Genomic DNA, 72,089 nt, shown 5'->3' on the forward strand with positions numbered 1-72,089 from the left:
CATTCAGTTCATGCAGTATATCACATTGATCAATTTGCCGATGTTAAACCGTTCTCACATCCCTGGAATAAATCCCACTTGGTCACGTTGTAACATTCTTTTGCTGTATAAGTGAATTTGGTTTGTGGTGTTTTTTTTTTTTGAGAATTTTTACATCTATGTTTATCAGGAATATTGGTCTATAATTTTCTTCAACTTGCAGTGTCCTTTAATGTCAGGGTAATGCTGGTCTCTTTGGAAGTACTCCCTACTCTTCTCTTTTTTGAAAGAATTTGAGAAGGATTGGCTTTAGTTCTTGTTTTAAACATTTGGCTGAATTCACCAGTGAAGTCATCTGGTCCTGGACTTTTCTCTGTTAGGGAATTTTTTACTTCTGAGTCAATCTCCTTACTAGTAATTGGTCTATTCGGATTTCTACTTCTTCATGATTTAGTCTTGGCAGGTGGTATGTTTCTAGGAACGCATCAATTTCTTCTATGTTGCCCAGTTTGTTGGTATGTAGTTGTTTACAGTAGTTTCTTTGATCCTTTTTAATTGTGTGGTACCAGTTGTGCTTCCTCTTTCATTTCTAATGTGATTTATTTGAGTTTTTCTATTTTTTTCTTAATAAGTCTATTTTGTTTATCCTTTTCAAAAAACTGTTTCACTAATTTTTAATATTGTATTTTAGTCTCTATTTCATTGATTTCTATGTCAATCTTTGTTATTCATTTCCTTCCATGAAAGGGGCTTCCCTGGTAGCTCAGCTGGTAAAGAATCCACCTGCAATGTAGGAAACCCTGATTCGATCCCTGGGTTGGGAAGATCCACTGGAGAAGGGATAAGCCACCAACTCCAGTATTCTTGGGCTTCCCTTGTGGCTCACCTGGTGAAGAATCTGATTGCAATGTGGGAGACCTGAGTTTGATCCTGGGTTGGGAAGATCCCCTGGAGAAGGGAAAGTCTACCCACTCCAGTATTCTGGCTTGGAGAACTTCATGGACTGTATATTCCATGGGACATGACGGAGAGACTTTCACTTCACTCCCTCTATGAACTTTGGGCTTAGTTTGTTCTTTTTCTAGGCCCTTGAGGTAGACATTTGAGTTGTTTATGTGAGATCTTCTGTTGTTGTTTTTGAGTCGCTAAGTCACGTCTGACTCTCTATGACACCATGGACTGTAGCACACCGGGCTCCTTGGTTCTTCACCATCTCCTGGAGTTCCCTCAAATTCATGTTTATTGAGTCAGTGATGCTATCTAACCATCTCATTCTCTTCCATCCTCTTCTCCTTTTACTTTCAATCTTTCCCAGCATCAGGGAGTATTTTTCTTAATGTAGGCATTTATTGCTATCAACTTCACTCTTAGAATTCATTTTACTGCCTCCTCTATGCTGTGGTATGTTGTGCTTCCATATTCACTTGTCTTGAGACATTTATTTACTTATCTTTTGATTTATTCTTTGATATCGCTTGTTCAGGAGAATGTTATTTAACCTTCACTTATTTGTGAATTTTCCAGTTTTCTACTTGTAGTTGATTTCTGGTTTCATATTGTTGTGGTTAGAAAAGGTACTTGATATGGTTTGTCTTTTCAAATTTACTAAGACTTGTTTTATGGCCTAACATCATCTATCCTGGAGAACGTTCCATGTTTTGTGTTTTGCTGCTGTTGGATAAAATATTCTGTGTTTATCTGTTAGGTCCATCTAGTCTAATATAAAGTTTAAGTTCAGTATTTCCTCATTGACTTTCTGTCTGGATGATCTGTTTTTGAAAGTAGAATATTAAAGTCTCTTACTATTATTGTATTACTATCTGTTTATCCCTTCATATCTGTTACTATTTGCTTTATATATTTAAATGTTCTTGTGTTGGGTACATAAATATTTATAAATGTTAAATCATTTTGGTGAATTGACTCCCTTATCATTATATAACAGTCTTCTCTTTCTCTTCTTACAGTTTTTTATTTAAAGTCTCTTGTACATATGAATATAGCTATATCTGCTTTCTTTTAGCTTCTGTTTGCATGGGATATCATTTTCTATCCCTTAACTTTCAGCCTGTGTATGATCTTAAAGCCGAAGTCTCTTGTATACAATTGGGTCTGTTTTTTAATCCATTCAGTCACTCTGTGTCTTTTGATTAGAGAATTTGGTCCATTGACATTTAAAGTAACTATTGATGGGTATAGACTCACTATTGATATTTTGTTAATTATTTTTTGGTAAGATTTCTGTAAAGAAGTTTCTTTCCCGCTTTCTGTCTTCTTTTGTGATTTGATGATTTCCTATAATAGTGTACTTTGACTCATTTTTCTTTCCCTTTTTCATATCTACTATAGGCTTTTGCTTTGTGGCTCCCCTGAGGCTTGTCTAAAACATCTTGTATTTATAACAGTCTACTTTAATCTGATAGTAATTTAACTTTGACAGTACACAAAACTGTTTCCTTTTATACACTCCCCTTTACATGTCTTATGTCTTTCATGTCAGAATTTACATCTATGTATATCATATATTCATTAACAGATTATTGTAGTATTAGCAGAGTTTTCTTGGAAACTGAAGATGAGGATGAGTTCTATATCCAGGTGATACAGTGTAAAACAACAAGAACACACAAAAGAGAATTAGGTGGTCCATGAACCGAGGAACAGGCACTTGGCTCCAAAGCTGACCATGAGAACCTAGGATACCCACCCCCTCCCCCACCGCTAGGAATTCTGGAAAAGCAGAACGTGGTTTAGGAATATGAGCTGATTTTATCTAGACTGTGGGCATTCCCAGTTAAATTGGGTATACAATAATGGTCAGTTCAGTTCAGTCGCTCAGTCGTGTCTGATTCTTTGCGACCCCATGAATCACAGCACACCAGGCCTCCCTGTCCATCACCAACTCCCGGAGTTCACTCAAACTCATGTACATCGAGTTGGTGATGCCATCCAGCCATCTCATTCTCTGTCGTCCCCTTCTCCTCCTGCCCCAATCCTTCCCAGCATCAGAGTCTTTTCTAGTGAGTCAACTCGTCGCATGAGGTGGCCAAAGTATTGGAGTTTCAGCTTTAGCATCAGTCCTTCCAATGAACACCCAGGTTTGATCTCCCTTAGAATGGACTGGTTGGATCTCCTTGCAGTCCAAGGGACTCTCAAGATTGTAATTAAATATCAGTGTTATGATGCATTAAGTGTTTACCTCTACTCACTAGACTCACAAGTATCAGAGTTGTGTGTGTCCTGTTCTTAGCAGGTAAACAACTATTGATCCTATTTATTGGATGGATGAATGGATGCATGGATATTACAACATTAAGTATTTAAATATATACATTTATATTTTACATTTATATATATATACATTTAAATTTATATACATTTACATATATATGCATTTATATATATTTAAATATATCCGTTCCGTTCCGTTCCGTTCCGTCGCTCAGTCGTGTCCGACTCTTTGCGACCCCGTGGACTGTAGCCTACCAGGCTTCTCCATCCATGGGATTCTCCAGGCAAGAATACTGGAGTGGGTTACCATTTCCTTCTCCAGGGGGTCTTCCCGACCCAGGGATCGAACCCAGGTCTCACGCATTGGAGGCAGACACTTTAACCTCTGAGCCACCAGGGAAGCCCATTTAAATATATACATACCTTAATTTATTTTGTTTTTCAGATATTGTGTTCCTGAAAAATTGAACACCTATGACAACCCTGAGTCAAGCAAGCATATTAATGTCATTTTTCCAAAAGCATTTGCTCCCTTCCCATCTTTGTCTTATGTTTTGGTAGTTCTCCCAATATTTAAGACTTTTTAATAATCACTATTTTTTTATGATGATCTGTGACAAGTGATCTTTGATATTACTACTACAACTCACTGAAGTGTCGGATAATGGTTAGCATATTTTTGGCAATAAAGTATTTTTAAATTCAAGCATGTACATTTTTTTAGACATAACGTTATTATGTACTTTTTAGACTACAGTGTAGCATAAGCATAATTTTCATATGCACTGGGGAACCAAAAATTGTATGATTTGCTTTTCTGAGATAATTGTTTTATAGTAGTAGTTTGGAACCAAGACTGCAATATCTCTTAGGAATGCCTGCATTCACTAGGAGAAACAGTAGAGAAGATGGTAGAGAAGTGGTTAAGAGCTATTGGGGAGGATGTGAAAGTGAAAATGAAATTTGTTCAGTTGTGTCTATTTGCGACCCCGTGGACTATACAGTTCATGGAATTCTCCAGGCCAGAATAGTGGAATGGGTAGCCTTTCCCTTCTTCAGGGGATCTTCCTGACCCAGGGATTCAACCCAGGTCTCCCACATTGCAGGTGGATTCTTGACCAGCTGAGCCACAAGGGAAGCCCATGAATACTGGAGTGGGTAGCCTATCCCTTCTCCAGAGGATCTTCCCCAACCCAGGAATTGAACTGGGGTCTCCTATGTTACAGGCGGATTCTTTACCAACTGAGCTGCGAGGATATGGGGAATAATATTAAAGATTTATTCTAGCCCCAAGGCTTCCTGATATATGGGCAATGGATTCTGGCAGATATTCTATATGGATGTAGGATGAGAGTGGAACTGGAACCCTCCAGTTGCAAGAAGGTGTCATTTTCCTGTGTCCCTTTCAGAGAAAGGCAGAGTCACATTGTCCTATGTTTCAAGTGTGTAAGTGCACACTTTATAATGAAATTCCTGGGCATTTGAAGTCTCCTTCTAAAATTAAGGGTCCTTTTAAAAACTAATTAATACTAGGTACATTTTTTGAGGTCCAGCTTGTGGCAAGCAAAGTGCTAAGCATTTTACATTGACTAGATCACAATAAACTGTGGAAAATTCTGAAAGAGATGGGAATACCAGACCACCTGACCTGCCTCTTGAGAAACCTGTATGCAGGTCAGGAAGCAACAGTTAGAACTGGACATGGGACAACAGACTGGTTCCAAATAGGAAAAGGAGTACGTCAAGGCTGTATATTGTCACCCTGCTTATTTAACTTATATGCAGAGTACATCATGAGGAGCGCTGGGCTGGAAGAAACACAAGCTGGAATCAAGATTGCCGGGAGAAATATCAATAACCTCAGATATGCAGATGACACCACCCTTATGGCAGAAAGTGAAGAAGACCTAAAGAGCCTCTTGATGAAAGTGAAAGAGGAGAGTGAAAAAGTTGGCTTGAAGCTCAACATTCAGAAAACGAAGATCATGGCATCTGGTCCCATCACTTTATGGGAAATAGATGGGGAAACATTGGAAACAGTGTCAGACTCTATTATTTTGGGCTCCAAAATCACTGCAGATGCTGATTGCAGCCATGAAATTAAAAGACGCTTACTCCTTGGAAGGAAAGTTATGACCAACCTAGATAATACATTAAAAAGCAGAGACATTACTTTGCCAACCAAGGTCCGTCTAGTCAAGGCTATGGTTTTTCCCGTGGTCATGTATGGATGTAGAGTTGGACTGTGAAGACAGCTGAGTGCCGAAGAATTTATACCTTTGAACTGTGGTGCTGAAGAAGACTCTTGAGAGTCCCTAGGACTGCAAGGAGATCCAATCAGTCCATTCTAAAGGAGATCATTCCTGGGTGTTCACTGGAAGGACTGATGCTGAAGCTGAAACTGCAATACTTTGGCCACCTCATGCGACGAGTTGACTCACTGGAAAAGACTCTGATGTTGGGAGGGATTGGGGGCAGGAGGAGAAGGGGACAAAAGAGAATGAGATGGCTGGATGGCATCACCGACTCGATGGACATGATTCTGAGTGAACTCCGGGAGTTGGTGATGGACAGGGAAGCCTGGCGTGCTGTGATTCATGGGGTCGCAAAGAGTCGGACACGACTGAGCGACTGAACTGAACTGAACTGAACTGAGCTCACTGAGCTCACTTATTTTGCACAACAGAAGTCCTAAGGTAGATGAAATTACTGCTACTCAGCAAACAAGGAAGTTGGGACTCAATATGGTTTAGTAACTTACCCTAGATCATCAGATGACAAGACTGGATCAGATCTGTCTGACTTTCAACCCATGCTCAGGTAAGCGCAAACCCTTGCAGGATTCTTGATGTTGGAGGAAGACTGTGCACATTGTCGACCCTGGAACAGTGGAGCAGATTCACCTGGAGGGTGTGCTCCGAACTCGAGTCTGCGGCTCCATTCTTCACAGACCTCCTCCAACTGGCAAAAGGCCAGAAAGTTGGGGGTCAATTTCCCAGCTCAGTCATTTCTGGAAACCTGCTAGCTTTAAATTGCTGACAGATAGCTAACCATGTCTCCCAGACTTTCTGCACCACTGTACTTCCATGAAACTTGTTAACCTCTCTTCTTGCTTTGATCAAAGTTCTCTGAGGTGCAGGAAAGGAAAAGGAGGAGAAGAGTCTGGATTCCAGGGCTGAGACTCTTTGGAAAGTAGCCAGCTCTGCCTGCTGAGTGAGGGGATGGCAGCATGCACGCCCCCCTTAAAGCCCTGGGATGGGGGAAGGAGATGGTGAGCTGGAGCTGAGCACTGACCATGGATGTCTCTCCAGTTCCAGCATCCAGCCCTGGCTCTGCCCTGAAGGTCCTGCTCAGAAGGATGGACCTGGGGTCAGCGGGGTCTATGGGACTGCTCAGTGAGGCCCATGCTGCTGAAAGTTTGCACACTGACAAATCTGCTCAGCCCAACAGCACCACAGGTGGGTTTCTGCTGGAAGTCTGCTGGTAGGCATCTGGAAGGTTTGCCCAGGGACCTGGGGCTCCGGAGACTTCCAGAGCCAGCCAAGGGAAAGGAATGATTGGAGGTGGCTCCCTTAGGAGACACAAAACCCTCTCCAGCTGTTGGATTGTACAAATTTAGAAAAAGGGGAGGCAAGGGAACTCATTAGAGAAGGATGTTGGGGGATACAAGAGAAAAAAGTGGCCTGTGGGAGCCTTGGGTCAGTAGATTAGAGTCTAATGCAGAAGAGACAAGTCATTTTCCCTCTATTTCTGATGGGGTGTGGGGTTGTCCTCCTTCTAAGTCTGCTCCCTTCTGACATGGGGTTTAGTTCAAAGTCTGCTTGCCAGGACCCTGGGACACCAACAGACACTGCTTCAGCTCCACAGTCCTTCAGCAGCCCAAAGCATCCATGCCGGGATGTGCAGTGGGCTCAGGAAATCTAGAGTTGTCCTCAGTCAGGGTCCTCCAGAACACAGCCTGAGCTGGGGTGAGAGTCCAATCTCTGTGCTCCTAAAACACATCCAGGAAAAAAAAAGAGGTTACTACTGGGTTGGTTTGTCATCATCCTATGTTCCATATAATCCAGCCGTACCACTGCTGGATAGGTACCAAAGGAAATGAAATCACGCTTTTCACTACCATGTTCCTTGTAGAACTGTTTACAATAGCCTAGATAGGGACACAACCGCACAACCTAGGTGTACATTGATGGATGAGGATTAAAAGATTGCCCTCTAAGCATGGAATTCAACTTTCAAAAAGAACATGAGTTCTTTTTGCATCTACATGAGTCAACTTGGAGGATATTATGCTAAGTGAAGTAAGCCAGACACAGAAAGACAAATACTACATGATCTTACTTATATGTGGAAACTAAAAGAGTGAAATTCATAGAAACAGAGTAGTGTGGTAGTTACCAGGGGCAGGCAGCAGGGAGGAAATGAACAGATGTCGGAGTCCAGAGTTTCAGTCTAGTGGGACAAAAGTGGTCTGGACATCTACCGTATAGCAATGTGACCATAGTTAACAGTCCTCCACTGTATACTTGAAATTTGCCAAGAGAACAAAACTTAAGTGTTCTCATCACACACACAAACAGAACGCTAACTGTGAGATGATGGATACGTTCCTCAGTTTGACTGAGGTGATCATTTCACAATATTTATGTACATTAAACGTCACATTGTACATCTTAAATACATACAGGTGTTATTTTTCAAATTAAAAAAAAAAATTAAAAACAATAGAGACAAATTAAAAACAAGACTCAATGTCTGCCCGCCCACCCCCCTGCCAATGTCCCTAGGCCAATCATCTCTGGCTCCAGCATGAGATCCTGGTCTGATTGGCTGCAGCCAGGTTTCCTGTGTGCGCTTAAGCACAAGTCCCGGAAATGTTATGCACAAATACTCCCATGGGTCACCCCTCAGAAGCAGACACGTCCTGGACACACCCCCTTCCACTGCCCACCTCCGCCCCCCAGCTAACCTGTACACTAGGATCAGAATCCTCTCTGGGAGATGCTGTTTTTACCCCCAGGTGGGACAGCACAGGCATCACTGTCTCCAGGCCGTCACATGCTGCAGGGTCCTGCTGTCTCCAGGACAGAAACTGCAAAGACAATTTTTATTTCATTTCTTCCTGCCACCCGCTTACTTCCATCCACATCCCTGGGGCACGTGCCCCAGGGGCTGAGACCAACTTGGTCTCACCCACACACACACTTATTATACAACTATATTTGAAGGAAAAAACATCTTCTTGATCCAACTCCAGGCATCTTCAAAGAACATGCAGCCCGGTGAGGAACTAAGCTGCCTCTTAATTGCTCCAAAGGAATGTTTTCAAGCTCCAGGCCCATCAGCGCTTTCTGTAACTCTGCAATCCTTGCTTTCAGCCCACGCTTGTGGATACAACCCAGAAAGTTCTCACTCCTTTGGGGAGCTCTCTGCCACACTGTTACTTGCATTTGTTCATTTCTTGCACCAAATGAATGACACCTTCCTGAAGCAGAGACATGACTCAGCCTCAGGAAAGCAGCCAGGGGTTTTCAGAGCCACAAGGACTGTTTCACTTGTGTTCTTCTCCAGCTCTGACCTGGGTCAGAGATAAAGGCTCTAAAGCTCTTTTTTTTTTTTCACTTTTGAAGTGAAGGGAGGTGGAGAAGTGAGGGAGGGGGGCACAGTCTCGCCTGCCCCCCAGGCGCCTACATAGCTGTCAGGTGCCAAGAGACCAGAGAGTGAACGTCAGCTCACCCACACTGCCACCTGCCCCCAAAATCCTGACTGCGTTCTGGCCACAGGGTTCCCGGGGAAATTCAGGCTGGCAGGGAGGAAGGGGTCCAAAACCCTGGGAACACTTGACCTCAGAGTCAGAGACCAGCTGTGGTGCAGGCCGCATGGCCTGGGTAAATGTTTCACTTCCTCTGACCCCCATCTCCTGATTTATGAAGTGGGACAACCACGCTCACCATAGAACCGCTGGGAGGTTCTGGTTGACAGCCCTACAACCCTAAGGTGTTTGGGGCGAGGGTACTGCAGCTCTATAGGAGCTCTCATCCCTCAGTTTTATGTCGTATCTGATACCAACCAGGGTTCTTGACCTTCCCCAGTCAATAGAATTGACTAGAGTTAGGCAAGAAAAGCAGGCAAGGCTTTGTTGGAGCCCTTTCTGTAGCAAGTGGGGACAGAGAACAAACAGGTTCCCTTGCTCGCGGAGGGGAATCACGCTTGTTCCTTATCTGAGGTCAGGGTAAGTATGTGTCCTGGGGTAGGATAGGAGAGGTGGCTTAGGTGGTTTCCTCACCTCTCTGGTGGCTTCCCTGGTGGCTCAGAAAATAAAGAATCTGCCTGTAATACAGGAGACTCAGGTTTGATCCCTGGATTGGAAAGATCCCCTGGAGAAGGAAATGGCTACCCACTCTAGTACTTTTTGCCTGGAGAATCCCCTGGACAGGGGAGCCTGGCGGGCTACAGTCCGTGGGGCCGCAAAGAGTCGGACCCGACTGAGCGACCAGCACTTTCACTGGTGGTGCTGAGTGCAGGGGCACGCTCAGCACCCTGTTTCTGCTCCAGGCTCTTAAATGGCAGCTGGGCTTTTTGGTCTCCTTGTATCTTTGGTCCAGAATTTGTCCCAGTTGCCCGTGCACACCATCATTTTTAGTCTCATATGGTTTCTTGGTATTTTATTGCTTGAGGAGAGGTATGTCCAGGTGGGAGCACTGCAGCAGGTCTCAGCCTGTCTCAGTGCCTACCTGGGTTGGGAGGAGGAAGCCCGTGTGGATCATTCTGGAAGCCTGGCTGTTCCTACTCAGGCCCTAGAGAGGGTGTGTGGTCTCTGCCTGAATCCAGAAGCTGTGCTGGAGGCACAGGAAGGCGGGCCCAGCCTTCTCCACCCTTAGCAGCCATTTCTGCTGTTCTGAAAGGCCACTGGTACAAGTCACAGCATTCTGGGGGCATGCGGATTCCTGGGGCTCAGGGCTGACCTGGGAGATGATGAGTGGAAGGCACAGTGTCTCAGAAGAGTGGTGATGCTAACCTCTGAGGCAGATTTTGCTCTCAAGGCGAGGGTTTAAAAAAAGAAGGGACACGCAGCAGTACATGAGGGGCCCCCTGCTTTACCTCAACATGGACTGTGGGTCTCACCTTTCCGCCAGCAAACATATCATGCTCTGTCAGATAGGCTTGTCCCTGAAGATTTTAAGTCCACAGGACAGGGTATGGGCCTTTCCTGTGTCCCCTGAGGCCTGCTGTTCCCTCCACGGCTCCAGGCTGGGCCCTTCCTATCTCCTCTGGGTTAAAACTGCACATAAAGGGCCAGGTGTCTCGCTTGGACAGTTCTAGGACCATCTATGAACTGTACTCTGAAAGCCTGCCCTATGGCCTGCCAAGTAAATTTAGTTTAAAAATAACTCCTTACGGCTCTGGTTGACAGTAATTTGTGGCATTAAGATGGTGTCAGAGACAATTTTGTGAAAGTGAATGTTGTCCCCGGTGATCGTGTTTCCTGAAAGATGAGCAGATAACTCACCACAGGACGTTCCATTAGCCTGCGTTACCCTCCCCCAAGGCAAATAAAATAGACCCCGCTTTTTCTCCAAGATGGGTCTCATTTTCGGAGCTGACAGAACCCTTCTCACCGGGCCTGAAGATCAAAATGTGTGTCCAACTGGGACGAAGAATAACACTGACGCAGACACAAACTCTCCTGACACCAAGCTTGCTGTTCCTACAAAGCACACCCCAGGTCATCAGCCAGGAGGCCCTTTCCAAGTCCCCAAGAGCTGCTGCCAAGAATTTCCCCTCAGCTGGCTCTCACCCTCGGTGAGCTCTGAATCAATTAGGGCTTCTGTAGTACTACCTGACTTGAGGAAAACCTAACTAGTTTAAGGAAGAAGGAAATTTCTTGGCTCGTATGATGAGGAAGCCTAAGGTGAGGACCAGCTTTAGGCACAGTTTGACATAAGGTCTCAAGATGTCTTGAGAACCCAGACCCTTCATCTCTCAGCTGGGAATTATGTCCCTAAGTGTTAGCTTCCTTACTTAGCAGGTTTTCTTCTCATCTCAGCCACATGGTTGCTGCAATTCTAGACTTTGTACCATTGTAACTCCAAATCCACAGAATAAAAAAAAATTATCTTTTTGTACAGAAGTCCTGATTTATCCCAATTGTTCTGCTTAAGCTGTGTTCTGATCCCTGAATCAGACACTGGAGAGCAGAGAAGGGGACTCTCTGATGAGCAGATAAGTGGCCCTGGGTCCAGAGTCACAGCCAGAGAAAAATCACAAGGAGCAGGGAGAGGGTGGGTGTCTCTGCTGAGGTTGCATTCAGGGGCCTGTAGTAAAAACCCCAGCACAAGGGGTATGTTTTTCCCATATAATGAAATGTCCAGCAGCAGCCCAGGAAGAAGCCAAGAGCTCAGGTTCCTTCTAGACCCAAGTGCACCAACACCACTTGTGGTTCCCAATCCTTATGGCTCCAAGAATGGCTGTTCTCCAGTCCAGGCATCACAGACACGTACATCCTGGGTTTAAAGACAAGGAAAAGGCTAGTATGGCTGAGTCTATTCTTTAGTCTGGAAAAATAACCTTCCCTGAAATTTTTTCTTATAATCCACCTGCCAAAACTAGATTCTATGAGCACTCCTAGCTTTAGGACAATGTGGGAAGGTTAGTATTTTTACTCGCAAGCAAAACCAGGATTCTGATAATAGAGAAAAAGAGAAGAATGGTTATTTGGCATGTCGACTAACAATATCTGCCATTGTCATCAGCTACATAGTCAAAAACAAAAGATGGACGTTAGAGCATTTGCCATCCACTATGGCCAGTTTTCCTTTCAAAACTAAAAATCTACTTCTTACTTCCTATCTGTAAATAGAAGAATCAGTTCCTGGTTGGTGACTTGGGGCTAAATATCCCTGGGGTTATTCCCAGAAGTGCCACGAGCCATCTTATCTAGCACCTGCAAAAGATGCCACAGCCATTCTTGACAGATGGTTTCTTTAAGTTCGAAGAAACCCAGAACTGATGACTATTGCTGGTTAAATATTTTTAAAAGATACTTTATAATGGAGGTCATTTAAAAAAATCTTTCCAGAGTTACAGTTTTGGAGACTGGCATTGGAAAATGTATGTGTGCATGTGTATACTTATAGAGATACACTGAGTACAAATCCTTTGCATCTTAACAGAATGCATTCTCATACTTTTGGGCCTGGGAACCCTGAGGAAGTGCATTAGGTCAGCAAATTAGAGCTGGGATTATCCTGAGAGAAGAGCTGGGATGAGCTGTCTGAGATATCATCCCCTTGTCTTCCAGAATAAGGGAAGCCCTCTACACAGCGGAAGGTTGAATGGTCGCCTCTTCTACCATGTGGTCCTGTGGAATATCAGTAGCACAAGTAAAGCAGTGGTATTGTTTCAAGTTGTTTTAAAGGCCTCAAACTATTACAGTTCTTTTTTCTCCCAACTTCATGCAATCAGAAGTTTACAGAATGTGGGAGATGGAGAAGAACTTGGTGCTCTTCTGACCCAACCCCTTCATTTTTCATTGGTTTCTTGAGCAAATTTCTTCATGTTACCTCATCATGTAAGAAACCTCTTTACCTACAGAAATCACCCACAAGTCCCTGTGTATTCAGAGATTTAAACCCCAAACTTGACCATGAATTGGATGGAGAGGATGGCTTGGGAAGAGGAGAGAAAGGGACTAAGACATTTGTTTCCACTGGCTATAGTTAGCAACCTCTTTACCAGATGGATTTTTTAAAGCTTTTTATTAATACTCTGTCATGATTTCACACTTACAGAACAGATGCAGAACTGGTACAAAGAATTCGCATCTACTATTCATCTGGATTCCACACATAGTGATGTTTTACCACACGTGCTTTGGATAGATATTTTTTCTGAACCATTTAAGTTGTAGATACGATGCCCCTTCATCCTGTCAGTGTGTATTTTCTAAACTTGAGGACATTTTCTTATAGTAACATAGGACAATCATGATCAAAATTAGGAAATTAGCATTGTAACAACACTATTAGCTAATTTACAAACTTTATTCAAATTTTCCCATCATTCTAATAGTGCTGTAAATGGTTGAAGAAAATCCTTGATTGCAGGTTACATTTAGTTGTCGTGATATCTCTTTATAGCTGTGAAGCCTTCCCTCATCTTTCTTGACCTTGGCAGTTTTGATCAATATAGTCCAGTTATTTTATAGAGTTTTCTATTAAACTTTAAGACTACTGAAATTCTCTCCTTAGCATGAAAGAGGAATGCTGTGACTTCTTTTTTGTGATTAATGTTAATGAACCCAGTCACCGGAGGATTCCCATCTCACTGCAAAGAATAAGCAGAATACTTACAAGGTGTTAACCTGGATCCCAGCTTGGAGAATATGGGTCTAGAAACACTAATGTTTGAGCAGAGCCCCAAGCTTTTCGAGAGATGTGTTCCAGAGGGAAGAAGTCATATTGGCTTCTCACAAGACCCAGGATATCTCTCATTTGCAACAACCAACTAGGGACCTCTTTTTCACATGGTTGGTTGTCGCAAATGAAGGATTGTTTTGTTTGCTATTCACTCAAACCTAATTAAAACCAAGGTTAGCAGGGCATCTGCCAGCATCCGACGTCTTCCCTCTCGCCTTCCCCATCCCTTCACCAATCGACATGATTCATTGGCTTTTAGTGCATTAGGCAAATTTGCTATAATTGCGGAGAGGGGAAGGAGCAAGGGGCCCATGGCACCACCCAGGCGCTACACCATTGCCTTCCTGTAAGTCACACAGACTCCAAGAAAGGGACTTAAATTGCCTTTATTGATTTGTCAGCCTCTAATAGATCATTTCTCACTGAGCAAAGGACAGGACCCTCAAAGAGAGCTGTCTCTCTTCCTCCGACCCTCATGATGGCTCTTGTCTCAGTGAGAAGGGTATCTGGAGGGTGAGGGTTAATGACATATTGGAGAGAATTAAAATGCAGACATCAATCCTCCCAAAGATGCAGCCAAGAGACAGGACCAGAGAGGCCGGTTTCCACCTCGGACTTCTCTAAACTAGACTTCCTGATCCCAAAGATGTGTGCAGAAGAGTGACCCTCAGGATTCTAATTTCCTTCCCCATGAGTTGAGTGTGCTGGGCTGTCATATCCAGCCCTCTGCAGCATCTCCTTTCCTGATGTACCTTGGCAGCAGAAGGAAGTGAGTGTAGCCCTGTTACAGAATCCCACATGGAGGGGCAGCCAGCCAACAGTTCCCTCGCACCAGTCCTTAGCTCACATTATACATCCAATAAACATCTTTAAAATTTCTTAAAACCTGTCTGTGTGCCCAGTACTTCACTAGATACTTTGCAAGATGGAGCCTTTGAGCTCAAAACACTGTATAGAGACAGAGATGAAAATAACCAACACACAGCACAATGTGATACGATCTATAGTGGGATTTGTATACCATGTGCAGAGAAGTGTGAGGCATTGGGAGGGTAGGGACAGACGGGAGGACTGGCTCAGTTCTCGTCTGTCTCTGGGAGAATGGGTTCACGTGGCAGACAGACAGGATGGCATTTGCAGTCCACAGAGTATAGCACTTACCTAGGCCTGGCCCTGTTCTATTCAACTTGGCTGTCTGTGTACTGATGCCTCTCCATCATCTAGATTATAAACACCACGAGGGCAGGAATCTTGTCAGATTTTGGAGTGTCTTCACAGTACCCAGCCAGGTGCTAATCATACAGGAAGTCCTCAGAGAATCCTGAGTGGATAATTATTTCCGGCAGATGGTACAGCTGTGAGCAACACCTGGCCAGCTGCTGAACGGAGGCATCTCAGGGAACTTGAAAGGAGTCTGGTGGGGGTGGCAAGTGAAGCGTTGAGGGTCAGAGTAAATGTCAACACCATACCTCGGGTATTCCTGTAATATTAAAATACCCTTACAATTAAAACACTCCATGACCTCAAGCATGTTCAGTCATATTTTTTTTTCCGATTTCCTAGCAACATTTGCTAGAAAAACTTCCAGCATAACAAAATTATTTAGACAGTTTCTTGGAATTCACTGTTCATTCTAACAAAATTCTACCTAGGATTAAAATATGGCACAAATCTCTGGTTCTAGATGAGAACACATTTAAGTGTCTACACCATAGGTGCTCTGCTCTGCCATGAAGGTGGGTCTTCAAGGGAAAAGCAGGAGAAAACGAAAATGAGGGGAAGGAGGGTGGAGAGGGAGGGGAGGGAGGAGGCGGGAAGTGGGGAAGACAACTGCTTGCAAGGATTTCCTCTGTGTTGGTTCTCGCTTCCTTCAGAGGGCCTTTTGCTGTCAGGAGGCTTGGCTCAGCCTTACGGCTTTTCTTTTCTGCTATCGTTTTTGTTTTTTATCTCAGTGACTCACAATCTTGGCCACCACTCCAGCAAGACCTAGAGAAGACAGAGGGCCCAAGGGTGGAGGCTCAGAGGACGGGCCCCTTTAGAAGTTATGACTGTGGGGCCAGCACTCCTTTCCTGCTCCCCCCGGATACAGGAGGTGGTGCCCGGGTTTTTACAGATCTAGCGAGGGCCTGGGTGGTCAGCTTGTCACTGTGGCTTGCATTCACAGGTGGAGGGCTAAGCAAGCCTCTCAAAGAGGAAAGCAGTGTTGACCTCAGGGTCCCCAGCAGAATGGCCGAGAGACTGTTGGGTGTGGACACAGGGAGACAGCTGGGGGCAAATTCACAATTTTCGACTGTCGTTTTTTGTGTTTCCCCCCTCCAGCAATGAATAGGGAGAACCCCAGACTGTGGTAAAAATAGCTCACGCTCTTCCTCAAACCTGTCTGGCTTGCGTTTGTGGAAGGCTTGGGGGAAAGAGTCACATTTGAAAATGGAATTTATTTTGAGCCAATGATGCTGACAGGAGCTCAGTTCTGGGGAAAGAAAGCAGCTTCCCAGCATAGAAACTGGCTTCATCTTTTTTTTTTTCTCTCTCTCTCTTTTAACTCCTCCCAAAATCATGTCTGACTCTTTGCCACCCCATGGACTGTAGCCCACCAGGCTCCTCCGTCCATGAGTTCTCCAGGCAAGAATACTGGAATGGGCTGCCATTCCCTTCTCCAGGGGAACTTCCCGACCCCAGGATCAAACCCAGGTCTCCGATGTTGCAGGCAGTCTCCTGCATTGCAGACGGATTCTTTACCAACTGAGACACCAGGGAAGCCCCCAAAGTATTCCTTAATATTTTTGTTACAGTAAAAAACTAGATATGAGGCAGACCAATCGTGTGTGTTTGTCTCTACAGAGAACAGGTTTCCCGAGAAGCTTTGAAGAGGCAGAGGTTACATGGATGCGGTGGCCCGGGACAGGGGGTAAGCCAGCCCCACCCCAGCCCTGACCCCGCTGGTGGCACAGATCAGGCACGAGGTGAACCCATCCACCTGGGATTCCTCGTTCCTAACTGGGACCTGGACCTGCCAGCCTAGCCAACCTCAAAGGGTCATTATGGATATGAAATCAGCCCCGTCCGCTGTCTGAAGTTGCTTTGTAAACTGTGAAGTTTACATGTGAAGCCATACGCATGTAAGGCTTTGGTATTAGGAGCTGAAGAAAGCGTTCCACGGCACCAGAAGCTGTCAGTGAGACTCCCTTGCACAGGAATGCCACAGGGGTGAGCTGGGAGGAACAGCTGCAAGGCTCTTGTCGGGGGAAAACACCGAGTCATCAGCACAAAGCACAGAAATAGAACTCTCAGGGAGTCGTGCACCGCCTGTGCCTACAGCCCTGGCAGCTAGCCCGCTCCCCACACCTCCTGGGCCTCTCAGAGATGGGCAGGGTACAGGGGATGAGCCAATTTTACAGAGAGGTAAACCGAGGCCCAGGATGGGAGAAACCTTCCTTGTGGTCACACGGTCACTCGTCTAGACCAGACCAAGCTCTAGCTCCCTCATGATGCCCTGACACCAACAGCCTGACCCAAAGTCACTGTCTGAGCTCTGAAAGTGGGGTCTGCTCCACAGCAGTGATCCAGCACCCTGGAAAGAGAGATGCACACAGCCCGCAGCCTCCTGGCCCCGCAGACCTGGCCTCCTGTCTCATTAGGAGGTGGGCTGAGGCCTGCTCCCCCCTCAACAAGGCTGAGCATCTTTCTGGTTGTTCGGAACCTGCGAATTGAAATTTAAAACAGCTTCAAACCCCCCTTCACTCTTAGAGGGGCCAGGAAAACCCCACTGCCTGGAGCCTGTGTAAATCAGAGTGCTGAGAGGAGCTTAGGTACCCCGACTCCTTCCCTCATTCCCAGCAAGCCTCTTTGAGGAAGGCCTGGGTTAAGAGCGACGGTAAACCACAGATCAGCACACAGGCCACTCGGTGCTCGCACACCTCCCCAGAGACACACGGGCCCCGTGGAGCCCATGGCAGCCTGAATTCCTCGTCCTGTCCTTGCCTGGGTCGCCACAGGGTTGGCCTTCACTGGAGTCCCTTCTCTGCACGACCATGATGTGAATCATTCATTCAGACACACCTCCTGCCCTGAACGCGTGCTCCTTGCAGACTACCCATCAAGTGGTCACCTGGAGGCTGATGGACTCTGAGGTTTACACAGACACACCCTTTACTTAACTGTTGCTTCTGTGCTCCAAGAAGAGAATTGAGTAGTTGCAACAGAGACCGTGAGGCCTGTAAAACCTAAGAGATTTACTGTCTGGCCCAATATTGAAAAAATGTGTCACTCTCACATTATATGATTATCTTATTGAAGTCTAAGGATTGCACTGTGAACTAGGTATTATTATCCCTGACTAGAGATGTAGGAGGATCTGAAGATCAGAGAGTTTTAGTAACTTGCCCAAAGACACACAGCTGTTAACTGGCAGAGTCAGGTGTGTCTGCTCCAAAGTCCAGGATTTTTCAAATACCCAATTCTGCCAGTCTATGGACACATCCAATCAGTGCTCAGGGTGACAGAGGTGTAGTGAAAGGTCTCATCTTCCAGGACTGGGTGAACCAGATTTAGAATCACGTTGTTGACTAAGGACAAATTTAGGCCTAGGTCACTCACAGCCTTCCCCTCATCACAAGGAGCTGATCTTAAGACCTACCAGGCTGGGGCACTCAGCTCTTAAAATGAACCTGAAACCTAGAAGAGCCAAGCAGACCTTGAGCAGCCCCTGGCCAGGCCAGCCAGGGTTACCATGACAACGGAGTCATTTCCATCACAAATCCTGCAACAGGCTTCCAGGAGGTGATTAATGTTTGACCTCTGGGGGTGGGAACTCTGGGGAGGTGGGTGCCGTGGCCATATCCCTCCTAGTCTGGTGCAAAGCATAGCTAGGGTACAGATGCTAAAACACTCCATCCCTTGTCACCCTGAGTCCTATAAATCGCCCCAAGAAGCAGCATCTTATGAAAGTATCTCCCTTCAGCCTTGAGCTGAGGCAGTGAACCTCAGAAACCCAAAGGCAGACGAAGGAAAGCAAGAGAAGCCAAGAAAAAGAGTTTAAGACTGTAAACTGATCAGTTCTTGCTGGATAAATGGCACCCGCTCGCTCATTAGAGAAAAGATACAAAAAGATTTCAGTGAGACAAGAAGCAGCTTAAGGACAAGACCGGGAACCCTATCTCCTTGGAGCTCTGAGACTCAGGAGGAGAGGGTGAGCATGGGTGGGCCGCCAGCCAAGGCAGGGACCCTTGTTGTGAATTTCCAGGGCAGGCAATGCAGGGAAGCTGGGATTTCCCCCTGTCCTTGCACCCACCACCCATGGGTGGGGCCAGCTGCCTGCCAGGCGGGGCCACCCTGGTGGATTTTAGCCCTGGACCTCGAGGCGTCTGTTATGGGTCACTCTGGGATCATTCACGGACAGTTTTTCTCTCTGCTGACCCTTGGGTGGCTCTGACTGCCCTCAGCATTGTTTTTGTTTGGCCATTCTCCTGCCGCTGAGTCACTCCCCCTGCAGCCCGACTGGGGGCGGTCAGGCTCTCGCTGTGTCCTTAAGAGAATCTCAGCGTCTGGGTCTGGCCTGTATCAGTTTCATCCTTTCTGCAGAGACAGTGTGATTCTGGGGTTGAAATGTCAGGTTTCTGTGGGGGAGGAAAGAGAAGGCTCTGGCTGCTCCGAGTCTGAGCAGGCTGCTTTGAAGCAAACCTCAGGAACCGGCTCCCTGCCTGCCTTCTGCCTCTTCCCCTTGGGAACAATGGAGCAGGGGAGACCCCATCCCCTATGATACCTGCCCCAGGCCACCATATCATCCCTGAACCTTCTCCCAAGGCCAGAATGACACCCTAAACTCCCCAAGCCAAACACCATTGTGGGTAAGCAGGAACCACATTTCACATCACAGAATCATTTATACACAAATGCAACTACTTTTGCTCTAACTAAAATGATTTCTGATTCTGAGTTTCCAGTCTCTGGCAGGAAATCAACATCATTAATTCCAGGCTCTCATTTTTCACTTTACTGGAGCCTGCCTCTAATCTGGGGAGGGGCTGCCTGGTGCCCTGGCATGGGGTGGGGGCAGGTGGCAGTTCTAGCCTCAGTGCCTGGCCTCCACCCACACTGACCGGCCTGCAGCCCTCGGGCCACATGGGTGATTGCTGGATCCTCCTTATCTCAGTCACGCAACCGTTCCATGTTCCTGAGCTTTTCTGAGCCACTTGCCGACAGCTGTGAGCAGCAAGCCACGCATTCTGCTTTGTGGGGACCCTCCCCATATGACTGGACATGCCACAGAAGGGTGTCCTGCTCCCTTACCCGGCAAGGCACCCCACAACTCTGGAAATTGCTACGCTCCTCTTGCTGGGAAGAGACACAAGGACTCTAACCTTGGGATCCCCACACTGATCTGGAGGTTCTGCTGTTACCCTTGACCACCTCTGGACTCAGTCTGGAGTGTGCCCAGGGAGGGGAGCGGGTCCTTCCCGGGCTCTCACCAGGAACCGCCCTCCTTCTCCAGCCTCCAGCCCAGCAGAGTGCTGGGGTGCGGATGCACTGGTTCTGACCACAGACTGCTCCAAATCTCCTCAGTTTGTCCTGGGTTCTCTGCCCTGCTCTGAGGGCTGGGCATTTGAAACACAGAAAACTAATCTTGCCTTCAGAATTATCACTACTCCCTCCACGCCAAGTTTGCTACCTCCCACTAGGGGGAAGAGGGGAGGATACAAGAAATGCCTGGAAAAACATATAAGCCAATATCCCCCAATATTATCCTGCTCCATTTTGTTTGCAGGGGTCTCCTTGGACCTGAAAGCAGAGTTTTAGGCTCCGTCTGCAGAAGTCAAAGGTCACCCAAGATTTCATCAAGTTTGCACACGGCTAATGTTCTCCTGGTCACCCCTGACTCACAACTGTGTCCCCTCTGAATTCGTTCAGTCTGTGGCCATCATGTTGACCACACCTACTGCCTCCTTCTTATCAACTGAGATATAGGAGTCAGCCCGGGACAGGATTAATCCACACAAATGCACTCCACTCACACTATCGTGTGTGTGTGTGTGTGTGTGTGTGTGTGTGTCAGGCTTCACTGACGGGTGTCACTGAGCTCCTGAGCCCTCAAATACACACCAGAACACACTGGGCGCCCTGGTCAAGCCCTCTGCCAGCCGCCAGCCTCCAGTCCCCCAGGCACCGTGGCCATGACAGGGTCTCTTGCTGTAACTCCTCTCAGCCTCTCTGTCACCCGCCTCCTTCCTTCCTCGGATCTGTCCCCAGATCCCCCAGCTCTTCTCACTCTCACGGGCAAACTGCCCCTGTCTGCCCTGGGGGGGAAAGCCCCCCGCTTTCCACCTCCACACCCTATCCTGTAGCAGGCCAGTGGGTACAGGGCTTGCTTTCTTTGGAAGGACGTTACTGCTGTAAAGCACCATCGCTGCTTTTCTTTGCAGAATAAACAAACACAAAACACCTATTTGGTGTGACTGTCAGAGCCTTCCCCAAGGGGAATTGCTAGGAACATCGCCTAAGGCGGCAAGCCCTCTCTTACCTACTACATGCGTGGGCCATGCTCTTTGAGGGTTACCGAAGCGGGGCTTTAATCTCGGCCTGCCTTTCCCTGCCCTGTAGTTTGTGTCTCTTCTTCCTCTCTTGTTGGTGGGTGTCTCCAGGGAATAGAGATCATCTACATTTGTTTAAGAAGCAAAGGGTTAAGAAAGAAAAGAACGTGTGGCAAAACACGATGTGATAATTTTATTGCCATTTATAATCTGGAGGGGACTGTCTTTATCCACCTCCTGAAACTTAGGTGACACAGGGGACATGGGGCTCCAGGAAGCAGCCACTGGCGGCACTGGGATGGGCCCACAGGCCTCCTGGCCTCTTGCTGTCCCCTGGCCACTCTGCACTCACCCAGGCCCCCCACCCCGCCCAGGGCTCCTGTCTCATCCCTTCCCTGCCCTTCCCAGCATCAAGCCTTACCTGCTCAGCACCCTTCTTTCTCCCGGGGCCCTGTTCTCAGCTGGGAAGCTGATAAATGGCACTCAGGCGATAATGGATGGTAATAAGTTCATGTGTTACCCTCTCCGGGTAGCAGCAACATTTGCATTTTGACAGGGTCTTTCTGGAGGAAAAAAAGCATCCTTAACAACAACATGACTGGAAGTTGGGGCATCTCAGCACCTGCGTCTGGTGGGCCTAAGGGCATATATTTGTGACAAGAGCAGTTTTGATTCCTCAAAACACACCCCTGTTCCACTCAGAGAGCGAGAACAAGGGGCTCCTTAGGGACTTCTGGGCAAAAGGCCCTGAGACGGAGGCCTGGGACACAGAGTGACTCCCACCTCAGAGAGAAGGAAGAGACATCTCGTACACCCAGACACAAATTCCCCAAGATAGAAGAGGGGGTGGGGTAGAGGGAACCCCGGTAGAAGAGAACTGACATTTCTAGGCCTTGAGGGTGCCCGCCCCTGCACAGAGAGGCTGGCGAAGGCTCCACAGCAGAAGCTGCTTCCAGGGGCAACGTCTTATCAAACAGACTGTTTCCATGGGGCTGCCTGCCAGCCACCGGGGGGTGGGAGTTGGTGAATTACTAGGGGAGGTGCAGAGGTATGGGAACCCAAGCAAGAGCCGGGCCCATCTCTGAGCTGGGACAGCTTCCTGACACTCACGGGGGCTCCGCCTCGGAGCTGGCCACACTCCAGGGTCACCAACGCCAACTGTTCTCAGAGCCTTCAAGCCGGCCACACTGCCTTCTGCGCTCGGGATGGGCTGGCTGGAAACAAGGCATGGTGTATGGATGCTGCGTCTTAGCCCAGACCCTGCCAACCTCCTCGTGCCTTCTTGCAGGACCAGCTGTCTCAGCCCTGTATGGCATTCCCAGTTCAGTGAGCTCTCTTCCGACCGCCCTCCCGTGGCCCCGCCTTGATACTTGAGATAACCCAGGCTCCTGGAGCTCAGACACCACCCTGCCCAACCCCAGGCCTCCCTACCCAAGCACATTCCTTTATAGGGGATTCAGAGAAGCAGCTGCCCATGGCAGAGTGGCCCCAGGTGCCAAGCACTTGGTTGGCACGCATGGAGCACAGGTCTGATTGCATCGCAAAATAAATCCTACTTTCATAAAATAATTCTGAGCACTGCTGGCTGGCCACACTGTCAGGGGCGACAGGGACCCCGACCACCACAGAGGAGGCAGGATCTGCCAGGCTGCTGCTGCAGGACAGACCATCCTGTGCCCACAGCTCCCTGGGCCCGCAAACCCCCAGGCAGGAAGTTCAGCACCACAAGAGGTCATTCAGGTTCCCAGTATCCCCTATGCCAACCTAGGGAGCTCAGTACAAGTAGACCAACCTGCCTATCCTCTAGATTCTGAGGGCCTTGTGACGGGGAAAACTTGCTGGGAGCTAAACCCCACTGAGAGAGCCCCGGCTCCATATTCTGCAGACACGAAAAGTGCACACAGCCCCGGCAACACGTTCCCAGCCTTGCCTCTGTCTCATCTTGGCCCGAGACTTCTCATGGGCAAGGTCTGTGCTCTTTATGGGACACCCTCCGTGCCAAGCAGGGGAGGGATCAGGATTGAAGGGGACCAGGTGGTTCCAGAGGAGGGAGTGACACCAACAGGTGAAAAGTACAGGTAAGTGATTACAGCCCCATCGAAAAAACTTTCAAACAGGCAGCTCTCTCTAAAAATAATGGGCTATCTTGGGAGCTAATGAGATCACTGTCCCTAGAGGTGTTCAAGCAGAGGCTCAAAAGCCACCTACAAAAAATAGAACACTCAGCAATCAAGCACGAGCAGATGGTTGGTGAGTTGACTCCTAATGGTTGTTTAAAGACATAGTGCAGGTAAAAGGTTTCTGATTGGAGGGAAGACTATTGATTCAGTATCGTTACCCCACTTAGAATCACCACACTGGGTTGGGAGGGACGGAAAGGTAAATTAACATTTATTGAAAATCCATAATGGAGTGGACACATTATCTTTAATCTTCACAAGTATGTGAGGTAGGGTTTACTATTCCTGCTTTACAGTGAGGAAAAGAGATTTCAGAGATGCTAAGAACCTTGTTCAAAGTCGCATTACATAAACAGACAGCCCGGCGGGTGGGAGTTCAGTTCAAGGCAGGCTTAAGTCTTAGGCTGCACTGTGATGTCCCCAGCCCTTCCCCATTTCTGGAGATGATAGCAATACGGCCTCCACTCTGCACCACCCTACTGGAGTCCCTAACTCCTCTCTGCTTCCATGGAGTATGGGCTTGTGCCCCGACTTGTCAGACCAGACAGAGTCTTCCACTAATGCAGATTCCTCCGGCAGGATTTGTGTGCGGCTGGGCCAGGCCCCCTCCGGACAGGGCAGCTGCTGGCACCACCATTAAGGAAGCATCTTAGTCCAGGCATGGCAAGCGGGGCCCGTGAGGGGTTGTCTAGGAGGCTGTATTCTTTTCACTGTTGCTGCCGCGGTGAGCAGCGTGATGCTGGGTGTCAGGGAAGCTGTGGCTTTGGCAGTTTACAGGCAAATTGCAGTATTGTTTACAGCAGCCCGAGCAACCCTGGGGGCTTCTGAGCCCCCGTCATGCAGCAGCTTCCCTAGCAGAAATCACCAGGATGAACAGTGATGTGGGGCTACATTTGGTGCTGGAAATGGAAGGACCAGGAACAGAGGAGCCACAGCGGGGGGTGGGGGGAGAGAAGGGCCAGCAGATCACACTCCAGGCAAGTTACCTTACTGGCTAAGGTCACGGCCGATGGAAGCATGGCTTTGTGCAGGCTCCAGCACTCCAGCCTGTAGGAATTTAAAGGCTGACTTTCATTGACCCCGCTCTCTCTCCACACACTTGAACCTTGTGGAGAAACTGAGGCCAGCCGGAGCTGAAAAACATTTGAGAGTCTTGCAGCAGCTAGATTTTGTGGAAATTTTTGCTCCCTGCTTCACATAAAGGAAAACTGAGGTGGCAAAGAGAGCGGCTTAGCGTTTCCAAAAGGCCCAGAGAAGCAGCCAGACTTGGCAGGCGAGGACAGTAGAGCTCAGGAGAGCTTGTAGGCCCCCAGCCAGGAGACCAGACTTCTCTGGCCCTGCCTCTGTTGGCTTTGACACCTGAGCCTGTGAGCCCTTCCCCTTGTGGAAGCTCCCCAGAGGAGACTGTGGCTCCTCCCTCGCCTCCCAGCTCCTCCTCAGCCCCTGTCTGAAGGCTTCCTGCCCAGGGTCATCTCTCAGGTTCCCCTACTCCCCCACCCCGGGGCCCCAAACTCCTTACCACTCCAGCACACACAGCCCGTCTGTGACTATTCTTCATGGGAGGTGAAGCCAGAAGTCCTAAAGGAGTATTTGCTGCTGATGAAAGGGTGAAAATCCAGCTACTGGAAGTCTGCAGGATCATGCCTGACAGCGGCCCAGAGCAGCGACCTGGCAGGGAAAGGGTTAGCTCGCTGAGGAAAGGTGCTGACAGCAAGTAGCATTTCATCTGCTCAACAGCTGTTCCTTCTGCTCCCTTGAAGTGTCCTGAAATGGGACATGGACCTGATGCCCTGGCCGAGGCCAGGGAGTATTTCCAAGTGAAATTCTACCCTGTGGACAGGAAATGTGTTCATTCATTTGCTAAACTTGTCAGCCTGTAACTGAGCTTCCTAACATGCATTTCCAAGCAGCAGGGACAAGGCAGGGGGGTGAGCAAGCCGGTTAGAAGTAGGGACACGAATTCATAATCAGGATTTACCAGATCCTCTTAGAGGGAGTCAGCATTTACGTGGCAATGAGATTATTTACAGAGCTATGAGCAACAGCAATAGCTGGTGAAAACAGAGACTCGAGAAGCCAGAGAAGGGAGTGGGGGGTGGCGGGGGACGACCCCCAGAGACCTTGTCATTCCTGGAGCCTGTGGACAAATGGCTTTTGGAGCACGGCAGACATCAGAAACGAATTCGTATATCCTTCAGGACTGTTAATATCTTACATTGGCTCTGAATCTTAAAGCTGGGATTGAAGAGATAATATTTCCTAGATTAAAAAGAACAAGGTTTGGTTTTCTGTTTGTAGCTGAGGACTTTTTTTTTCCCTTCCTTTCCCCATGTAAAGGTCAGATGATGCTCCAATAATTTCAAGCCCCTCAAAAGCTGAGAAAGAAAGTGGGCTCTACAAGGAGCCCTGGTCTATCAGAATAGTGGAAGCAGCCATCAGAGGGTCTATCTGGTATTGCAGAGATGTGAGCCCCAAATCTGAGTGGCTCCCCCAAGCCAGAGTGGGGGCCTCCCTGAGCTGGTGACTGGACACCCTCTAACTCCTCCCTCCCCTGGCCCAGACGCCTCACTGGCCATGGGATCACACCTCCTTTCAGGGCAAACCTTTCTTGGGTTCCAAGCGCGGAGCAGCGTGGGAAGAGAGAGCACTGTGCTGTGTGTCGGCTCCGCACTGCTGTCTGAAAGCTTCACACTGAAAGCATCAATAATTCAGACATGCAGATGCTATAGAGTATTTCCCCTTTTGTCACATTTCTGGCCAATTGATTTCCCCTGGCCACAAACTTGCTGCTTTTAGAGCATCATTAATAACAAATTGACTCTGGTAAAATCTGCCCTGGGAAGGGGCACTGGCTGCAAGAGGCTTGTGACCTTGTTTCCCCTGAGCAAAGGGGTTCAGACCTGTCCCAGCAGCAAAGCCAGCACATGTGGGTTGGGAGAACCCTCTTCCCTGGTCCCACGGCCCCCACTAACCCCTGTCACCCCCCCCACCTTTCCCACCCCCCACCCCCACTTTGGGAGCAGAGAGACTGGATGGTGGAGGGACAAGTGGCCCCTCCAGGCCTCCTGTGTAGTGCCAGAACCTCCGATGAGGGTACTGGGCAAGGGCGAGTAGACTTCAGAACAAGATCACAGGGTCGAAACCCCTCTCTAGGATCCCCACCAGCCTCCACAAGGTCCTGTCTCTGCTGGCTTCCATGTCTGAACCCCAGGTTACATGGATGAGCACCAATCAGGGCTCTGAAATGAGCCAAAGAGCTGAAGGCTCACTGGGGTGCCACGGGTGTGGCTGCCTCCCACCCCCCACAGGGGGACGCCCCATCGGGCCCGCTCAGGGTGAGGAAGGGGTGCTGGCCTCCTGGCCCTGCAGGCACCCACCCAAACTCTGCGGGCGTCTCTGCCCTCCCTCTTCTCCAGAGATTCCCCGCTGGGCATCGCCTCTGAGGTTACGGCCCCTGGTGGGCGCTCACAAAAGTCTGTTGCACGCGGACACGAAAGATAAAAGGATCTGACAACTCACAGTGAGTGAAGAGTTGCTTCAGACTCTGGGTTTACAGCTAGAAGTGGGGGCTTCGGGCAACAGGAGAATGATTTAAAGGGGGTGGGGGTGGTTGCCTGGGGGTGGTCCCCGAGGCCTGGCAAGATGGCTAGAGCCCATTCACCTCCGTAAGGTGGGTCCTGTTTACCTCCCCCCCAGCACCACCCCCCCTCACACACACATCACTGCTGAGTAGACCACCCTCTGAAAAGGTGTCCACAGTGATCAGTAGAGAATCCTGCCCTGAGCAGCGGCCCCTCTCAGAGAAGAGGGAGCAGGTCCCTTCCCCTAGCCCTGGGCAGGGGCGTCTCCAAGGTGTGTGTGACAGGAAGCCCCTGCCTCGTCCTTCACCACTCACACCCACAGCATCTCCCTCATCCCACCCCAGCCACTGCGAGCCAGAGCTCTCTCGAGCATCCGTTACATGCAGGTGGTAATCAAAGTAGGGGTGAACCGTCTCACATTTCTGCTTCTTTCACCAGCGTGGTGAGCATGGACTCCAGTGCAGATGAGGGTCCTCCCAGAGGGCTCCGCTCTGCTGATCACAGGGCAGAAGCCTCCCTGCGCCCAACTGGACCCACAGTTTATATCCCTGGAAATCTCTTGGTTGGCCTGATATTGATTTAGCTCTTTGAAAAGGAGTCAGCAAGAAATACACACGCCACAGCCCTGTACTAGAATCTGCTCTTTGCAGTAGCAAATGCTCCTCACCGCTGGGTCCATTCGGAACAGGGCTCCCCAGTAGGCCCCAGGGTGCGAGCCGCCTGCTGTAGCCAGTCTTCACCTTACAAGACCACAGGGCCCAGCTCCTCTGGGCAGCTTGTCACAGTGTTTTATGGGCAGGATAAATATTTCTGTTATATTCGCACGCACAGCTTGGAACCCAAACCCACTTTACAGCCAGGCTTGGGGATATTGGAAGGCTGTGTCAGTGCCAGCTACAGGGAGATGTACTTTCCTGACAGCTTTACAAGAAAACACTTTGGGCTGGAGGATTAAGAGTGTTAGTGGGCTCGAATGGCCAGAGCCCAAAGCCATAGGTTTCTCCAGTCCAGATTCCCTTCCCAAATGTGTTGACCTCATGCACCTAAGAGAAAGAACGTCACAGCGCTAGTCACTTAGTCGTGTCTGACTCTTTGCGACTCCATGGACTGTAGCCTGCCAGGCTTCTCTGTCCATGGGGATTCTCCAGGCAAGAATACTGGAGTGGGTTGCCTTGCTCTCCTCCAGCGGATCATCTCAACCCAGGGATGAAACCCAGGTCTCCCTCATTGCAAGCAGATTCTTTACAGTCTGAGCCACCAAGGAAGCCCCCTATGCACCTAAGGGTACACAGTGACGCTGGAACATCCCACCCCTCCCCTCTTCCCATGAATAGTCTGTTTCTAGAATGGATGTTAGAGCTCAGAGGGCCTGCTGGGTCATCTAGCCCAAGTGAAACAACTGAATCTGGAGAGGTTGACTATTTTGCCCAAGATCAGCTAGCCAGTAGTGATTCTCTTTTCATGAGTCTCTTAAGAAAGTCTTCTTTTTCTAAACTTCAGAGGTTTTCCTAGACTTTGATTTAAAATTTTTTTTAAATTATTTTAGTTTTTATTTTTAGCATTTCTAGAAGGGATTAGACCCTTAGAAATGTCCTGTATTGAGCTTAAGGGTAAAGCTAGTGAAGTTTTTCATCCACATCCCATAGCCCCTGTTCTATTGACTGCATTTCTATTTTCATATTCTCCCAGTCTTTTCCCTAGGAATAAGCTGACTTTTATTAAGCACCTGATATATGCCAAGTTGTTTGCAATTTACACGAGGCAAATTACATATGAGAAAAGAGTTGTTATTCCCACTGCAAGAGTAACCACAGCATTGGGTCAAAAAGACCCACGTTGCTGTTCAGTTGTTCAGTTCAGAGTTCAGTTCACTCTCTCAGTCATGTCTGATTCTCCGCGACCCCATGAATCACAGCACGCCAGGCCTCCCTGTCCATCACCAACTCCCAGAGTTCACTCAAACTCATGTCCACAGAGTCGGTGATGCCATCCAGCCATCTCATTCTCTGTTGTCCCCTTCTCCTCCCACCCCCAATCTCTCCTAGCATCAGACTCTTTTTCAGTGAGTCAACTCGTCGCATGAGGTGGCCAAAGTATTGGAATTTCAGCTTTAGCATCAGTCCTTCCAATGAACACCCAGGATTGATCTCCTTTAGAATGGACTGCTTGGATCTCCTTGCAGTCCAAGGGACTCTCAAGAGTCTTCTCCAGCACCACAGTTCAAAAGCATCAATTCTTTGGCGATCAGCTTTCTTCACAGTCCAACTCTCACATCCATACACGACCAGGGGAAAAACCATAGCCTTGACTAGGCAGACCTTGGTTGGCAAAGTAATGTCTCTGCTTTTTATTATGCTATCCAGGTTGGTCATAACTTTCCTTCCAAGGAGTAGGTGTCTTTTAATTTCCTGGCTGCAATCAGCATCTGCAGTGATTTTGGAGCCCCCCAAAATAAAGTCTGATACCGTTTCCACTGTTTTTCCATCTATTTCCCATGAAGTGATGGGACCAGATGCCATGATCTTTGTTTTCTGAATGTTGAGCTTCAAGCCAACCTTTTCACTCTCCTCTTTCACTTTCATCAAGAGGCTTTTGAGTTCCTCTTCACTTTCTGCCATAAGGGTAGTGTCATCTGCATATCTGAGGTTATTGATATTTCTCCCAGCAATCTTGATTCCAGCTTGTGCTTCTTCCAGCCCAGCGTTTCTCATGATGGACTCTGCATATAAGTTAAATAAGGAGGGTGACAATATACAACCTTGACGTACTCCTTTTCCTATTTGGAACCAGTCTGTTGTTCCACGTACAGTTCTAACTGTTGCTTCCTGACCTGCATACAGGTTTCTCAAGAGGCAGGTCAGGTGGTCTGGTATTCCCATGTCTTTCAGAATTTTCCACAGTTTATTGTGATCCACACAGTCAAAGGCTTTGGCATAGTCAATGAGTTAAGCCTGTCCAACTCTGTGACCCCATGGATTGCAGCACTCCAGGCTTCTCTGTCCTTAACTATCTCGCAGAGTTTGCTCAAACTCATGTCCACTGAGTCAGTGATGCCATCCAAACATCTCATCCTCTGCCTCCCCCTTCTCCTGCCCTCAGTCTTGCCAAATATAAGGGTCTTTTCCAGTGAGTCAGCTCTCTGCATCAGGTGGCCAAAGTATTGGAGCTTCAGCTTCAGCATCAGTCCTTCCAGTGAATATTCAGGACTGATTTCCTTTAGGATTGACTGGTTTGATCTCCTTGCTGTCCAAGGAACTCTCAAGAGTCTTTGCCAGCACCACAGTTCAAAAGCATCATTTCTTTGGCACGCAGCCTTCTTTATGGTCCGACTTTCACAAACATGCATGACAACTGGAAAAACCATAGCTTTGACTGTATAGACCTTGGCTGGCAAAGTGATGTCTCTGCTTTTTAATATGCTGTCTAGGTTGGTCATAGCTTTTCTTCCAAGAAGCAAGCGTCTTTTAATTTCATGGCTGCAGTCACCATCCACAGTGATTTTGGAACCCAAGAATATAAAATCTGTCTCTGTTTCAATTTTTCCCACATCTATTTGCCATGAAATTATATTCAAAAGGCAAACTTTGTTTATTTGCCACTATCTCTTTAAACTTGCTCATTAGTTAGTTCTTTCCCTTGTCACTAGATAACATTTCTGACTTTTTTGTTTATCCTTAGAGACTATAAGTCACTTTAAGTCACCAACTGTCTAAATTCAATAATTTAAGGTGTCCGGTTCAATGTACGGAGAAGGCAATGGCAAGCCACTCCAGTGTTCTTGCCTGGAGAATCCCAGGGACGGGGGAGCCTGGTGGGCTTCCGTCTATGGGGTCACACAGAGTCGGACACGACTGAAGTGACTTAGCAGCAGCAGCAGCAGCAGCAGCAGCAGCAGTTCAATGTAATAGCACATCAATCTTTATACAAAGATACAGTGATTAGGACATTAAGTTTCTGCCATGATAACAAATGACCCTGAAAACTCAGTGATCCATGCATACGTTTTACTTCTGATTCATCAGAGTGCAGTGGAGGTGGGGAGACCCTCCAAGACAGCTGTCTTCCACGTGGTGACTCTGGGATCTAGGCCACTTGGAGCTTGTGGTTTCATGTCTCTTGGGGAGAGATCCCAGAGAATCCCACAGGGACCTTTCTGTGTCTCCATCTGGATATGACACATCATTTTAATTCATGTGTCTTTCCCCACAACCCATCATACTGTCCCACCTAACTTCAGGGGGGCTGGGAAGTGGGCCTCGGAAGGAAGGAAAGTGAAGAGAAAGTGGTAAGATATGACATTGGCTCTGTCATTAAAGATAACCCTTCCCCCTGCCTCAACTTCAGCCGGCCAAAGGACAAGAGAGGGGAAGTGCTGTCAGCATCCTTTATCTTCTCAGTCACCCCTCTCTGCTCAGCACCCACCTCTGACCCCTCGGGGTGTGGAGTGATGGGGAGGGAGGACAGCTGAGAAGAGCAGGGAAGTTTTCTCTTGACAGGAAGAACCTATAGTGAAACATCTTCAAGGGCCCTGGGGCTGGAGGGTGTCTAAAGCTGGCTTCCCTCTTGTGAGTGTCCTCTTGGCTTGTCAGACGCCCCACTGGCAGCCGCTGCTGGCATCCCCATGATTCACTCTGCTTCATGTTCCCATTGGCCACCCACCCCCAGGCCGACTCCACAAAGAATCTCCCCATAGGATTTCCATTACACCCCCCTCAGGCATTTACAGCGGATTCAGGCCAGATCTCTCTCCCATCAGTGCCTATAGGGTCCATGCTGCTGCTGCTAGGTCACTTCAGTCGTGTCCGACTCTTTGTGACCCCATAGACAGCAGCCCGCCAGGCTCCCCCATCCCTGGGATTCTGCAGACAAGAACACTGGAGTGGGTTGCCATTTCCTTCTCCAGTGCCTGAAAGTGAAAAGTGAGAGTGAAGTCGCTCAGTCGTGTCTGACTCTTCGCGACCCCGTGGACTGCAGCCTACCAGGCTCCTCCGTCCATGGGATTTTCCAGGCAAGAGTACCGGAGTGGGGTGCCATTGCCTTCTCCATAGGGTCCATAGAAAACACCTTTGTCTCTTTTGCTCTCATAAACCCCAACATACAGTCCAGCCCCAATGCAGCAGCAACTTCATTAGCTTCACAAAGAATACAGTGACCTGTCGGGCCTTCTTTCCTCTGAAGTTTTATGGGCATTAGCCAGACGCCATGACCTGGGTCCCCTAACTGTGCTGGAAAATAACCAGCACTCCAAGTGGTGCTTCCCTGTGACTTGAGGTGCAGGAAATGAACCTCCACTCTTCCCTCTGAGGGGAGGGGAGCTCCGAACATCACCTCCTTCAGGCATCCTCTTCTAAAATCCTCTCTTGATTTCCAACAATCGGACAATATGTGATTTCCTCACTGTGGGTGAGGGACTTTGAGAGCTGTGACAATGGATTTCCAGATAGTTCTTTTGTAAATTCTGCATGTAGCCTAGTGTGCTTCGATCAGTTTAACACTCTGTAATGAAAGTGACAGATGCTCAATCAACTCAAGCTGTTTGAAGCAAAATGGAGGATCTAACATAAGAATGTTGGGATGTCTTCTGGAACCCAAGAGCAGGTTCCTAAAACCCAGCTGGGGTTTAGGAATGACTCTAACCAGGGGCTCGCGTTGCCTCAGGATTCTCTCTGCATCTTGAGTCACTCTTTTCTCCTGGTCTCTGCTTCATGCTGTCCTCTTTCTCTGCAAGTTGCCTTCCTTCACTTCTCTGGTCTGGTTGTAGGAAACAGCTACTGGCAGCTCCCAAGATACACATCTCATGGTCTAGCCTCAAAAAGAGAGAATTTCTGCTCTTTCAGGCCAAAGAACAAAAAATCAGGGGAAAAAAGACATATTTCATTAGTCAAAGTGCTCACCTCAAACAATCAGCTCCGCTTCAGTGAGGGAACTCATTATAACATGGCAGCTCCTCATGCAACCTGGATGCTGCCTGAGATAAAAAAAATCTCAGAAGGTGGCAGGTGCTAGGACCCCCTGGGTACATTTCCAGCTGTTCAGTCATTTGTGAACTTGTGCTATTGTGCATGGTGGTTCAGACTCTAGATCTAGTAGGATTGGAAGATAGTGATGGGGTTCTGGTTTATGCAAAAGTCCATAGGAACAGCCATCACAGTCAACAAAAGAGTCCGAAATGCAATTCAGTTCAGTTCACTCTCTCAGTCATGTCTGATTCTCCGCGACCCCATGAATCACAGCACACCAGGCCTCCATGTCCATCACCAACTCCCGGAGTACACTCAAACTCATGTCCACAGAGTCGGTGATGCTATCCAGCCATCTCATTCTCTGTCGTCCCCTTCTCCTCCCGCCCCCAACCTTTCCCAGCATCAGACTCTTTTCCAATGAGTCAACTCGTCACATGAGGTGGCCAAAGTATTGCAGTTTCAGCTTTAGCATCAGTCCTTCCAATGAACACCCAGGATTGAGCTCCTTTAGAATGGACTGGTTGGAACTCCTTGCAGTCCAAGGGACTCTCAAGAGTCTTCTCCAACACCACAGTTCAAAAGTATCAATTCTTCGATGCTCAGCTTTCTTCACAGTCCAACTCTCACATCCATACATGACCACGAGAAAAACCATAGCCTTGACTAGACGGACCTTGGTTGGCAAAGTAATGTCTCTTTTGAATATACTATCAAGGTTGGTCATAACTTTCCTTCCAAGGAGTAAGCGTCTTTTAATTTCATGGCTGCAATCAGCATCCGCAGTGATTTTGGAGCCCAAAAAATTAAAGTCTGACACTGTTTCCACTGTTTTTCCATCTATTTCCCATGAAGTGATGGGACCAGATGCCATGATCTTTGTTTTCTGAATGTTGAGCTTCAAGCCAACCTTTTCACTCTCCTCTTTCACTTTCATCAAGAGGCTTTTGAGTTCCTCTTCACTTTCTGCCATAAGGGTAGTGTCATCTGCATATCTGAGATTATTGATATTTCTCCCGGCAATCTTGATTCCAAGCTTGTGCTTCTTCCAGCCCAGCGTTCCTCATGATGTACTCTGCATATAAGTTAAATAAGCAAGGTGACAATATACAGCCTTGACATACTCCTTTTCCTATTTGGAACCATTCTGTTGTTCCATGTACAGTTCTGACTGTTGCTTCCTGACCTGCATACAGGTTTCTCAAGAGGCAGGTCAGGTGGTCTGGGATTCCCATGTCTTTCAGAATTTTCCACAGTTTATTGTAATCCACACAGTCAAAGGCTTTGGCATAGTCAATGAAGCAGAAATAGATGTTTTTCTGGAACTCTCTTGCTTTCTCCATGATCCAGCGGATGTTGGCAATTTGATCTCTGGTGCCTCTGCCTTTTTTAAAACCTGCTTGAACATCTGGGAGTTAACGGTTCACGTATTGCTGAAGCCTGGCTTGGAGGATTTTGAGCATGACTTTACTAGCGTGTGAGATGAGTGCAATTGTGCGGTAGTTTGAGCATTCTTTGACATTATCTTTCTTTGGGATTGGAATGAAGACTGACTGTGGCCACTGCTGAGTTTTCCAAATTTGTTGGCATATTGAGTGCAGCACTTTCACAGCATCATCTTTCAAGATTTGAAATAGCTCAACTGGAATTCCATCACCTCCACTAGCTTTGTTCATCATGATGCTTTCTAAGGCCCACTTGACTTTACATTCCAAGATGACTGGCTCTAGGTCAGTGGTCACGTTATTGTGACTATCTTGGTCGGGAAGATCTTTTTTGTACAGTTCTGTGTATTCTTGCCACCTCTTCTTAATATCTTCTGCTTCTGTTAGGTCCATACAATTTCTGTCCTTTATCGAGCCCATCTTTGCATAAAATGTTCCCTTGGAATCTCTAATTTTCTTGAAGAGATCTCTTGTTTTTCCTATTCTGTTGTTTTCCTCTATTTCTTTGCATTGATCACTGAGGAAGGCTTTCTTATCTCTCCTTGCTATTCTTTGGAACTCTGCATTTAGATGCTTATATCTTTCCTTTTCTCCTTTGCTTTTCGCGTCTCTTCTTTTCACAGCTATTTGTAAGGCCTCCTCAGATAGCTATTTTGCCTTTTTTGCATTTCTTTTCCACAGGGATGGTCTTGCACCCTGTCTCCTGTACAATGTCACGAACCTCCGTCCAGAGTTCATCAGGCACTCTATCTATCAGATCTAGTCCCTTAAATCTATTTCTCACTTCCAGTGTATAATCATAAGGGGTTTGATTTAGGTCATATCTGAATGGTCTGGTGGCTTTCCCTACTTTCTTCAATTTAAGTCTGAATTTGGTGATAAGGAGTTCATGATCTGAGCCACAGTCAGCTCCTGGTCTTGTTTTTGCTAACTGTATACAGCTTCTCCATCTTTGGCTGCAAAGAATATAATCAATCAAACCACTTCAGTATACTTGCCTTGAGAACCCCATGAACATTATCAAAGGGCAAAATGATAGGATACTGAATGAGGAATTCCCCAGGTCGGTAGGTGCCCAGTATGCTACTGGAGATCAGTGGAGAAATAACTCTAGAAGGAATAAAGGGATGGAGCAAAAGCAAAAGCAAATACCCAGTTGTGGATGTGACCGGTGACAGAAGCAAGGTCCAGTGTTATAAAGAGCAATATTGTATAGGAACCTGGAATGTCAGGTCCATGAATCAAGGCAAATTGGAAGTGGTCAAACAGGAGATGGCAAGAGTGAACATAGACATTCTAGGAATCAGTGAATTGAAATGGACTGGAATGGGTGAATTTAACTCAGATGACCATTATATCTACTACTGTTGGCAGGAATCCCTTAGAAGAAATGGGGTAGCCATCATGGTCAACAAAAGAGTCCAAAATGCAGTACTTGGATGCAATCTTAAAAATAACAGAATGATTTCTGTTCGTTTCCAAGGCAAAGCATTCAATATTACAGTAATCCAGGCCTATGCCCCAACTAGTAACGCTGAAGAAGCCGAAGTTGAATGGTTCTGTGAAGACCTACAAGACCTTTTAGAACTAACACCCCAAAAAGATGTCCTTTTCATTATAGGGGACTGGAATGCAAAAGTAGGAAGTGAAGAAACACCTGGAGTAACAGGCAAATGTGGCCTTGGAGCACGGAATGAAGCAGGGCAAAGGCTAATAGAGTTTTGTCAAGAGAACGCACTGCTCATAGCAAACCCTCTTCCAACAACACAAGAGAAGACTCTACACATGGACATCACCAGATGGTCAACACTAAAATGCAGTAGTTTGATGCAATTTCAAAAACAACAGGATGATCTCTGTTCGTTTCCAAGGCAAACCATTCAATATCACAATAACCCAAGTATATGCCCCGAACAGGAATGCTGAAGAAGCTTAAGTTGAATGGTTCTATGAAGACCTACAAGACCTAGAACTAACAACCAAAAGAGATGCCCTTTTCATTATAGGGGACTGGAATGCAAAAGTAGGAAGTCAAGAAATACCTGGAGTAACAGGCAAATTTGGCCTTGGAGTACAGAATGAAGCAGGGCAAAGGCTAATAGAGTTTTGCCAAGAGAACGCACTGGTCATAGCAAACACCCTCTTTCAACAACACAAGAGAAGACTCTACACATGGACATCACCAGATGGTCAACACCGAAATCAGATTGATTATATTCTTTGCAGCTAAAGATGGAGAAGTTCTATACAGTCAGCCAAAACAAGACTGGAAGCTGACTGTGGCTCAGATCATGAACTCCTTATTGCAAAATTCAGACTTAAATAGACAAAGTAGGGAAAACCACTAAAGCATTCAGGTATGACCTAAATCAAATCCCTAACGATTATACAGTGGAAGTGACAAATAGATTCAAGGGGTTAGATCTGATAGACAGAGTGCCTGATGAACTATGGATGGAGGTTAATGACATTGTACAGGAGGCAGGGATCAAGACCATCCCCAAGAAAAAGAAATGCCAAAAGGCAAAATGGTTGTCTGAGGAGGCCTTTCAAATAGCTGTGAACAGAAGAGAAGCAAAAGGCAAAGGAGAAAAGGAAAGATATAAGCATCTGAATGCAGAGTTCCAAAGACTAGCAAGGAGAGATAAGAAAGCCTTCCTTAGCGATCAATGGAAAGAAATAGAGGAAACCAATAGAAAGGGAAAGTCTAGAGATCTCTTCAAGAAAATCAGAACTACAAAGGGAACATTTCATTCAAAGATGGGCTCAATAAAGGAAGGAAATGGTATGGACTTAACAGAAGCAGATGATAATAAGAAGAAACGGCAAGAAAAGACAGAAGAACTATACAGAAAATATCTTCACAACCCAGATAACCACAATGGTGTGATTACCAACCTAGAGCCAGACAACCTGGAATGCGAAGTCAGGTGGGCCTCAGGAAACATCACTATGAACAAAGCTAGAGGAGGTGATGGAATTCCAGTTCAGCTATTTCAAATCCTGAAAGATGATGCTGTGAAAGTGTTGCACTCAATATGCCAGCAAATTTGGAAAAATTTGCAGGACACAGAACTGGACACAGGACTGGAAAAAGTCAGTTTTCATTCCAATCCCAAAGAAAGGCAATGCCAAAGAGCGTCCAAACGACTGCACAATTGCGCTCATCTCACTTGCTAGTAAAATATGCTCAAAATTCTCCAAGCCAGGCTTCAACATAGGCGAACCATGAACTTCCAGATGTTCAAGCTGCATTTCCAGTGTTCTTGCCTGGAAAATCCCAGGGATGGGGGAGCCTGGTGGGCTTCTTCTGTCTATGGGGTCACACAGAGTCAGACACGACTGAAGTGACTTTGCAGCAGCAGCAGAAAAGGCAGAGGAATCAGCTATCAAATTGCCAACATCTGTTGGGTCATCAAAAAAACAAGAGAGTTCCAGAAAAGCATCTACTTCTGCTTTATTGACTCTGCCAAAGCCTTTGACTGTGTGGACCACAACAAACTGGGGAAAATTCTTAAAGAGATGGGAATACCAGACTACCTGACCTGCCTCTTGAGAAATCTGTACGCAGGTCAGGAAGCAACAGTTAGAACTGGACATGGAACAACAGAATAATTCCACATTGGGAAAGGAGTATGTCAAGGCTGTATATTGTCTGCTTATTTAAGTTATATGCAGAGTACATCATAAGAAATGCTGGGTTGGAAGAAGCACAAGCTGGAATCAAGATTGCCAGGAGAACTATCAATAACCTCATATAGGCAGATGACACCACCCTCATTGCAGAAAGTGAAGAGGAACTAAAGAGCCTCTTGATGAAAGTGAAAGAGGAGAGTGAAAAAATAAGATAATGGCATCTGGTCCCATCATTTCATGGCAAATAGATGGGGAAACAGTGGAAACAGAGACAGACTTTATTCTTTTGGGTCCAAAAACACTGCAGATGGTGACTGCAGCTATGAAATCAAAAGACGCTTGCTCCTTGGAAGTAAAGTTATGACAAACCTAGATGGCATATTAAAAAGCAGAGACATTACTTTGCCAACAAAGGTCTGTCTAGTCAAAGCTCTGGTTTTTCCAGCAGTCATGTTTGGATGTGAGAGTTGGACTGGAAAGAACGCTGAGCACAGAAGAATTGATGCTTTTGAACTGTGGTATTGGGGAAGACTCTTAAGAGTCCTTTGGACTGCAAGGAGGTCTAACCAGTCCATTCTAAAGGAAATCAGTCCTGAATATTCTTTGGAAGGACGGATGCTGAAGCTGAAACTCCAATACTTTGGCCACCTGATGGGAAGAACTGACTCATTGGAAAAGACCCTGATGCTGGGAAAGATCGAAGACAGGAAGAGAAGGGGATGACAGAGGATAAGATGGTTGGATGGCATCACCGACTCAATGGACATGAGTTTGAGTAAACTCTTGGAGTTGGCGATGGACAGGGAGATCTGGCATGCTATGGTTCATGGGGTCACAGAGTCAGACACGACTGAAGCAACTCAGCAGCAGCAGCACAACGCTTTGCACACAGAAGATCCTCAGCGACGTTTGTTGATTTTCTCAGAGACACTGAGACATATTCTTATGTCCCAGCTCCGTAATATCCGTGCATCACCTCCATGTCCTGGGCCACCTCACCTTCCACTACTGTCTGCCCAGCTGACATATAGCAGACCTGTGCGCACTGTAGTCACTCAGTACTGGGATTTGCCCAAAGGTGTATCCCCAGGGGATTTCACTCCTTCATTTTGTTTTCAAAGGCGTTAGAGCTCAGAGAGGACTTCCCCAAAGCCAGGGGTTGGGGAGAACCAGAGAAGGACGATGACTCTGAAATCACCTTGTGTTTAGGCTTGCTCATCCTGGGCATTTGCAGAGAAGAGGCAAACTGGGGATGAGTACTAGATATTCTCTAGAAACATGGAGCCGAGAAAAGTCTAGGGAGAAGGTCAGAGGGAGCAGTCTGTTGAGGCAGAGACTTATTCTGAATCAGGCTTTAGAAGGAAGCCAAAACTGGGAAAGCATATCATTATTTAAAAATCCCATTAAGACTCTGTGCGGGGGGGTGGGGGGGCAGGCTGTAGGTGGGGGGAATTGCTAATTTCAGGAAATGACTGAGTAGTTGTAAGTACCCAAAATTAATTGATGGTTTTAAGGAAGAAATAGAGTGTAGGTAACACTGCGTCATAAACCCATCGCCGGAGAAGAGGAAGACTATTAATTCTCATGATTCCTCATACCACAAGACAGAAAAGTAATAGTTCAAGTTGTGTATGATGAAATCTAATGCTGTGGCATAACTTCTTCTCATCGATTGGTTCCCAGCCTTTCTGTCTGGTGATTTATAGGATTAACGGCGAGGGAGTGCTCACTGCAGGATGGCCAGGGCTGGGGAGGTTTCTGTGCGATATTGGTTTCCCGAGTTAATAGATTTTCAATTATGGCTCATGAAATCCTGTTACGGTCCTAGAGGCAGCAAACCTGAGATGCAGCCACACCTGGCTCACCAGATGCCACCTACCACTCCACCCTAGGCATCCGAGAAGATGGGAGATCCTGCTCAGGTCAGTATTCCAGGGACACATCTACCTGAAGGGGAACTCAGTCCCACCTTTCCTGGGTGGAAACCTAATGGCCCCAAACTACTCACTCCCACACCCTTGAAGCTGAAATTCTGGAAAAGATATGGTTCATAGAACCAGAAGTAAGACCTCTTCTACCCAATGTAACATATAGCCTAGGAGAGATTTCATTTAAAAAGCTGAGTCTAGAATAGCAAGCGGATGATCTTAACAGGAGTCACGGCCAAGAATCTAATCAGGAAGGAGATAGTCAAAGACGGCTCGGGGCTGGGCACCAAGAGAACAGGGAGGCATCAGCATTTGACCAGAATTCCCTGGGAAGGAAGCACAACCCCTTCTTTATCTTTGTATGCTTAGCATCTAGCACACAAATGGGCACAGATGGGCACTCCAATAGTTACTGAATAAATGAATGAAGCAAGTCTGCAGAGTCTGCTGCAGGAATAGCAGGGAGACCTTTGTCGCTCACTGAGTATTCACACATTTTCCACCTTCCCAGTCCCCTTGCAGGTGACTGAGGCCATTGACCAAAGCAGGCGAGGGGACTGTGAGTAGAAGTGACATAGGATATTCAGGCATCAGTGCACCAATCTCCACAGATCTCTTCCTTTGCAATCACGACTGTGGAGGTCGCTTGTTTCAGATGATACATTTCAAGATGCAGGGAGTTCTGTCAACCTGTGTTCTCCAATGGCCCCATGGAGCAGAGATCCATCCTCTCCTTGATCAGTGTTGGATAAGCAATGTAAGTAAGAAATATACCTGTGTTGTGTTTAGTCACTTTTTTTTCCTTAGCCAATTATAGAAAAATATAGCAGATTTACCAATTGCCTTAGCTCAGGCTGCTGTGACAAAATACTATAGACTTGGTGGATTAAACAGCAGATATTGAATTCCCATAGTGCTGGAGGCTCAGAAGTCCAAGATTGAGGTTCTGGCAGATTTGGCGTCTGGGGAGAACCCTCTTCCTGAGTTGCAGACAGTTGCCTGCTCATTGTGTGCTCACATGTGCACCTTTCCTTGGTGCGTGCACTCGGAGAAGGAACTCTGGTCCCTCTGCTTATGCGGACACTAATATCAATACGGGGCTCCAGCTTATGTATATGTAATTACCCCTCAAAGGGTCACCTCCTGATACCATTGCACTGGTGGATGGGGCTTCGGCATATGAATCTGGGGCAGGATAAACATATTCAGCCCATAACACCAGTTCAATCCAGTGGCTTCCTTCCAACCCTCTTTTTGCAACCTCTTGCGAAAAGGCGTCTTTCTTTGAAAGTTAGGTCATCTGGTTCACTGTCCTTTAACTCTCTTATTCATCTTTGTCACCCCTGTCCTCCGTCTTCCTTTCACTCCCCTCATTCATTACAGATTTTATTAGCTGGCACAGAAATATCTCTTGCTCTCAGCTCCTGTCACCATTCCGTTTCACATCTATACCAACTATCTACCCAAAGTCTTATCTCTAAAACACCTTGACATCTTCAACTCCAACAATACTCATTAGCTCCGTTCCATATTAGATTCAACCAGCCCTCCTATGGCTACACTCTAGATCTTCTCATCATTCAACTTCCACCTTTGGAAATGCAAATACCAGTAGATAAATTTTTTTCCCCTCCCTCACCCTACCACTTTGCTGTTAGACCTCATTGAGACCTTCAGTCCTTCAAGTCCAACCTATGTATCTGCCTCCCCTACTAGACCCTAAGCTCTCTGAAATCAAAGCTGTGTCATACTCTCATCACTTATGGCAGTGCATGGTCCAGGGAGTCACGCGGAAGATATTCATGAAAAATAAATGAATGAAGTGGCTGCCACTGTACACCTGGTGCGTCCTCCCCACAGCCCCTTAAAGGTGTTGTTTGGTAAATGACATTGTAGATTCCCCTCAAGAGCATGTGGACAGAAACCATAAGGTTAGAATTCTAATTCTGGATCCATTGCCAGCGACCTACATAGTCTTGGACAAGTCCCTTGCCCTCTCCCTGAATCTCAGCTTCCTTTTGTCTTTTTCTGCAGAATTATTATTAAGAATCAAATGAAACCATGAACATGAGAGTGACTTGAAATGTAAGAAGTACTATGTTAATACCAATTAGCTTTCTATTTCTCAGTGTGTACTGTGCAGATTCACATTCTACTTTAGGGAGGAAAAGCTGTGAAAATGTTGGGGGAACCAAGTGCCCAGAAAGCCAAAGATGAACCATCAAGTTTTCAGATCAGCCCAACCTGTTTTTTCCAGCTTCTGTCATTCCTTCATTTACCAAACATTCATCAATTTCCAATTATTTTCAGTTCCTCAGTACAATACAGGCCTTGCCTTCGGAGAGCTCTGTCTTTTGGGGGGAAGAGATGAGTAAGGAAGTGCTGGATCCTGGGGGTGAAGGAGCCTCTAATTATCTGTGGGGACAGAGGGACACAGAGGGCTTCACAGAGGAGGGGTCCACGCTCTCCTCGTGGCACGGCGCCAGCTCTCTTGGGGACATGGCCATGAGGCCAGGATCTGCGGGTACAGGTGCCTGGGAAAGAACTGAAAACAGCTGGACCTTGAGCTCCTTTCCTTAACTCCTCCCCCAGGCTACGTCCCCTGCCCTGGCACTACCTGGATGCAGCCTGAGATGTCCCAGGTGTGTGCAGCTATTCCTACCCTGGTCCTGTGGGGTACAGGCCACCGTGTGCCTCTCTGAATTATACCCAGACCGTCTGAGACCAAATTCTGCTTTCTTCTCCTCCTGCCACACTGCCTACAGTACTTGAAAAAGACGTAGTGTCAGAACCTGAGAAGGAGTGGGGGGGTCTCCCACAGCATCCGTGATTGCTTTCGGAGCCATGGGCAGGGTTACTATCCAGGTGATGAGGCTGCCTCCAACCAGAATCCACTCTGCACTGGTGGTTCCCTGCAGTGCAGACCAAACAGATCTATACCTCATTATGCCAGATCCCCCGGCCCCGTGCTGTGGAAATTAAATGCTGTCTGCCCAAGAGCTGCACACAGGTCCTGCATTCCCCGCTGGTCAGACAGGACCAGGGATAACAGGGAGAGTGGAAATGACTCCCAGTGATGACAACCTGACCAAGCAAGTGTGCCCCGAGAATCTGCTGCATAAGGGCTGGACAGGCCGTGCTCCCAAGTTCAAGGGGTTTGGGTCTTCTTCTCTGGACCTTTGAGCAAGCATGGCTCTGTCTCACTCCACTTCCTCCTGGGGTCCTCAGACTCAGCCATTTAACTGGCACAGGGTTGCAGAGCATAGTTTGAACAAACAATTGGGGCATTTTTAGTAACCTGTGGACAGAAGGAATTATGTCCTCAAAGTTAATCTCTTTTTTCCTTCACTCCTATCCTAACCCTTTCAACTTTCTCCCCAAATGTGTGTGGGAGTTAGCAGAGGGTAGCCGGGGGCAGGAGGTGGGGTGGGGAATAATCAGATGCAACTTTTGATATAAAAGTTAGCGTTTTTAATGACACCCCACTCCCTTCTCTACCTTTTCTACTTGTAACTATGGAAACTCATAATATATAACACAAGGGGGATGATTTTAGAAACAAAATATAATCTGTTTTCACAAATCCCTTACTCTGCTTCCTCTTCTGCCTGTCCCTCCTTATTGGTACATTCGGCTTTCCCGGCTCATCAGAGAAGTGGCCATGCCATCAAAACCCACAGCGAACTCTCCTTGGGGTTCATCTCGGAGCCTTCTCGCAAGACAGCTTGCGACCCTGTCTGTAAGGATTGTATGATGGAAAAACTCAGCCTTTTCCTTCCTATGCAGGGAGAAACCCAATTTTTCCTCCTGCTTTTCTCCCCTGGGAGTCTCCTTCACTGCTCACACAGAACACTTTTGACACTTTTGGTCACCAACTACGTGGAGAGTTTTCCCGGTAAGAAGCAATTCCCTGTCTTCTTCCCACCGTGCCACCAGCTGAGTGCCCTATTCAACCTAATTCTGGCGCTGCCTACCAGGAGGCACATCAGACTCCATGGGTTGAGGGTTCACTCCTACAAGATGCCCCTCCCATTTCAGGTGCCAATCACAGGCCCTGATTCCCACCCATGCTTCCAACTGACTGGCTGTAGATCTGAGGTTCTGACCTCTTCCTCGGGTTTGATTAATTTGCTCGAGTTGCACACAGAGCTCAGAAAAACAGTTTGTGCTTACTAGTTTCCTGTAAAAGGATACAATAAAGGACCAGGTAAACATCCGATGGAAGGGATGAACAGGGCCAGGTGTGGGGTAGGAGGCAGAGCTCCCTTGCCCTCTCCGAGTGTACCATCTCCGATACCTCCATGGGTTCCCGAGCCCAGAAGCTCTCCAAATCCCTATACTTCGGGGATCTTATGGAGGCCTCATCACTTAGGTGTGTGTTTTTGTATTAGTCACTCAGTCATGTCCAACTCTCTGTGACCTCATGGACTGTAGCCCTCCAGGCTCCTCTGTCCACGGAGTTTTCCAGGCAAGAATATTGGAGTGGGTTGCCAGTTCCTTCTCCTGGGATCTTCCCGACCCAGGGATCAAACCCAGGTCTGCTGCATTGCAGGCGATTTCTTTACCGACTGAGCCACCAGGGACGCCACTTAGGCATGATCAATCATTAACTCCATTTTCAGCCCTTATCCCTTCTCAAGAGAATGGGGGCTAAGCTTGAAAATGCCAAGCTTCTTTTCACGGTTTGGTCTTTCTGGTGAGGAGCCCTCATTCAAGAGCCATCCAGAAGCCCCCCTGCCACCTCTACAGTCTCTACTGCTTCGTTAGGATAAAAGATACACCCATCACCTAGGAAACTGTGAGGATTTCTGGAGTGCTGTGTCAGGGATGGGGTCAAAGACAAATACCAGAACAAGAGATGCTCCTGGTATTATTATCACTTAGGAAATTACAAGGGTTTTAAAAGGGAGCTCTGTGCCCAGAACTGGGAACAGAGACCAATATATATCTTTTTATTACTTTACAGGTTGAAAGAGGGGTGTCCCTGCCTGGAGGTGGGGTACCACAATGCCTCTGATTTTCCCAAGGGAACAACTTTCCAGAATTCAGACAACTCTGAGATGTGAGAGTTCATACACCCCTTTCTCATCCCCAGTGAGAGGGTGACCCAGGCATGAAGCAAGTACACAACAGTAGTGACCTCCACAAAGCTTAGAATCATGGGGTTCATGCATCTGCATATATTATGCAAGGGATGTGCTTCTCAAGATAACAAACCTCAGGGAATAGGACACCAAGCCTACAAGTTATAGCATAAATACGATGTTTTACTTCTCCTATCAACTTTACTGGATGATCATTGATTCAGTTATTTTTATATTAAAACAAATATATGTTATCAGGAAGAATGCAAAATTCTGAAGAATTTTTATGTGCTCCAGGAGCAAATTAAAAATAATTTGTGCTTGAAGCAGGCAGCTTCAGGTTACATCCCAGGACTCTAAGGATACTCTTTTATTCTCTACTAGGAATATTTCACTAAAAAGTTGAGAGGTTCTGCCCCGCTGTCCACACCTCCTTGACAAAATGATTCACCTTTCCAAAGATCCGTGGGAACCATTCTGTAGTATCTTGGCAAACCTAATTTTACACAAATTTTCAGATGGCTCAGGTTCAAAGCCTGCCTCTACAGAATGCAGGAGACTAGTCTAACAGCATCTGAGACCTGAAGTTCCTCTCTGCTCCCCTGCAAAGACCCCAGGATGCTCTCACTCACCTTACCAGGCTTGCAATTCAAAGGTGGAGTTCTGAGAAGATGCAATTACCCCTAAATGCCTGCACGTTACCCACTAAATTGGGGAAACTCAATCATAGTCATTTGAAGGGCCTCAGCATGGAGCCAAGAACAGAATCAATATTCATTTTCTTTCCATGGAAAAGAAACGACAGGGGAAGTTGCCCAACAGGGCAGCCTTTCCATTTTAGCACCACTGATTTATCGGTCATTTGACAGGTGGACCTGAATTCCAGGCCTGACTCCCTCACGGCCTCCCTGTCCTGCCCATTCCCCACAAAGGAGACTGTGAGCTGTTCCCACAGATCCTTCCAGTAGCACCTGGGCCTTAGTCCAGGCTGAGCTGAGGTTTCTGGCTCTCAAGATCTCTGTATCTTGCTGCTTCTCTGCAAGTTTGCCATTCTTTGTTAAAAAGATATGTAAGCTCTCAGTCCTAACCACTTCTTCAGGTCTCCATTATTTTCCTATAAAGGGTCCCGTGTGCTGTAAAAATACTAAGAGTTCCAAGCTTTTCACCTGTTTATCCTGTCTTATGTCAGCTTTATTACCAGGTGAGCAACAGAACCAAAGAGAATGTTGGAAAAAATGGTTTTTCTCCTATATACACACCTGGAGGGCTTCCCAGGTGGTGCCAGAGGTAGAGAACCCACCTGCCAATACAGGAGACAGAAGACACGCAGGTTCAATCCCTGGTTCAGGAAGATCCCCTGGAGAAGGATATAGCAACCCACTCCAGTACTTTTGTCTGGGAAATCCCATGGACAGAGGAGCTTGCATGCTACAGTCCATGGGGTCACACAGAATCCTATGCAACCCAGGCATACAGACTGAAGCAATTTAGGCCACACCCACATACCCATACACACTTGGATCTTTTTAAAACTAGGCTTGACCACTCTGGTTCTTCCTGTTTCGTTTTGCACCTGGGAGGCAGAGGCAGGCCTCCACCCCACGCCCCGTGGCTGGTCAGATGAATACACATGGAGGTCAGTCTGGTCTCTTACTCTCTCTCCCTGTAGGTCAGGGCAAGTGTGATCTGTGTCCCAGGACTCAGTTTCAAGATTTGGCCTGAGCCACAGTCTCCAGTCAGTTTTTGCTAATGTTTGACACAGTTCAGTTCAGTTCAGTCGCTCAGTCATGTCTGACTCTTTGCGACCCCATGAATCACAGCACGCCAGGCCTCCCTGTCCATCACCAACTCCTGGAGTTCACTCAAACTCATGTCCATCGAGTTTGTGATGCCATCCAGCCATCTCATTCTCTGTTGTCCCCGTCTCCTCTCACCCCCAATCTCTCCCAGCATCAGACTCTTTTCAGTGAGTCAACTCTCTGCATGAGGTGGCCAAAGTATTGCAGTTTCAGCTTTAACATCAGTCCTTCCAATGAACAACCAGGATTGATCTCCTTTAGAATGGACTGGTTGGATCTCCTTGCAGTCCAAGGGACTCTCAAGAGTCTTCTCCAGCACCACAGTTCAAAAGCATCAATTCTTTGGCGATCAGCTTTCTTCACAGTCCAACTCTCACATCCATACATGACCACAGGTAAAACCATAGCCTTGACCTTTGTTGGCAAAGTAATGTCTCTGCTTTTTAATATGCTATCTAGGTCATAACTTTCCTTCCAAGGAGTAAGCATCTTTTAATTTCATGGCTGCAATCAGCATCTGCAGTGATTTTGGAGCCCAAAAAAATAAAGTCTGACACTGTTTCCACTGTTTCCCCATCTATTTCCCATGAAGTGATGGGACCAGATGCCGTGATCTTTGTTTTCTGAATGTTGAGCTTCAAACCAACCTTTTCACTCTCCTCTTTCACTTTCATCATGAGGCTTTTTAGTTCCTCTTCACTTTCTGCCATAAGGGTGGTGTCATCTGCATATCTGAAGTTATTGATATTTCTCCCAGCAATCTGGATTCCAGCTTGTGCTTCTTCCAGCCCAGCGTTCCTCATGATGTACTCTGCATATAAGTTAAATAAGCAGGGTGACAATATACAGCTTTGACGTACTCTTTTTCTTATTTGGAACCAGTCTGTTGTTCCATGTCCAGTTCTAACTGTTGCTTCCTGACCTGCATACAGGTTTCTCAAGAGGCAGGTCACGTGGCCTGGTATCCCATCTCTTTCAGAATTTTCCAGTTTATTGTGATTCACACAGTTGAAGGTTTTGGCATAGTCAATAAAGCAGAAATAGATTTTTTTCTGGAACTCTCTTGCTTTCTCCATGATCCAGCGGATGTTGGCAATTTGATCTCTGGTTCCTCTGCCTTTTCTAAAACCTGCTTGAACATCTGGGAGTTCACGGTTCACATACTGCTGAAGCCTGGCTTGGAGAATTTTGAGCATGACTTTACTAGCGTGTGAGATGAGTGCACTTGTGCGGTAGTTTGAGCATTCTTTGGCATTGCCTTTCTTTGGGATTGGAATGAAGACTGACTTTTTCCAGTCCTGTGGCCACTGCTGAGTTTTCCACATTTGCTGGCATATTGAGTGCAGCACTTTCACAGCATCATCTTTCAAGATTTGAAATAGCTCAACTGGAATTCCATCACCTCCATTAGCTTAGTTTCATTGAGTTAGACAGGTCTGTGGTCCACATGATCAGATCAACTAGTTTTATGGGATTATGATTTCAGTGTGTCTGCCCTCAAATGCCCCCTCACAATACCTACCGTCTTATTTGGGTTTTTCTTACCTTGGTCGTGGAATATCTCTTCACAGCTGCTCCAGCAAAGCGCAGCCGCTGTACCTTACCTTGGACATGGGGTAGCTCCTCTCCGCCACGCTTCTGCATGTGGTCGGTTGCGCCGAGCCAGCGTCTCTAGCATCTGCGCCGCCGGAGCCAATGTTTGACACAACCATGCTGTTTAATCAAGTGATTCTTCTTTTCCCATTCAAGGGTTGTTCTCTGCGTACAGACCCCTGTGTGCACCTCCCTAGTAGGGAGGAGGTCAGTGACACCCTGGACCCCAACAATGATGGTCACTAACGTGAGAACCTGGGCTGCAAGGATTACGCGAAACTTCCCCCATTCAAACTGGTGTGTGCTTCACAGCGACAGTGGCAAGGTCCCCTTGGCCTTATTTCCATTTATCAAATGAGGAATCTCAGTGCTAGAGATTCAAAGTCAACTGATGATGATCAAAACAGCTAGCCAGTGGCAGAGCAAGGCCTGGGGATCCAGGCTTTGCAAGCAGGAATACAGTGGAAATGTTGCAGGCAGAACTGCATCTGAATACCAGCTCCCAGCTACCTTGCTTTCATGCCTGGATTCATTCTGTGTGTGTATGTGGAAGGGGGAAGGGCCACCCCGACCTTGTCTTTCAGCTCCCACATAGCTTTTCATCCCCCTCTGCTGCACACCATAGTCCCTCCAGACCCCACAATGACAGCTTCATTTCCCCCAGAGAACCTCATTCTCTGGATCAGAGATTGAATCAGGATAAGCCCAAGGGAAAAGAGCTTTAAAACAAGAATATCCATCTGGTCCCCAATCAGAAATAGGGGCAGGGTGGGGGAGGGGATCTGGGGTCTTCCCGGGAGTCTCTGCAGCAGGGACGTTCTCCATCCCCAGTCTCCACTGTTAGGCAAACAAAGTCCTTGGTACTGGGGTGGTTTCAATGCAGATTGAAAGGAGTCTCCATCTGTTAGTTTATTCATTGCGGAGTTTTGTTTTGTTTTTCTTTTTCCTCTTTGGACTCCCCATGTTTCATACTTGCTAATGAGCAGATCAAATAGCATTAGGGGCTGTGGGCACGAGTCAGCCTTGCTCTGCCAGGAGCCCTAACATGCTCTCCTCGAAGAGACACCCCTCCCCCTCCCATCCTTGCTTTGCATTCCTGCTGCTCCTCATAGAAAAAACTGGAATTAGCATGTTGCTCATTTCAAGTTCAATTCCATCTCCCACTCCCATCCCACCATCCCAATATCACAGGTCCGCAGTCCAGGATGTGGTAAGGGATATGGCTGGAGGGATATGAGGCATTCACTCCAGGTGGTCCCTCACTTAAGGTCTCTAGAGAGAAACTGAAACTTAGCAGCAGCTTCTGAGCTCTGCTCCCTACTGTGTGGAGGTCAGTCCTGAGATAGCAGAGGGACACAGGAACCTCAGGCCTCCTCTACCTTGATTCTGTCCCAGTCCTAAAAATACTTGCCCACCGAGTCTCTCCAGACAGTTTGGATGAGCGGAGAGGGAGGAGGGGAGGACTCTGGAGCAACTGTGAAAACACCAGCAATGATAAGAACAATGAAAATAATCAAGGCCACTGTTAATATTGGCCATGATATCCAAACACTCAGTTTAAAATTCAAATTCATATCAAAACCTTTCAAAATAAATAGTATCATAACGCTTTCAAGTGCAAGTATCTGAGAACACAACTCTAACAGGCTAACAACAACAACAAAAAAAGATGGGGGAGGTATATGGATTTACGTAACTAAAAAAATCCAGCCCAGGGATTTTAGGTGTCAGGGCCCTCTGGATTGAACAGCTAAGATGATGTCCTCAGGACGTGGTTTCTCTTCCTCTCTCCTCTCTGCTTTTTTCCGGTTTGAAATCACTCTGAGACAGCATTCCTCGATTCGGTAGATCCAAGCAGTCCAGACTTACCTCAAGGGGAAATTAAAATCTCTTTCTGGCTAATTTGAATTCAAGTGCTGGGTCCGATTTTTATTGGTGTAGATTGGGTCACATGACCACCCGTGAACCAATCACTGTATTGGGAGACACCATGCCCACTACTTTTATTTATTTCTTTTTAATGGCAGTATAGTTGATTTACAATGTATTAGTTTCAGGTGTATAGTCAAGTGATTCTTTTTCAGATTTTTTTCCATTATAGGTTTTTATAAGATATTGAATATAGTTTCCTGTGCTATACAGTAGGCCTTTGTTGTTTATATTATATATAGCAGTGTGTATATGTTAATCCCAAACTCTTAATTTATTTCTTCCCCTCCCCCTTTGGTAACCATGTTTGCTTCCTATGCCAGTGAGTCTATTTCTGTTTTGTAAATAAGTTCATTTATATCCTTTTTTTTTTTTAGGTTCCATGTGCATGCATGCATGCTTAGTTGCGTCCGACTCTCTGCAGCCCCATGGACTATAGCTCACCTGTGCCAGACTCCTCTGTCCATGGGAATCTCCAGACAAGAATACTGGAGTGGGCTGCTGTTTCCTCCTCCACAGGATCTTCCCAACCCGGAGACTGAACCTGAGTCTCCTGTGTCTCCTGCGTTGGCAGGCAGATTCTTTACCCCTGTGCCTTCGATTCTACAACAATGCCCACTGCTACTAGGATGAGCCTGGATCACGTGTGAGTCTCTGGAGAGAAAGAGTATGACCTCAGTGCCCCTACCCTTGCAAAACACCAGGCTTGTGTGTCAGTTGGGGGGGGGGGGAGGTTTCAAAAGAAAATTGGGTTCCTGTTACAAAAGAAAGAAGAACAGATATCAGATGGCAAAGACAATAAACATCTATTGCAGATGCCACACCCTTTTACAAATTAAAAAAAAAAAAAAAACTCAGAAAGGTACATCATTTTCCTAGGGTCATATAGTGAGTAAACTGCAAATTGGTATTCAAATCTAGATCTGATCACCTCCAAAGCCACATACCGTAGGCAGTCCTTCCTGCTACACTGAGTATCAAGGGGAAAGGGAGATAGAAAAGAAAGGAGGGGTTTCAGAAGCAGAGAAATGCACACAGAAGAAAAAACTCCCCTGAATTAATTCAGATTAAGCTTAGAAAATGCCCCGATATAGTACAAGTATGTCACGAGAGGACAGGGAAACTCATTGACCTGTTGGAACTACCTTATGATGAAAACAAATACTCTTAGAGTCTAGAGCAAGAAGGTATCTTGGGTGATTTCAGACCACCTGGGTTCATGCAAACCACCTGGCACAGTTCCTTACCATCTCCTCCCTTATCTGTCCCCTCAATAGGTACAAAGGCCATGGGTCACCTGGAAGTTGGCAGGGTCCCTCTTCTTCCGCCTTGAAGAAATGTGTGTTCTCTTCACATAGATTAATGAAGAAAAATAAGAGAACTGACTTTCATAATCCTCTGTGCCTCTGTTTGTCTTGGCCACTGATACTCCATAAATATCTTTAATACTGTTAATTCCCAATGCTGCCTCAGTTAAGTCCTTCACAGTGGAGGCTGGGGTGCCCTCAGCCCTGTCTCTGCCATTCTACCTTCATGCATCTGTTTGTGTTCTTTGACTACAAGCAACAGAAACCCCCCTCTGGCTAACTTAAGTTGAAGGGTGTACGATAGTTACAGAATACACAGACAATCTGAGCGACTTGGCTTCAGAAAGGACAGAAAACAGGACAACTCCATGGATACAGGAGGATGAAAGTCATCAGGGTAACCCAACTGAGCGGGCAAATTAGAGTGGATTTAACCTGCCCTCTGATCATGAAGACTTGTCTCTCTGTATAGGCTTTTGTCTGCCTGGAAAAAAAGGGTGACTTTTTCTTTGCTCAAAGATGCCTCAACTCCCTTTGCTGTGTGCCTTTTGTAAGTATCACAAAAGGCTGGCGGTGGCCACAGATGTAATAAACAATCTTCTCAAGTTGCTGCCATAAAAAATACATCAACGCCAACAATTTGTGATCTTGTGTATTTCTACTCACAGTTCAGATTCTAAGGAGAGATTGACTAGTTTGAGCCACTGATAGTTTCATGAAACTTCAGGAATTCAGGAGTCGGCCACTGAAAAGACAGTTTCATGAAACTTCAGGGAATCAGGAGTTGAAAGGCTGGAGTGGAAGGATAGAGAGAACTCAACACGCCAAATCAGCGTTCTTTCTCAAAGAAGGAAAAATATTGCTGGGCAGACCATAGCAATGGGTGGTCACCACACCCGGGAGCTGAACAGGAGGTAAGTGCTCTCCCTTATGCAAGGTGGCTGCGTCACCAAACTGGAAGGAATCGTCTACAGGGAATCTTGAGTGTACGGCACCCCCGTGGAGCTGTGCGATGCCGCTTGCCCTTTCCCTAGACGCCTCCCGCCTTACCAGTCTTCCGGATATAACAGATTCTGGGCTATAGTTGCAGTCATCTCAGTTCTTTTGCTGAAAGCTCAGATAGATCTCTCAGCCTAGCATGATGTAGGAAGGATAACTAGCTTACCACTCTTCCTATCTTGCTTCTTCTTCTTCATCATCCTCCAAGGAGAGGAGGCCCATGTCTTCAGAAGTCTTCCCCACTTGGACGACCACTTGCACCCTCTCTTTCAAGCTCTCTAATCTGCATCCCATACTCTTCCCTCTGAAAACCACCTCTGCTTCACTGAAGGAAGACGTCTTTCCTCTTCTGCCTCTTGTGTCTTGCAAACTCAGAGTCTTTAGTTCAATAGAATGCAAACAAAAGTTTTCTTCTAGTTTCAAGAGGAATGGAAGGAGTGAATGCTCTAACTTCAGTCCGCTCTTCCTTGCCAGTTATCTTCGAAGCAAAAACACTAACGTAAATGCTGTTTTTCCCCTGTCTGACCTCACCTAAGAAAAGCAGACCCTTCCCTTTAAAGTGTCTTTGACCTTCCTTCTTGCAGAAAAATTACCCTTGAATGACGGGGCTAAGCAGCTTTTGACCCCTTTCTGAGCCTGGATTACATTATAAAAGCCATCACATTAGCTGTGAGTGGCTGGGCCTGAGCCACTGGGATAGCAGATACCAGGTCCTAATAGACTCCTTCCGATCCTCAAATCTCTTTCCTATTAGAAGGGGAGGGGTTGGTCTCACTTCATCACATCATATTTTCTATTTAATTCTGGTCTACCTTGCTGTTGATTCTCCCAACTATTAACCTTGATATTCATTTCTCTGGTTTTGGCCTTCACTGGCCTTTAGACTTAATTCACAGCACCGCTTCCTGGTGCCTCTCAGCAACCCTTCTTTGCCCACCTGGTCTGCTGCTGTTGGACTCAGATATTAGTCGAAGGATTCTGTCATATTAGGGAACTGTCTGGAAGGAAGGGAGAAGTGAAATAGGAAAATGAAAAAAAAAATGAACAGGTAAGTTTTCATGAAATGTAATTTCATGAAAATCTGTCTTGGTCAAGGACAGACACAATGAGAAGCCCTGGCCACCCTTGACCAGATTGATGGTCTTAGGTAGAATGGGAGAAAAGGGCTAGTGCTAGAAGCAGGGAAGAACCATAAAAGTCAGTTCCAATGCACAGGGCAGGCTATGCCTCCTAACCTTCTTTAAGCAGCAGGACTCTATGGAATAAGCAAATAATTTATTCAACCTCCACTGCAACTTGGGTCCAACAAGAAGAGAACTGGGCAGAGTGGGAAAGAGCTATGATCCTTGGGGCAGATAGTAACAGCCAGGCAGCCCACCAGCGTCACTGCCAGACTCAGCAACTCCTTGTCATTTCTGAACCAGGAGATACGGGAAGGGATTCTAGAGCTATCCTGCTGCTAACGGATCTTCCCAGTGTAATCCCAAAGGTCTGCATTAAAGTGAAAGTCACTCACTTGTGTCTGACTCTTTGTGACCCCCATGGACTGTAGCCCACCAGGCTCCTCTGTCCTTGAAATTCTCCAGGCAAGAATACTGGAATGGGTAGCCTTTCCCTTCTCCAGGGGAGCTTCCCAAAACCCAGGTCTCCTCCATTGCAGGCTGATTCATTACCATCCAAGCCACCAGGGAAGCCCAGTGTCAAAGGTCTAGACTTGGGTATAGAAAAATTGGAAATATCTGGCTCAGGGAGGATCAGAGTGATGAGCCCAAATGTAGCACCCAGGAACTTGATTCCTTTCTGAAGACACAGTTGATCAAGAACGTTGGGAAAGTGGGGGTGGTTGTGGGGGTCAGGTGTTACACATCAGCTCTCCTCTCACCAATATCCATCTTGGGTGAACCCAGATATCCTCAGGATCTCAGTTGGTGTCAAGCTCGGGATATTCCAAGTGGCTCTCCTAGACGATCTACCTCACATCCAAATGCCTATTAGACATCTCCACCTGGATACTCCACAGTGTACCACACTCAGCGTGGCCCAGCCTGAACCATGGCCTGTCCCCAGACTTTCTGTGTTTCCTGTTTCAGGGTAGCATCTCATTACCAACACACAGTTTCCTAAGGCAATAACTTGAGTACTATCTCTGATTCCTCTCTCTCCCCTAAGCCCCTTGCAGTTAGTCAACCGCTGAGACTTGCTGGCAATAACAGAGAAAGAGGGAACGCATGGAATGTATTTCAGCCATTAGAAAGGAAATACTGCCATTTGAGACAATTTGGGTGAAACTTGAGGGCATTATGCTAAGTGAAATAAGTCAGACAGAGTCAGATAAATACTATATGTTATCATTTAGATGAGGAATCTAAAAGGAAAAAAAAACCTGAAATCATAGAAATAGAGAGTAGATTGCTAGTAACCTGGGGCTGAAGAGAAGAAATGGGGAGATATTATTCAAAGTATATAAACTTCCAGTTATAAGATCAAGGGCATCTAATGTATAGTATGGTGATTATAGCTAATAATACTGTATTATATACTTGAAAGATCCTAAGAGGGATCTTAAATGGTCTCATAACACAAAAAAATAGCAATTATGTGACAGGATGGAGGTGTCAGCTAATGCTACCAGTGGCAACCACTTTACAATATGTAAGTGTACCAAATTAATGTGTTATACACCTTAAACAATATTACTTGTCAAATATATCTCAATAAAACTGGAACGAGATTAAAAGATGACTTCATCTTTCCTAGGCCTCACACATACAATTAGAGGCGCCTAATTCATGCTCTGGTAATGCACAATCCTATCTTAATACTGATCGTGCTTGCTTGAGGGCTGAGTTGCCTCCGACTCTGTGCGACCCCATGGACTGTAGCCCACCAGGCTCCTCTGTCCTTGGGATTTCCCGGCAAGAATCCTGGGTTGCCATTTTATTCTCCAGGGGTTCTTTTAGACCCAGGGACTGAACCTGAGTCTCTTGTGGCTCCTGCGTTGGTAGGTGGATTCTTTACCACTGAGCCATCTGGGAAGCCTCACTGATCAAGCTACCTCTTATAATAGCCGTATTTTCATTGTATTACCACTTAATGATAGTCTCCATGGGAACAAGGCTGATGTGTTCTATCTCTCAAAACAAGCACACAATAGACATTAAATAAACTGTAAATAAATAACTATTTAGCAAATGATGTCCAAATTCTTTGGCTTGTTTAATTCTCCTCCCTTACTTCTAAAGTGGCAAGACTGTTCAGTACAGTCCTTTCCAGCCTCACTTTCAGTGTTGTGGTCGAGATCATGGACTCTGGATTCAGGCACGGCTAAATCATTCTGGCTTCTCCATGTTTTAACTGTGGGAATCTGACCAAGTTACTTAACCCCTCTGAGGCTCACTCCTTCATCTGTAAAATAAGGGTGTTCATAGAGTCATGTGGAGTTTGTGAGGCTTAAGTTTGGTAATATGTGGCTCTTGCTTTGTATACACTGCGTGCTCAGTCACTAAGTCATGTCTGACCCCCATGGACGGTAGCCCACTAGGGCTTTCTGTCCATGGGATTTTCCAGGCAAGAATACTGGAGAGGGTTGCCATTTCCTTCTCCATGGTATATATTAAGTGCTTAAAAAAAAAAAAAGAAATCTTTGTAACGATCATTCCTCCTTTCAACTCTTTTCCTCTCCTCCAGCCTGTGTACCCCAAAGTCTGGAGGAGGGAATATGACTATGGCTGCAAATGGGAAACACATTCCATCTTTTAAGTATATCTTTAAGCTGAAGCTTCTGCTCTTGTTCCAAGAAGAAGTTGAAAGAGAAGGGGAGTCTTTGTGATTCCAGCTATCTTATTTTCAAGAGGAAAGCATCACACAGACTCACAGCAGCCACAGAGCGCCGAGCCAGAGAGCCTGGCTCAGAGAAGTGATGCCGCCTGCTCAGTGCAAGGAGATCAGCCTCAGAGACAGATCTCATTAATGCTAATGGCCTTGGTGCAGCTAATTAGCAGCACCCCACACTCAATATTTACCCTTGTGTGCCTACAAAGTTCCACTCTCTCATTGGGAAGCAGGCTGTTTCTCCACCTGACTCATGGCGAGGAAACCTCTGTTGCCAGATAATGTCTCCATCTCTGCCTGGTAGGCTTGCTGGGGGACAGCTGATGGGGCTCCATCCAGAGGCCTGGTAGAAAGGCAGAGAGGGAGTGCACAGTTGGCTTTCCAGTCCTGGGTGGAGCGCAGCACGGAGCCTCACCCAGCGCGGAGCCTCACCCAGCACGGAGCCTCACCCAGCGCGGAGCCTCACCCAGCACGGGTGCTGTTCTCATGAGTCAGCCAGGCAGCTGTCGGCCCCAAGTACCCCCCAGAACATCTGCGTGTGAGACATCCTCTTCTTCCTTCCAAAGGAGTGGTCCTCCAAGCTCAGGACAGCTCCCTCCTTCCCGCAGGGCCTGGGAGAAGGGGAGAATGGCCAAGAAAGGGCCTTCTGGGAGGCGGGTCTAAGTGGAGAGCTCCTGGTGACATGTCCACCATCCTCTCCACAACCTCTAACACAACTCTGAAGCTGAACCACGCCAAGAGCCCCGGGCTGGGAACATGACATGATGGTGACTAGCGGTGAATAATGCACAGCCCTTCCTGGAGAGGGCCCGGGAGACTAAACTGCAAGGGACTTCCCGGGTTAAAATGTGGTTAAAAATCCAGCTTCCATTGCTGGGGACTCTGGCCAGGGAACTTAAGATGCCACATGCCCAGGGCAATTAGATTTGCAAGTTGGAACTAGAGAAGAGCCTGCCTGCTGCAATGAAAGATTCCACAACTAAGACCCGACATAGCCATAAATAAGTAAAGATGTCAATTTGGTGTTTTAAAGACTGACTTGCAGCAATCGTGCACTAAGGGAGTGTGGCCCAGAGCTTAGTGCCCAGGAAGGACTGCTCAGGACAGAACAGGGAAGTCGAGAAGAGCTCCATGGAGGCAGAACTGTTGAACTGCCTGAGCACCAGGAGCCCTGAGCACAGACCTGTCTCCAGTGGAGAGGTGAGCTCCCTTAGGGGCCCTGTCCCTTCCTCTGAAGCATGCAACAGGCTTGGAATCTGAGGAAGCATCTCATCGCTGAGCCCTGGTCCTGAGTGAAGTGATGCAAATGGAGAGGCTGCATCCAAGACGGAATGTTCTAGAGACCAGCAGGCCAACTTCTGCCCTGTCGGGAGCAACCTGGGCTGGTTCCCTGGAAGGCCACTCTCTCAGCTCATTGCACTCTTTTCTGCCTCGGATGCCCTCCAAGCCCGTGGCCTTGCTACACGGTGAGTGTCGATCACACCGATGACCGTTCAGGGCTAGTGGTCTCTCCTTACCCCTCAAGAGATGTGCAAAGACTGAATGTGGTGTCACCCCCCGAAATTCACATGTTGAGACTTAACGCCCATGTGATGATGTGGCTTCCCTGGCGGCTCAGTGGTAAAGAATCTGCTTTGCAATGCAGGAGATGCAGGAGACTCGGGTTCAAATCCCTGGGTCAGGAAGATTGTCTGGAGAAGGGCATGGCAACCCACTCTAGTATTCTTGCCTGGAGACTCCCATTAGCAGAAGAGCCTGGTGTGCTATAGTCCATAGAGTCACAAAGAGTCAGACATGACTGAAGTGACTGAGCCCGTATGCACATGATGATTGAGGAAGTGAGGACTTGGGAGGTGGTTAGGTCATGAGGGTACAAACCTCAGAAAAAGGATTAGAGGGACTTGCATGGTGGTCCAGTGGTTAAGACTCTGCCCTCCCAGTGCAGGGCGCCTGGGTTCAATCCCTGGTCAGAGAACTAGATCCCACGTGCTGCAGCTGAAGATCCTGCATGCTGCAACTAAGGCTTAGTGTAGCCAAATAATTCATTTGAAAAAAGAATTAGTACCCTTATTAAAAGGACCCTAAAGAGCTCTCTTACCCTCTTTCCACCATGTGAGGCCACAAGGAGAAGATGCAGTGAAGAATCCAGGAGAAAACTCTCACCAGAACCCAGCCATGCTGGCACCCTGATCCCAGACCCCCAGCCTGAGAGACTGGGGGAAACACATGTTCATTGTGGACAAACTACCCAGTCTTTGCTACTTTGCTTGGCAGCCCAAACTCAGACAAAATGCTGGCTCAAAACGAATCCTTCAACACTGTGACGTGGTTGCTTGGCCAAAGGCGGGCCCCTAACTGCACCGGAGCTCTTGCTCCACCCCCAGCCTGGTTCCCACTGAACATGTCTTGGAACCATGAAGATCATCGGGAGAGAGATCCCAACCCCACCAGGGACCCTCCTGGAGCTCGGGAGTGGGGGCTGCTTTATGCTTCCAGGCAGGAGTTGGGACTAGAGGGTGATCTTCTGCTGCAGAGGTGACTGCGTCTCACCAAACCCCAGGAGCCGCCCACCCACTCCTGACACACATGCACCCACCGCAGCCTCTTGCTACAGCTTCTGTTCACCAGGACACCACTGAAAGCTGTGTGGGTGGAGTCATCAGCCAGGCCCCTGGATGGGCTCCCCGCCAGCCAGTCTCTTTTGGGCTAAAGGATTGTAGAACAAGTTGTAGTTTCAAGGAGGGACCTTCTGTTAGTCACAGTTTTGTATGCTACCGTACAGCCGAGTCTACACAGGACAAGGCAGGATCAATGAGGAGCTGGTTTATCCCAGGTGGAGACTTCCGGTGAAGTCCTCAGTGGCCTGGGCTTGTTCGTGGACTTGAGCTGGACTACAGAGCAGGGCCTGGCCCAACGGGACTGGCCTGGGAGCCGACAGGGAGACTGCAATCAGCTGCACATGGAGCTCACTTCCAGGCGTCCACCTCCCTGACTGAAGCTATTTCCACTTGACTCCAACAGTTTTCTTAACCTGTCTTTCTCTTGTTCTCTCAGGTGACCCCAAGGGCACTGTTTCAGGACAAAACAGAACAGTCAAGGCAGAAACAGCCCCAGCGCCAGGGCACATTCCGCCCTGATAAGTCACAACACATCTGCCCTGGCCTGGCCTGGAACATCCTCAGACCCATGGCAGCCGAACATGAATGCCCAGCCGTTATTTTTCTGGGGACACACACACAACACACACTTTCAGGAAACTGCTCCAGCTGCTCCGAAAAGGGAAGTGCACATGTTTTTCAAATGTCAGAACCAGAAAGAAATCAGGAAGTCATCCAGCTCCGTGGCCCTCTCGACAGATGGCTGGAACTAAGGCCTCAGCAGGGAGAAGAGCCTTGACTAAACTCGCCTGGCATGCTAACAGCCTGGCCTCCTGACTCTTCCTAGACCCTCTGGTCTCCTCTTGGTCTGTACCCTCAGTGACCAAGGCACAAGCTCTCTTCAAGTTCCTCCCTTCACTGCAGAGCTGGTCAGAAACTCGCATCATGACTGACTGGCGGGGTTTCCAGCTTCAGCCTTCACGTGAGATGACTGGGCTGTGCAGTCTGATGGTTAGAACCCAGCTTTAGCAGCTGCCAACACAGGACTGAATCCCAGATCAATCACTAAGTAATTATATGTCCTTGTTTGGTTCAATAACCTGCCTGAACCTCAGTCTCATCATCTGCTAAATGGAATAATAATACAATTTACCTCACAGACTGTTGTGTAGATTAAATGTTACTCTCCTTTAATCTTTAAGAACTTGATACAGAGTAAGTGCTATATGAACCTAGACTATTATTACTATCATTGAGGTGTTTATTATAAAGGCTTTCCTGGTGGTTCAAATGGTAAAGAATCCTCCTGAAATCCAGTAGATGCAGGAGACAGGGGTTCGATCCCTGAGTCAGGACGATCCCTGCAGAAAAGAATGGCAACCCACTCCAGTATTCTTGCCTGGAGAATCCCATGGACAGAGGAGTCTGGCGGGCTACAGCCCATGGGGTTGCAAAGAGTCAGGCATGAGTGAGCAACTCAGCACATACAGCGTTTATTATAAATGCATGTTCCAGGAAGGCCCCACCCATAGAGAATCCATATTGGGAACCAATAATCTGAACTGCAGCAAACATCACCAGTTAGTGGGTGTCTTGGAAGGCTTAAAAAGCAGAGACATTACTTTGCCAACAAAGGTCTGTCTAGTCAAAGCTATGGTTTTTCCAGTAGTCATGTATGGATGTGAGAGCTGGACTATAAAGAAAGCTGAGTGCTGAAGAATTGATGCTTTTGAACTGTGATGTTGAAGAAGACCCTTGAGAGTCCCTTGGACTGCAAGGAGATCCAATTAGTCCATCCTAAAGGAAATCAGTCCTCAATGTTCATTGGAAGGACTGATGCTGAAGCTGAAACTCCAATACTTTGGCCACCTGATGCAAAGTGTCCAATCATTGGATAAGACTGATACTGGGAAAGATTGAAGGCAGGAGAAGGGGAAGACAGAGGATGAGATGGTTGGATGGCATCACCGACTCAATGGACATGAATTGGTGATGGACAGGGAGGCCTGGTGTGCTGCAGTCCATGGGGTAGCAAAGAGTTGGACATGACTAAGCGACTGAACTAAACTGAACTGGGAGGCTTGTGGATTGGTCCAAGGACTGCATTTGTAGAAGCTCTGTTTTCAAGGTATTTTGACCTCACTCCCGTCTGTAAAGAAAACAACTTCGATGAGCTTGTTAGCCGTCTTGTCTAAATCCCTAAATCTGCATTCCTAATGTTTCCCTCCTCCCTGGACAGCTTGTTAAAGGACTGGTCCTCAGGTCTCACCGGAAACCTGCGCCTCCCAACTCCTGGGCTCAGGAAACAGCCTTTTCAGCACTGCCCCCTCCCAAGGTGCTTCAGAAGTTGATGGAAGGTTGACAGTTGCTGGCAAAGAGCAGGTTTCCCTGGCCCGCCTAGCCCAGAATGCCAGGCTGCTGACTGCTGCAGATCTGTGGGGGTGGGGAGACAGAGAAGGCCGAGGAGGGAGCCTGGGTCGCCCTATGCGCCCCTTCGCCTCACCCATGCTATTCCACAGATCTCAATTCCAGCCTGGGTGCCATTTCCATGCCGGTCCTTTGTTTCCTGCCAAGAGCAGAGCTGAACTCTGCTCTGCTGGCTCTCCGCCCAGCCAGGCTGTAGGTGGCACCCTTGAGGACCTTTTGGCCCTCTCTCCCCCAGGACTGGAAAGGCTGCTCTGCAGTGGAGGGAGAGGAGGGGCCCGGGCATCTTTCAGGAGGCTGCTGAGACCTAGCTTTGGGAGCAGTCAGGAAGACAGGCCCCAGCCCAGACAGCCCCACCCCACGCCCAGACCTCTGTGTACTCATGCAAAGATAATTCAGTTACTGGGAATGCAGACCGGAGAGATAACCTGATTTAGAAGCTGAAACCATCTGAGTTGGGCAGGAAAGACGGGTGCAGGAATAGTCCTTATTAACCCAGGAAGGCTGGGGCAATAAAAAGAGGAAAGGAGTGTTGAGTGGAGAGGCCTCAGATGGCGGCTGGGAAAGAACAATGGCTAGGATTTGGCTTCTGGTCCGCTTCCAACTTGTTCCCCTACCCTTGGTCCATCCTAAGGCTCAGTCACCCCTTAAATCTTCTGTGTATTCACTTTATTTCTAGAGTGCTAACATAGCCATCATCTGGCTTATACAGCCATCTGGGGAGAAGATAAGCTGAGAAACCTATAAAGTGTCAGGGAGGGGGAAAGAAAAACCTTTTCTGAGGTTTAATTTGAGCCATTGATCACCAACTGTCCTCGGAACAAGTTATTTCAGTGTGAGCTGTCATCTGTGAATGTTGGGAGCTTGACTTCTACAGGACCCGCTGGGGAGGAGGGCTGCCGGGTCCTAGGGTCAAGGTCAGAGGCGTGGGTGGGAACACCCCTCCACCCTTTCCCTCACACTTGAAAGCCAGCCTTCATCACCCCCGCCACCGCCACCGCCGCCACACACACACAAATTCCAGGAGGACCTTGTCTTCCCTCAGCCAGCTTGAGCTCAGTACCACCATCGATATCTTTCTCACATCCTTGTTTGCCAGAAAGTCCTCTCTGCCATCTAATTGTCTCATTTTCATTCACCTGCATCTTAAGAGGAAGACACTCTGAAAACGGCTCTCCCCTGGAAAGGAAAGCGAGCGACTAAGAGTCTTAAAAGCAGCTCTGGTCATTTATCTCTGTCACCTTCTTCTCCTGGCATAGGGAAATTGTTCTCCGGAAATAATTTGTCTTTCTTATAAGCTGCCTATTCTATGTCAGATGAATGCGAGACCCTGAAGAAGCTGAGGCTGGTCCAAGAGTTCCTCGAACATTTTAGACTAGACTGGTAGTCTAGAGGACAGATCTCAGGCCCAGCCACACCTCAGAGGCCGACTAGAGACCAGACACAGCCCTGCCAGAAACACCAGACCCACTGCAGGATGGCTGGGCCCCGCCCTGGGGGATGGCTGGGCCCCGCCCTGGGGGATGGCTGCCGCATACCAGGCCTGGAAGCACTCTATTAGTTAGGTAAGGGACGGGCTAGCAACAAAGGAGTTAATGGACAGCCAGACGTTCCGTTCCCCAGCCCCCCTCCCCTCTCCCACTGGACCCAGATGAATAACCAGTCAGTAAGATGACCCCAGTGGAAGAAGTCCAGAAGCATCCACTCTGCTCTCAGGGGCAATTGTACTCCTCTTTGCACAAATCTAATCACTCAGAGTAAAGGCAGGGCTGGGAGGGAGCCCGGGGGACAGGGCTTCTCCCCTTTCACAGGCTGGGCAGGGACCCACCCAGGGCAGAGCCCTCAAGCCCCGGGGCCCGAAACCAAGGAGTGTGATAGCAGAGACAGCCTCTGACTCAGCTGGCCCCAGTTGGTCTAGAATCTGTGTACCATTTTTTTTCCCTGAGAATTTGTTAACTTTCCAGAAAATTGCAACTGGGCTTTCCCCAGCTTGGTAAAGGAATGAAGGGCCTTCTGTCCCAGTCACCTTAGCTGTCCAGGGCAAGATGAGTTAACTAAGGGCAGGCAAAGAGATCAGATTTGAGAGAGCTTCAGAACAAGCTGCAAGCCCCAGAGTCTGCCAGGAGCCAGAGACCTCCCACCTCTCCCCTCTGCTTCATGGAAGAACCCACTCGCCTGGCCCCAGCTCCTGCCCAGCCCTCCCAGTGCCCCCAAGGCTAGCCTGCCTGCAGCTTTGTGCTCTTGAAAAGGCCTGCAGATTTATAGGCCTCAGCTGTGAACAGACATCCATCCCTGCCCTGCCTCCCCCTGAGGCCCCCAAACCACCCTACCCCGTCCCTCTCTCCCGGCCACACCATATCAGGGGGTGAAGGGTCACTCTGTCCGCAGGTGGGAGCATCACCCTCTCCAGGCCTGCTTTGCTGTGACCTGCTAGTAGCTCGGAGGGTGCTGTCCCAGAGAAGAACTCAGCAGCGTTCATTCCATCACAGCCCGCGACTGAGCAGGGGTCCTATCTTTCCAGAATATTCTGCCCTGGTAATAGTCCTCAGGCGAAGCCTGTAGTGACAGCAGTCAGGATACCTCACCTCCCCAGATGAATTCAGCAAGTGTCCCCCCAATCCAAGGCAATGTGAGTGGAGACTCAGAAATCCTAGAGATGTCAACAGGCTGTGTATATGGAAAGAGACAATGGCCATAAGTGGGAAGGTGGTGTCAGGAGAAAAGCGTCAAACTTGGACTCAGGAGTCCTGGGTCCCAGCCTCTTGAGCCATTAACTAGGTGTGGACCCTGATCAGAGGCTGCATGTGAGGTGCGCTTTGGTGAGTGCTGGGTCACATCACTGGCTTTTGAGGTTTCTCAGAGGATAAGTAGGCAGTAAGTGTTCTAGGAAGCAAGAGGCATTGTTCAAACAACTGTTTGAGGATAAGGGACTCAGAAAGCAAGTTGAGGATGGACTAAGGGATGAGGGAGCCAAGAAGTGATCTGGGAGCTGGAACAAAGCCTGCCAATAGACTAGGGGTGGGGTCACCAAGCACCCTTACCCAGTAGGAGGGCCGGTTCTGAGGGGAGCTGGGGGGTAATGGGCCAGAGCAAAGGCAGGGACTAGGGAGCCCACCAAGTGCCCTGGGCTCCTTGCAGGAAGCATGGTCCTGGCCTTCTTGGCAACCAGTGTGATGGGCATTTACCCCAAGCAGAGTTCTGCCCTGCTGTCTGACCCACACATGTGATTCAGCTCTAACCTCCACCATGGGGCAGATCCTGGGATGCTGTGGACAGTGCACAGCGGTCCCTGGTCCCCTGGAGGGCTGGGCGCTCTCAAGCAGGTGCTGAAGTTCCGTGAGCCCGTCAGTTCATGAACATCCATCTATCATGGTGCTCTGCAGGGCTGTTCTAAGAAACAGAGGCAACCAATGACAAGTTCTTTACATACTCTTCAGCACTGAATGCTGTTCCTTTTGTGCAAATTACTGTAATAATCTCTTTTATGGAGTATTATAAGTATTATTTTCTTGGGCTCCAAAATCAGTGCAGAAGGTGACTGCAACCATGAAATTAAAAGATACTTACTCCTTGGATGAAAAACTATGACAAACCTAGACAGCATATTAAAAAGCAGAGACATTATTTTGCCAACAAAGGTCTGTTTAGTCAAAGCTATAGTTTTTCCAATAGTCATGTATGGATGTGAGAGCTGGACTATAAAGAAAGCTGAGTGGTGAAGAATTGATGATTTTGAAGTGTGGTGTTGGAAAAGACTCTTAAGAGTCCCTTGGACTGCAAGGAGATCCAACCAGTCCATCCTAAAGGAGATCAGTCCTGAATATTCATTGGAAGGACTGATGCTAAAGCTGAAACTCCAATACTTTGGCCACCTGATGTGAAAAAATGACTCACTGGAAAAGACCCTGATGCTGGGAAAGAGTGGAGACAGGAGGAGAAGGGGATGACAAAGGATGAGATGTTTGGATGCCATCACCAACTCGATGGACCTGAGTTTGAGCAAGCTCTGGGAGTGGGTGATGGACAGGGGGCTGCCTGGCGTGCTGCAGTCCATGGGGTCACAAAGAGTCAGACATGACTGAGTGACTGAACTGAACTGATAAATATTATGAATAATATGAGAACCACACCCACTTCTCATAGTGACCAATGCCTCAGATGCAAAGGAAGCTGACAGCAATGCTAGATCCCAACCCCAAATTCTCCCTCCCCTGCCCAGCCTGCCAGCCATCCCTGCATCTCTTTCACCCTTCCCTCTCAGTCAGGACCCAGGAACCCCAAGCCTGATGGTGACCCTAAAGGTGGATGCAGCTCTGGGGACCTGGGGAAGGCAGAGAGATCGGGGATCGGAGTTGTCTTAGGATCATTCATATGAACATCTGCTTAGACTGAGAGCAAAAAGATTAATGTGAAAATCCCATCTGAGAAGCCAGTAGTTATATATCAGCAGTGCCTTAAGATCAGATACTTATTAGGTTTGGGGGGAATAAGTAATGTACTGAGTCAGGAATCAGAGCTCTGACAGAAAGAGATGAGACAAACATCTCTCCCTTCTCGTCACAGAGACAAGCCCAGTGATGGCTCACATTTCTGGTTGGGGCCCCAGGAAAGGTGAAAGAAGTGGGGCCCAGTGGCCACAGATAGTGGGCCTGTACTGGGAGCCAGCTGAACAAAGAGGGAAAAGGAGACTGACTCTCTGCACCTCCAAGAAGAGACGCTGTGGGGTGGCTGGTAGGAGCTGGCACGGTGAGGCCTCCTCTGGGCAGTCAGGGTAGCTAACATACTTCAATTGAAAGAAAAATGTCCTCATCCACGTAACTATTCTTCAGGACCAGGCAGAGAAATTGACAATGTTGATTCATTTAGCTCAGCAGTATTCAGGTCAAAATCAATCTTGTCAAAAATCCATCACCCACACTCAATAAGTAAGAAAAGGGATACAGGCTCCCAGGGAATCAATCACACCCCAACAGGGAACAGCTGAAAACAGATCTATCACGGTCCCTGATGGAGGTGTCCATTACTCAATGTGCTGTTTCCTGAATGCACCCTGGGGCCCCTCCCAAGGTCACGGGCACCAGCCAAACCCCCAGCAGCTGCGAGAACAGAGATGGCCCAAGGGCAGGAAGTCAATCTCCTAGTCATCTCTCTACAGCCAGCAGGTGAAGTTTCTAGAACCTCAGTGCTGATTTACACATGCTTGCACTGCACAAGATCAACACTTAGCTGACAAACACAGCCCTTAAGAAGTCATTTCATCCATTCCACGACTTGAGGAATCACTGTCACTTAACTCCCCTGCTGTCCTCAAATCTGTGTGGCTGCCTCACATCTGTAGGGAACGGAAATAATAGCAGCTTAGCAGTTCTCTGCTGTGCAAAGCTCAGGAAAAGCAAATTGGCCTCTGCAGAGCTTCCTTGACCTTAGGACCTTTCAGAAGACATTTTAGAAGGCAAGACTCACCATCCTCTTTGTTCGTCAGTCAGAAGCTGGCATCCTCCAAGGCTGGCATATGACATCCCTGACTCCCCCACATTCAGAGGGGGTGGATCGGTGGGGCCAAATGATGGAGAGGGCTGGGTACCATCTATAGCATCCACTCACGGTCTCCAGCCAGTTCTTAAACTTCTGTCCATCTCTGTTTTCTCATGCATAACATGGAAACCATAACAGTGTACCCCTCCTAGGATTGTTGAAGATCCAGTGAGACTCTGCAAGTGAAGAAATGGCACACAGACAGTGCAGAAGGTCCCTCTGGCACTGAACCTATTCTTCTACCCTCACCTTCCAACCACAGCCAACCTCTCAAGATTGTCCACAGGACCCTTCGTTCACATATGCCTTCACCAAATGTGTGTTGACTAGTGATTGCTCTACATCCGTTCTAGATGCTGGAGAGATAGTGTACTTATTGGATGCGGTTGGTGGATTCTTTACAAGATTGACGGTGGGGGGGTGCAGAGATAACCTATAATTAAATAAAATAATCACAGATAGCAATACATGACTCAGAGGTAAGAGGAGAATGAATTAGAGAGTTGGCGAGGGGAGCTACTTAAATTTGATTCAAGGGAGGCTTCTATGAGTGGGGGGCATTTGAGCTGAACCCCAAATGGTATAAAGGAGTCTGCCACGTGGGAGCACGTGGACAGCTGGAGGGGAACTGCATGCAGGATGGGGGAGGCCCCACCAGACGCTGGGTCTCAAGATGCAGTGGGGAGCCCCTGGGAATGACGTTGTCAGAGAACGCCCTTTAGAAAGCTGGCTCAGAATGCTATGTGAAGAATGGATTGAAATGGGGCAAGAGTGGAAGGAATGAGACTAGCTAGGAGGTCCTTACATCAGGGGAGGATGATGGAGGTTTTGTCAAGTGGGCAGCAGTAGCTGTGAAGAGGGGATACTGGGGTCCAGGGGATATGCTGGAGCTGGAGGCAATGGCTATTGTTAACGCGTGAGATAGGAGATGAGAGAGAAAGGAACCTAAGATTTCTCCAAAGCTTCTGTTTGAGCCATTGGATAAATGGGGCAGTAATTCTTCTTCCAGGGAAGACCACGTGGAACTGTTTGGGGTAGGGAAGTGCAATTAAGAGCTATGTGAAGCTGAATAAGATGCCTATGAGGCATCCAAGTGAAGACATCAGTGGTTGGATTTGGGAGTCACGGAACTGGACAAGATCAGCTGGGGAGAAAGCGTAGCTAGGGAACGGGCTGAGAAGAGGACTGAGCCCCAGGAGGGTCATCTGGGGCAACCCTGCTCGAAGAGCCCCAGCCCTTTGAGGATACATAAATTGAATTCCAGAACAGAATCACCCAAGTAAAAGGTCAGGATGAGGATTAGAGGCAAAGGAGACTTGGGGGAATACACCCAGAGGTGAAGCCTCGCCCTAGAGAAAAGCAGGATTCTACAGAAATCTACTGATTTCTGCTTTCTGGGTGCATTTCTTGCAGGTGAGTGGAATTAAGCTCCCTATGAAAAACAAGAGATCTTTTCAAGAAAATTAGAGATATCAAGGGAACATTTCATGCAAAGATGGGATCGAAAAAGGACAGAAATGGTATGGACCTAACAGAAGCAGAAGATATTAAGAAGAGGTGGCAAGAATACACAGAAGAACTGTACTAAAAAGATCTTCACGATGAAGATAATCACGATGGCGTGATCACTCACCTGGAACCAGACATCTTGGAATGTGAAGTCAAGTGGGCCTTAGACAGCATCACGACGAACAAAGCTAGTGGAGGTGATGGAATTCCAATTGAGTTATTTCAAATCCTGAAAGATGATGCTGTGAAACTGTTGCACTCAATATGCCAGCAAATTTGGAAAGCTCAGCAATGGCCACAGGACTGGAAAAGGTCAGTCTTCATTCCAATCCCAAAGAAAGGCAATGCCAAAGAATGCTCAAACTACCGCACAGTTGCACTCATCTCACACGCTAGTAAAGTCATGCTCAAAATTCTCCAAGCTAGGCTTCAGCAATATGTGAACCGTGAACTTCCAGATGTTCAAGCAGGTTTTAGAAAAAGCAGAGGCACCAGAGATCAAATTGTCAACATCCGCTGGATCATGGAGAAAGCAAGAGAGTTCCAGAAAAACATCTATTTCTGCTTCATTGACTATGCCAAAGACTTTGACTGTGGGGATAACAATAAACTGTGGAAAATTCTGAAAGAGATGGGAATACCAGAACAACTGACCTGCCTGTTGAGAAACCTGTATGCAGGTCAGGAAGCAACAGTTAGAACTGTACATGGAACAACAGACTGGTTCCAAATAGGAAAAGGAGTACGTCAAGGTTGTATATTGTCACCCTGCTTATTTAACTTATATGCAGAGTACATCATGAGGAACGCTGGGCTGGAAGAAGCACAAGCTGGAATCAAGATTGCTGGGAGAAATATCAATAACCTCAGATATGCAGATGACACCACCCTTATGGCAGAAAGTGAAGAGGAACTCAAAGGCCTCTTGATGAAAGTGAAAGAGGAGAGTGAAAAGGTTGGCTTGAAGCTCAACATTCAGAAAACAAAGATCATGGCATCTGGTCCCATCACTTCATGGGAAATAGATAGGGAAACAGTGGAAACAGTGTCAGACTTTATTTTTTGGGGCTCCAAAATCACTTCGGATGCTGATTGCAGCCATGAAATTAAAAGACGCTTACTCCTTGGAAGGAAAGTTATGACCAGCCTAGACAGCATATTAAAAAGCAGAGACATTACTTTGCCAACCAAGATCTGTCTAGTCAAGGCTATGGTTTTTCCCGTGGTCATGTATGGATGTGAGAGTTGGACTGTGAAGAAAGCTGATCGCCGAAGAATTGATGCTTTTGAACTGTGGTGCTGGAGAAGACTCTTGAGAGTCCCTTGGACTGCAAGGAGATCCAACCAGTCCATTCTAAAGGAGATCAATCCTGGGTGTTCATTGGAAGGACTGATGCTAAAGCTGAAACTCCAATACTTTGGCCACCTCATGCGACGAGTTGACTCACTGGAAAAGAGTCTGATGCTAGGAGGGATTGGGGGTAGGAGGAGATGGGACGACAGAGAATGAGATGACTGGATGGCATCACCGACTCGATGCACATGAGTTTGAGTGAACTCCGGGAGTTGGTGATGGACAGGGAGGCCTGGTGTGCTGTGGTTCATGGGGTCGCAAAGAGTCGGACACGACTAAGCGACTGAACTGAACTGAACTGATGCCACCAACATGGCTACTCTGGAATGGAGAAAAAAGGGAAAACAAAGTACGGAGGTGAGTCTCTGCTCTGAATGCAATGAGGTTTTGTTCCAGGCAACCCACATGTTCCTGGTGTGACTGACTAAAGATTTGTGTCCCCTCAAAGTTCACATTGGAACTCTAACCCCCATGTGATGATATTGAAGATGGGGCCTTTGGGATGTACTTAAATGAGGTTATGAGGCTTGGGTCCCTATTATGGGATTTAGTGTCTTTATAAGAAGAGGAAGAGAGGTCAGAGAACGTGCTCCCTCAGTTTCTCTTCCTCTGCTTATGTGAGAACCCAATGAGAAGGCAGCCATCTACAAGTCAGAAAGAGAGCCCTCACCAAGGACTGAATTGGCTGCCACCTTGATCTTACATTTCTTAGCCTCACAAACTGTAAAAATAGACATCTGTTGCTTAAGCCACCTGAGATTCTGCAGCCTTTGGGACACAGTAGGACACACTATACATGCCTGAAGGCATGCTTATAACTAGGCCTGCAAGATGTCAGCCCTCTTTGCACACAGCAGCATCTTCCCATGCTATTTTTGGAGCTCCCAGGGGGCCTCAGCAGTGCCCACTGTCTCTTCACATTCTGCCTCTCACAGCCCCCTGAGCCACACGAGGGGGCAGCTCCCGCCTTCCAGCGCCTCCCATGCCTCCCACTAGGCCCCACACACCCAAAGCCTCAGCACCAGGAGGAGCCACCTATGCCAAGGTCCACTGAAAATGAGAAGGTCTTCCCTTTCCCTTCTCCATGTGCCGCCGCCGCCAGGAGAGCAAGCCGTCCGCTGACCCGACGGTTCACTAGACCCAGCCAGGCTCTGAAGCCCTGCCAGGGTCTGGCCGAGCACTGAACAGTCCACATCTTATTTGCCTCGTGTCCCAGCACCTCGCGTGGTGCCTGCCTCCTACCTGGCAAGTGACTCCTAACAGTAAGTAGACTGCGTGCCTCCGGCAGCTGCAGGTGGGTATAGGAGGGTGTGGGAGTCCCTGCGAGAAGGCAGGGCAGGCAGCTCACTGCGGGAGACACGGGGTGATTCCGAGGGGCCCCGGGCAGGACACAGGGCTGAGGGCAGTTCCCTGCCGGCCCTGTCGCCCCCACGCGGGCACCTGCTTCGAGAACGCTGCGAAAGCCGCTCAGGGGCGCTGTGAGGAAGCAGGTGATGATTGCAATTTCACAGCTGCGTGGGCTGGGGCCACGCTGAGGGAGTGAGTTTCTGGGACAGCGAACAGGCTTCGACTTCTCCCTGTGTCTCTATCGGGTTCAGCGGGTCACGTGGTCGGGACGGGTCCGCCCTGGGAATCCAGGCTCCGGGCCGCCTCCCGGCGAGCAGCGCCGCTGCACTGCGCCTGCGCCGCCGCAGGCCCCCGGCTCAGCTCCCGGGCCCCGGGCTCACCGAGATCGCTTTCAGAGACACGTGGAAGCTGAATAACTACAGCTCTGTTGTGGATGTTTCCTGTGGGGCAGGCGGGGGCCTAAGCGCGGGCTTTCTTGTCGAGTCTTCTTCCAAATCTTGGAAGGTGGGTACTATGATTTCCATTTCACAGATGAAAAAACTGGGTCAGAAAGTTTAGTTCGTCCAATGTTTCACAGCTCATGAGCAATAGAGCCATGATTCCAACCAGCTGCGTCAGACTGCAAATTTCGTACTGTAATAAACTGCCTTGATATATTAATTCCCAGGATAAACACACCACCATGTGCCACGTAAAGTAGCCGAGGAGGGGGAGGGGACTCACAGTCCACTAGGTAGGTGGCAAGTGACGGGTGTCATCCCCACGAGTCAATGGGTCCCACACTGGGGGGTGCAGTCTTCAAAGCAGTTAGTTGCTGCCTCCCACACCCTTGGGAGTTGGAGCTGTTTTCCTTCTCCCAAGGCAGATTCTGTGCATGAGAAAGTAGGTGGACATTCT

This window comes from Moschus berezovskii, chromosome 14 (assembly GCF_049115385.1).
Source record: "Moschus berezovskii isolate FMDL1 chromosome 14, NW_MosBer_1.0, whole genome shotgun sequence".
Taxonomy (NCBI): Eukaryota; Metazoa; Chordata; class Mammalia; order Artiodactyla; family Moschidae; genus Moschus; species Moschus berezovskii.